Source organism: Eutrigla gurnardus, assembly GCF_963514095.1.
Source record: "Eutrigla gurnardus genome assembly, chromosome: 18".
NCBI classification, from domain to species: Eukaryota; Metazoa; Chordata; class Actinopteri; order Perciformes; family Triglidae; genus Eutrigla; species Eutrigla gurnardus.
Genome location: NC_139929.1, coordinates 9,374,238 through 9,446,326, shown reverse-complemented (window position 1 = coordinate 9,446,326; position 72,089 = coordinate 9,374,238). Strand labels below are relative to the sequence as shown.

General features: G+C 39.8%; 1 protein-coding gene across 1 annotated transcript; it reads left to right on the top strand.

Moving 5' to 3' along the window:
- Positions 1 to 40,498: 40,498 nt before the first annotated feature.
- LOC311028667 (cadherin-10-like) lies at positions 40,499 to 69,839 on the top strand. The gene is made up of 12 exons (XM_084033365.1): positions 40,499 to 40,727; positions 46,838 to 47,179; positions 53,690 to 53,984; positions 56,289 to 56,408; positions 58,074 to 58,241; positions 59,704 to 59,885; positions 60,576 to 60,829; positions 61,837 to 61,973; positions 62,090 to 62,211; positions 63,103 to 63,211; positions 64,422 to 64,673; positions 68,544 to 69,839. Exons 2-12 carry the CDS (start codon positions 46,970 to 46,972, stop codon positions 69,032 to 69,034), a joined length of 2,340 nt encoding a protein of 779 aa, XP_083889491.1. The 5' UTR covers positions 40,499 to 40,727; positions 46,838 to 46,969; the 3' UTR covers positions 69,035 to 69,839.
- Positions 69,840 to 72,089: the final 2,250 nt, after the last annotated feature.

Below are 72,089 nucleotides of genomic sequence, written 5' to 3'. Positions count from 1 at the left end.
AGTCAATCACAGGTCTAACGCGTAGAGACAGAAAAGCACTCATGCTCACATTCACACCTACGAAGAATTTAGAGTCACCAATTAACCCAACCTGCATGTCCTTGGACTGTGGGAGGAAATCAAAAGCACCTGGAGAAAACCCACGCAGCTCACTCGTGGAACACAGAAATGCAGATATCCAACCGATTGCTATTTAAAAAAGAAACATTTAGAACAATAATCAGCTGTATTTGTTCCCACACAGTTAGATACACTTTACATTGCCATTAAGTGTTTTAGGAATTGTCTTTTCACTTAACACTGCAATTAAGTCATTTTCTACATCAGGAAATCTAGTTCCATTATGCATTCAACCGGTAAAAAAGTCCTGTCGAAAAATGTTGTTAGCAAATAAATTCCTTCATGTCACCAAATCCCAAAAATGCAACATTAATTCCACACAAAAGAAATATTTTATTGATTTTAAATTGTTTATAATACACAGAGGGTATGGTTAATGGATGAATTGAGACCTCCTTTGCCAAGGAAATGATTTAGATGTACGAGTATAGCATATCAATCATTGGTTGCACTCTATGGGTCTCCTATATTACAAATAAGTTATTTTGGATTTGAAGGTTCAACGTAAACCAGCAGCACTGAAGTATGATTTTAACATGCCTGGAAGTGAATGTGAGCTCTCTGTTTACGATGTCTCTCTAATCAGCATCAGAGCCCAATCTCACACCATCAGTTTAACACCAGTGAAGACTATAAATACTGCATCGGTTGGCCGGTGTAAGTGGGGAAAAGCTCCACCCCCCTGGGGCTCTAAACAGGATAAAGACATCCCAAGCATTACCATAAATCATTATCAAAACCATAAAGCAGTCATTTTTAGGAATGTGTGGTGATGCTATGATCTCCTTGCTCTAGGCACAGACTTTTTCTTTTAATTATAACAAGATATGGAATCTATATGGTTTCCTGTTATACCAACTCATGCTATAACGAAAACAAAAGCTTGTTGCTCTGATGAAGGCTCCGTCTGCATTGTTTCTATTATGATGTAAGTGACATCTAGGATGTGCTACATTTTCATATTTTTGGGGGATTATGCTACTTTTTGCACTACAATGTAAATCTAATTTTTGAATCCCTTCTTTTCCAAAAAGGTTATATTGTTATAACAGGGCAAAGATTCAGACCGAAAGAAGCACAGAGAGATTGAATAGTACTTTTAATCCACAGTCCACTTGACCGTGCCTGATTAGTCCACATGAGGGTCCATAAGATGGATTGTACCGTATTTCATCACAGACCAAATGTGACCCTTTATTATATGCCTTTTCCATATTAAATTTCAAATTACATCCTGTTAATTTGTGGATGGAGCATATTAAATGAAACCTTGAAACCATGAAGTATAGAGGTTGAGACCAAGAGATATCACTGTATTTAATTTGGCGAGCCAGTGGCCTGTCTGTGAAATGAATTAGGACTTAAAGTCTGCGGTAAGTGTGTAATTGTGTTTCCTTGATACATTATCAATCAGTAAACTGAAAAGAAATGTCACATGATTAGTTTTTATTATAATACATGATCATTGGGATTGTTGCTACGGAAATATTTTATATTGTTGCCCTTCTGAGCCAATACAGTTTCATGCATATTGCAAAATATTTTACATGCTGCATAAGAAAACACATCGACCACTGGATATTTAGGGGATTTGAAACTTCTAAGACTCTAATTGCAATAATTACTTTGTTCAAACACTTGGGATTGTGGGACACTGCTACAGGAAACAGTAGGCAAATCCTTATTTCAGAAATTAAAGCGTATTAAGAAAAGCATTAGCTCTTAGATTTTTTTTCGAATTTTACATGACATGAAATTTGTTATCGCCAATAAACTGTTTGTAAATTAGGCCCAGCTGGTTGACCATGCTGTTTGGATGTCTGAGGTTTTTTAATTAATGAGGACCTGTTGCACATTAAATAACATAGAGGGTTATCATATTATGAGTTAGATATTTAATGCTTAATCCAGCTATGGAATTACTCAGCCGAGAAACACCACTGGAGAGTGACAGCCACTTTGTCAAGCGTTCTCCTCCCCCCGCGGTCAGGGTTGTCTTTTTGCATTGCAGACTTGGCACAAATTGTAAATGGCAGAGCTACTTGAAGCCAGTGAAGAGGGACAAGGATGGTACAGTAAATGTTAGATTTGGGATGGGACAGGCACTGTTACTGTCAGATAAGCGGAGGGCTGAAACCGTGGCATGGTGGCAATCCGCTGGGAATCGCCTGCATGTCAGTAAGGTGGGGGAAAAATGGGAACAACGAAGGAGGAAATGCAGACCCATATTGCCACGACAAAATTATGGGTAGCTGATTAAATACAAATATCTTTCAACTGAATAATATGTTGAACAATGCCATTTTGAAAGATTTTTCCTTGCCTTCGCCAGTTCCCTCAAGAGAGTCAACATGTCGAAGAATAGGCAACATCAGACAAATCTGTGCCTGTGCACTGACCGGCTTGTGCCTGCAAGAGTCTTTATAAATCTGTTGACCGCCTAGCAGATGCCTCATTCTTGAGTGGTGGCAGTAAACATCGGCAGCATTATCAAAGGCCTCAGCTTGCCCTGCTCTCCATCAAGTCTCCACTCAGCTAATGCCTGCATCTGTAATGTCCCAGAGGCTGCCTTATCTCCCCCGGCCACTTGGATTCGTTGCCAACCTCCGGTTCATGGCAAAGCTCTGATCTGAAGACAAGCTAGTCGTGTGCCAAGGTGGGCAGCAGAAAAAAGTGACCTCCCACCACCAGTGCTCATCTCTCCCACTCTCACCCCTGCGCGCCAAACAGCTCCCCAGCACAACCCTGATTGTGGGAACAAATGCGAGGTGCTCTAGTAGATTACCCTATGCTTTTGCTGTCAATCTGGAGCCCTGCAGCGACTGCGTCAAGGTTGGACTTTATAACTACTACACTAACATGGTGGAGCTTAAACACAGGTCCCTCGCCTTTGTCCTGAGACTGAAATAGCTGCAGCGTTGGTGTACCGCAGCTGGATGTGCTTGGTTAATGACCATCATTTTCAGTTTTTACACGCCTTATTTGTTTTTTCATGAACATGTTTTATTTAGGGATGCAATTAACAATTGCATTGAAGTGATTGTTTGCTCTACAAAGTGTAAGAAATCTAGACGTAATCATTTCAGTTTACACAGATCAGAATGGGAAAAAAAGGCAAATCCTCTTACCGGACAAGCTTAAAATAGAAACATTCTTGCCAGTTTTGAATGAAAATGACAATGAATTAATAATTATTTGATGCCTTGTAAGTAAGAATGGGTGGCTGTGAGTAAGCATGGGATGGCATGAAAATCTCAAGTCATTGGCCAAATAATTATGATTCACGATATCCCAATAATATCAACAAAAACACACTAACTACTCTGTGAAGAAAAGTCGTTTTTTTTGTGAGTAGCAAACTCATTTTAAATAAGGTTATCATAAATCATAAGCTGGAATAATAAAAGATAAAAAAATAAATAAGTCACAATTGTAAGAGCTTGACTTTCAAACATGCATACATTGATTTAGTTATTGCATTTTTCAGCACACCTTACATCAAGCTTGGTAACGGCAGCAATACAATATTAAAGGTTAAGAAATAGGAACACGGGGGATTTTCCACATGATCTCTGATATTCACGTTACTGTTGCAAATTAATGAAAGATGATTAAAGTCCTTTCTGAATATGATGTTACTCATTCCACAGTCATTTGCATATCCCCTTTACATACCCGGCGGTACCCACGCAGCCATCGTTTAATACTGAGGCTTCAGTAGCGTACAACAGCACACATTTTAATCATGTTGAAGGAGCCGCTGATCTAACTGCGGTTCAGCCAAGGGGTTCCTCTGAGAGGACCAAAGGTCAACCCAGCTGCTCTTGACTTACAACCTCTGTGTTTGGAGTTCATACATCGGGATGGAAACAGGCTGGATTATGCAACAAATTATGTTTGGTATGATTTATATTTACTCACCTAGATACCATGGAATGAATATACAAAGTCATCATAGTAAAAAAACTAAAACAAAAAAAAACAAGAGAGAGATAGTGTCAGAGTAAATGTTTTACTTTAAATTGCCCTTCTCAAATATCAAATCAATGTGCTATTATTGACTAGCATATGAAATGAACGCCATTCAGCAGCCAGTCTGGTGGTCTTTGATAGCTACAGGGTGCCATTACTTATTCATATACTTATGAATACAGTTATCAATACTGCTTCATGGGAATAACACATAATATGAATAGATTCTTCAGCTCAGGGTCTTAGACCTAAATTACATTTGGTCAAAATGATCATGATTGTGAAGAAGAAGAAGAAGAAGAAGAAGAAAAAGAAGAAGAAGAAGAAGAAGAAGAAGAAGAAGAAGAAGAAGAAGGGAAAAAAAGGATCACACTGGCCCTGATTGCTTGAAGATCAGATATAATGTACCGTCATAACTGCTACATACAACATGAGTGAGTCACTGTCAGCTTGATTTCGCGTCCTTTTCGATTAACTTTACAGCCCTCCGTGGTCAGAAAGTCTGGTTCAACTCACCTCATGGATGCAGATAAAAAAGCCTCTCTGCTGTGGCCTTGAGTTAACAAGGAGTATGGTATGGCGTGCAAAACAGCACATGATGCCTGATCAAACACACAGTGATTGGCCTCCATCCTCTGAACCATTAACCTTAAAACAGTATGATGGATGCAGCAAAGTCAGATCTCGCACGGCTCTATTTGAGCGAAGGCGAGGTGGGAAGACGAGGGAACGGGAAAGCGAAGAGCACCGACTGCCAAAACATATTGAATAATGTACATTCACATCCAAGTGAACCTCACAGGGTGTCATTTCCAGTCAAGCTGCAGATGCTACAACACCATTTGTAGCTGATAAAACCTTTTATGTTTTCGGAGAGACAGCAGCTCTTGAATGGCCATGTATCATCCTGTACACAAATTCATGTTTGGTTGAAATAGAACTTTGAAGGTTTGATGTCCATATATTGGGTGTGAGGCTGCCATAGCACACAGGTGTGGATAGTCAATATCTTTGAATTTCATCATGATCATAATACAGGAGTGCAAACATTTCCAGAAAGTAGGTAAATCTGAGACGACAAGAGGAGTTACTGAGATACCTTGTAGAGTGAATCTTAACTTGGGCAGGAAACCAACTGTCGAATAGATTGGGGCACAACAATTCATCAATCTGGATCGATGCATCAAATAAATGATCATCGATGCAAAAAAAAACAATACATACCCCCATCTATAAGAGACGCCTTTATGTTGAAAGTCCGCTGTTCCTTCCTACAGAACTGAAAAATAAAATTGTCAAATAGAAAGCTGCTTTTTGCAACACTGATTGTGTACTTTGTGTATTGCCTTGTTGTTGAAAGGTGCTATACAAATACAATTACTGCCAAATGGGCAGATGATATTGGGCCCTAGTTTCGTGGCGCAGCGCAAGGCGGCGCAGGGTGGCGGAGCCGGCGCAAGTTTCGACCCGCGCAGCCTTGCGCACGGTCAGTTTGGCAGTTTGGTGGATCGCCTGCGCCAAGATGGGTGTGGCGGCGCAGCAGGGGGAGGCGTCACAGATTCAGCTTGGCGTAGCGGAAGTTTCGTGGCAAAAAGCCTCGCCGAGACTGCGCTGAAAGCCCGCCAGCTCCAACCTGGTCTACTTTCGGCGCAAGGCGCAAGGCGTAAGGCGTAAATAAAGTCCATTCATTCAATGCGAATCACAGCTGGTGGAGTGGAAGTTTGGCTGACTGCGCGCAGTGCGCACACGTCACCGAGACCTCACAGGCAGGTTTCCACAGTTCCAGGCACATTTAAATGCAATAAATAATCACAACAAACACTATATAATGCAACTAATTGAATCAACACGTGAATTTATATCTATATAGACTGTCCCGTCACATCTGACGTCAGATCAAAGGCGGATGGCACGCGTAACGGAAACTCAGCCTCTCGGACCAAAACATCTCCCTCTCTCTCTCCTGTTTTTTATAATATCGGCATTGTTATTATTATGATATGCGCGCACAGCGCGTGATGCGCGTGGTGGGAGCGGCGGCGCTGCTTCTGTCATCGGGTTGTCAAGTGACGGATCTTGCACTGAACCTCCCCTAACGCATTAAAGGTGAGGAGATGAGCTCATTTGATTGGTGAAGATCTGAATCGGCTGTGTTAATCCCAGTCCACGCCTCGTCTCCTCCTCGTCTCCCACTCACGCCTTCTTCTCCTCCCTCTTTCCCACTTGCGCGGGTGGGAGTGACGGGAGGTGTGCCTGCGCGAGCCTGCGCGCGAGCCTGCACGGTGCACAAAACTTGCAAAGTCCAGGCGGACACACCCCGTCGGCGTGGCGCAGTTGCGCTGAAAGCTGACTGCGCCTGGCTTACGAAACTAGGGCCCATTGTGTCATATGGATCACAGGCCTCTGAATTGAATCAAACCAAACTTATATCACAGCGCAATTTGTGATATCAGCACTTATGCTATATGCAGAAAATAATCAATATACTATTGTACCGTAATGAACATTGTGATTACCCCCCTACTATTTAGAAGGAGACACATTGCCACGCATCAAACATTTTATGTATTAATTGTCGTCTTGCAGTTGTTTACAAGCAACAGCCAGATGGAGTACCAGAGCTCCACCATAGCTGACACCTGTATATTTCAGGGTCGTGGCAGCAACAGAGACACCACATGTATACCCCAAGAACCGTGATGGGTCAGCATGGGCTGCTTTTTTTTTTGCTTCTGATGCTGGTGGAGATTGCAGAGCAGAGAAAACATGATGAAGTTGAAAAATAAGGAACAGCCAGGTTTTTTTTTCTTCACTGCAAACTTTCTGCTCATGGCGATCACTGCTGTCTCTCACAGAGAAATAACCTAAATATGACCATTGCAGAAAATAGTCTCATACCAAGAGAGAAAATGCCAATAATACCATACAGCAGTTGCCTGTAAGCACAGTCAATTGTGGGGAGTAACATTAAAGCTTAGGGTGTGAGTCTTTCTCCCAATTAGATTCAAATTCACGTCTCTGTTCAGGAATAGGTGTGCTACGTTCAGGATCTACTTCAGTCTGCTGTGTGCTTAAAAAATAAAATCATGTGGCAAAGCAGGCCTATGGCATGGAAAAAGAGGTAAGTGTAAGTGACTTTGGAGTTTTTATATTTTTTAAAATGCTATCAACTCAAATATTTATGTATTAACACATTTTTAGGAATCATTAATTCTAAGTGACTTTCATAATAACAACTTCGAGTTATACAAAAAATAAATATGCTGCCTGTCAAATGAATAAAATTGGTAGGCCAAGGCTACCGAAATTGTATTCCTCTATTAAGTTTGACTTGGTGGCTAGGATAACCATCCATCAGTAGCAACATTTGGAAAAAATAATACATTCGGGAAACTACTGTATATCCTGTGAAGATGGAAGTTTATTTCAAAAAGAACCTTTGTATTTAAGGAGTGTATATTGATACGTTGTGCTGACACATTGAACACTAACACTAGAGGGCTATCTAACACTAGAGTGGTAACTAACGCTAGAGGGGTAACTTACAATAGAGGGGTAACTAACACTAGAGAGGTAACTTACACTAGAGGGGTAACTAATGCTAGGGGGATAGAGGAGTAAGTAACACACCCTAATGCACCATTCTCCGCTGCCAAGGGGCACTGACCAAGAGGTGATATTTGACAAGGAGGGACTGAGATGAGTTGTGAGTGTTGTTTTTATTCCAGCTAGGTGCAAGACAGAAATAGAAGATAAACAGTATCAAATAAACAAAATTACAATTAAATGTGATTACGGGTGGTCAAAAAAGGAGAGATTTTCCCTCATACTTTATTCCTATATATTAATGTAGGCATACTGCGTTGAAAACACGTCCCAATAGACATGGGATATCATAAGTATTGTATTTATTTATTAAATCTCCACAGGGATTGCAAATGAACCAGATTGAGTGTTTCACATACAGTGCTCTGGTATGTATAAGTACAAGCTGCCTCTCCTGGTTATTTACACACAGCTTGATATCTCTATTACTAGGCAGACATGTGAGTTTAGCTTAAATACAAAGTTCAACTGAATTCATCTCCAGTTCAGTACACGCAACGGAGTATCTCATGATTTTAATTTCACTGTCGACACCAACACCTGGCATCCAGCACACACTTCTACATCCCATAAATACATCATCCTTAGACACACCAAGTCATAAAATATATCAATAACACATCAGTCTGAATTTGAGCTGCTTCATGTAGCAGAAATTCATCAAAGTCAGCAAACAGGAGAGGACACAGACTGTTTTTCAAATTGCCAAGGATCTGTTCAATGAGCCGTACTCGCAAGTGATTTATTCTCTGTTTTTTTTTTAGCAACTTTACATGTTGTAACTGCTCCAACGTATTTGGTCAGACAGTCAGATCAGCAGAAGATAGTGTTGTAAATAAAGATAAAACCAAAGTGATGAAGGGTTTTCATCTATAATCTACAATGCAAGACAATGTAGTAGCCACTTTCCATTACAACTAAATGTCTCAAAACACACAATGCAAAATGGTATATTAATTAAGTGTCTTTTAAAGAGAAATACTTCTGCCAGGCAATTTGCAATGAAAAATATATGCTCTCAGGGGAAAATTACGAATTCCCCCAAAAAATATAGTCATGTGTGGACACAACAGTCAACTCAATTATGCACGTGTCTGAGGCTCACTTGAACATTTATTTTATCCTCATATTTAAAAAGAACAAGGAGAGATCAATGTGCTCAAGAACGACTTGACATATATAAAACTGCAAAGAACCATCCGGAGATACACAAGAACAATAAACAACTTCAGTTGTGTGAATAATGGCCATTAAGAATACAAACCAGGCCTTGAATATATCTCCCCTGACGGCCTGCTCCCTAATGGATTTTGCTTTGTGAATCTTTCTGAATTAAAATAGAGATGTCAGCTCGGCACAATAGAAACCTCTGCTGTTCTTTTCCGTACGAGTGTGTGTGTGTGTGTGTGTTCGGAGCAGTTCTTTTAATCAGTGTTATAGATAGTTTTAATTTGGCAATGCTTAATATTCCTGTTCCCATTACACTCAGATAGTGTTTAAGCTGCAGAATTGAATTTTTAAATGAATCATTGCGAGTGCACTATGCACCAGTAGCAGAGATGATTCAAGTTGAAAAATAACATTTGCCCCCCCCCACTCTGTCAAAGAAGGATGGATAAGCTGCTGCTGAAAAGAGTTCACACAGTACACGTGATTACTGAGAACTGTCTACCTCACATACTGCGAGAAGAACCATGATGCTTCATATAGAGGATTAGCAAAGCGGGTGGATTACAAAGCAAGTTTAGAGAATGTACACTCAATCAACATAACACACTGACGTACTTGTAACAAACTGTCAGGGGTCTGCTGTTATAATAAATAAGGGGCTCATTCAAATTTGATTCTTCTGAATGTCAGTTGAAGATCAGTAACTGTCAAGGGTAAAATCTTCATCCCTCAGTGTTCAACGCTGGTGGCAATGCAGTGACACCGTGTGTTACAATACTGGCTTGTGTCTACTACAAAGTCACAAATCTTAAATTAATTGCTTTAAAGTGGAGCTGCATCTCAAGAGTGTCTAGATTCTGTACGGTGACGCACTTCAGAGTGGAACAGGTTCGGCAGGCGGGACATAACGTTGGGAGGAATTTGATTGGATTGTGAAAAGATAACAGCTAACAACCTTCTCTAGTTCTGTGCTGATAGCCGTTTCAGATTGATGGATGCCGTGATATTGTTGGTTGAGCGCCTCCTTTGTATTCCCAGGATGAAACAATACAATTGTGGATGTGATCTAAAAGGGTTGGACAGGCATTTGTCATATCAGCTTCCATTAAGAAATTACGACTACATATTATGCTACAACATGATTTTGGTGGTCCCTGTAGACCAAATGTTACTGTTTGGGTCAACAGTCTGGCCCCTGCAGTCCCGGTTCACCACTGACTCCCTTCCCTCCAGCGTGGTGCCGGCTCCCTGTGGAGAAGTGATTCTCTGGGCTGGTCGGTGACGTAGGACCCGCTAGAGTCTGATGTGAATGATGTTCTGGTAAACATGTAGACCGTAAATTGATTTGTCTCCTTTCATCTGTTATTGGACCTGAAGGACTATTTAGAAATAGGCAATTCTGTCACTTATGGTCTTGTTGGCTTATACAGATCATATGGAGGCAACCATATTAAATTGTACCTTTTTCATAAGCAGTTGAATGCTCCTAGTTACTTGTGGCTAATAACTATCATTGCTCAAGTGTGGATAGGAACAACACAAGCCTCACTTTAATGTTCTGATGGTCATTCTGTAATGAGTCATAGATGTTGTGGAAATGATGCAAATTAAGTCCTCTAAATGCATATCTTTTTCACGTGTATTTTGAACCTTGCCTTTCTCGTTGCTTTCACACCTACGTGTTTACTTCTTGTGGGTGGCTGCAGCTGGCTGTGTACCTGCAGTACCATGTAATGTGGTGTAAATCTAATAGTGAAGCTTCTCATACCATACATATGATGGAAATCAGGTATTTATATTTTATTTTATATTAATACAGTACTTGCTTCGGTGCTTTGGAGGTTGATTTATCCTGTGACCATTAGGCAGAATCAGTCATTAAAATCAATCAATAGAAAGATGAGTGGAAGCTATGATGCAGCAGGTAAATCATTTAACTAACCAATATAGGCAGCGTTAAACATTGGATTTCAAAAAGAGCATGACACCATGTGTGATGTGAGCTGCATGCTGGCTCCCTTTTACATTGACATGGTTTAAATTAATGTAGAGCTGAAATTATTAGCCAATTAACTGTGTGGTTGATCAGCAGGAAACACCATTTGATGGTTTAAAGCAAAAATGGTAGAAAATGATTTGATTTGATTTGAGTTGATCAACTGTGAATATGTGCTGATTTGTGCAGTATTTTATTGAAGTAAACTAAACATTTGTAGAGTTTTTGACTGTTCGGATGTAGCAGTTTGGACACATTACCTCGGACTCTGTGACTAATTACTGTACTACTGATCTAAAAGGGTTAAAAAGGTATTTTTCATTCCTAGACTTCAAACCTTTAAATACATAAATCCATCAAGAAATTACTTCATTAAAACAGCTACATTTGTTTTCCTTTTTATTGATTGCAACGAACGCTTGTGTTGAAAGTGTTGATCGCAAAACTACTTGATAGGAAGAAAGACATCATTGATGCAATGTCTAGCAACAGGATTTTCCCTACTCTAATGAGTCCAAATGTTACTCTTAGTTCTCTCTTAAATTTGTATTTTATTTTCAATATTACTAATTGTGAAATCTAGATGTCATGTAGTAGAAAAATTATCATCACCAACGATGAAGAATCGCATTTCTCTAACCCCGTTTGTTGCACTTTTTTCCCCCTGTTTGTTTTTGCTGCCTCACTACTCTGGCTGGATATGGATAGCATGAACTTAACATCTTAAAAATACCCTGACATTGTCTACTGTGCAGCATGTATTGTGTCTCAGTAATTGAACAAATAATTGGGAGGTATAGGCTACTGTGCACTGACATGCAATGATGGAGGTAAACATCATAAGTGGAGACAACAAGCAACAGTGCGAGTGCTTTGACATGTTTGGCCAGATGATCTGACAGCAGATGGATAAAACATTGCAGTGCTGCAGCCCTTCATTATGAAAGCTGTCAGCCGATGCCTCTCTACCTGTTATGTATGTTGATGGCTGGGACATTATGTTCCTGGTTGCATGTCACCCCTGAAAAATTAAAGCATTTTCCTCATCTGCGTGCTCACCGTCATTTAATTAGCAGAAATGCAGCACCCTAACCCATTACTCTCTCTTATGCCTTCATCCAAACTAGCCGTCATTTGTAACAACAGCAAAATATTATTGCTGTGCACGGAAATATGAGCCAAATATATCTGCACAGGTACACAGAAACAATGGCATAGTGGATGGCAAACATCCAATATGCCCCACGAGTATTTCAGGGTGGAAGCTATTATTCATCCGCTGTGGGTACAGCAAGCATTATGGCAACACTATGCAGCGAGTCAGTTATTCTTAAAAATGAAATCTGTGACTAAACTAATCTAAAGAATATATTTCTTTAAGATTAAGAACATTCAACCTGTTCCATATGTCCCCTTATATGCTCTTTTGTACCCTGCAGGATTGTAAGCGTGTTGTGGTGGGGGAAAAAAATGTACGTTAAACTTAAATTAAATTCTTAAGATTACCAAGCATCAATCAAATGAGCCCTGGGGAGTGAGGCTATGGTATCAGGTTGCATCACACGTGTGGGTGAATCTCTTTAAATGTCTCCAGGTGGTCTCTAAAATGGGGTTTTATGACAATTCACTTTCACTTTGGGGGAAGCCCGTGAAAGAAGGTCAGGTTCAGGCATTGCTCTGTTTTCTCCAATAATCTAAACTGATTCTGTGAAAGGCTAATAGATGGCATCTGATTTGCATACAAATGATTGTGAAGTCTCTGGTGATGTATGACTTTCAATCTGATTTAGTATAGCGATGAAACGGCAGGGGAGGAGCTGCAGGCACAGTGGGGGGGGGGGGTTGAGGGAATGATGGAGCAAAAAGAAGGCAGATACATCAACAAACAGGGATTTTTTTTTTTTCACTTTAGCAACTAGATACGTGATTTCATCGGATTGCTTGGCCCTCTCTACCTCTACACACAGTGAGCACACCTCCTATTCTATCAGGGTTATTTTTTTATTATTTTTGTCTTAGATCCGTCAACAATTATAAAGAATTGGTTAAAAAGACTGCCTTTGTCTAAAAACATGATTCATATCTGCAAGATTTGTTTAGTTTTCAGCAGCATACAATTGGGATTGTCAGATTTGCTGTTTTTTTTGTTTTTTTTTTCAGGCCTTTTGATATTTTATTCTGACGAACACAAGTGGCAGAGGGGCACCCCAAGCAGGGAACTTCCTGGACCTGGCTCCATCTGGCTTCTGTTGTGAAGCTGTTAAAGTTAGCTTTAGCGCTACGGGTTAAAGTAATCTAAGTAGCTCATTGCATTGGTCGCGTGGTAACAAGGTGGGATGCCGTTTTAGCAACCTGTCAAACACAGCCACTGAATTAATTAGAAACATCACACTTGTGCAAATGTCACATTGAAAGTTTATGTCAACATCAGCTGTACACAATTATCATTATGTACAAATATCTTGTAAATACTGTAACAATAAATTTGGCAGCTTGAAAACACATATTACAATGGAAACAGTGCTGGCATTAAAGCAGCAGGAAAGCTAGTAAATTAGCTATTAAAGGGAAAGCAATTCATGGGTAGTCTAACATTGAAAGTGTTCACATTTCTATAAACTAAAGGTATAGAACCTTTAGTTTATAGATTGTAGCATATTTATATGTAACTTAAGATAATTCATAACATTTTGATTAACTGTAAGTGACAGGGAAAAAACACAATGAAAACAGCAGCTAGTAAACAATATACTAATTAATTACTCCCAAATGACCACTAGGGGAAGACAATATTAAAGATAGATGCACATTTTTTTTTAATAAAATGTGACAATATTAAAGCACATGTATACCCCAAAACAGTACACATGCACAGTGCTTGTGGAGTACATATACTTAGTTACTTCCCACCTCTACCTTAGCTTCTTCTGCATATACATTGGTGGATTTCTTTGATATTGATCTCTACGATTAACAAAGCTATACAGTCCAGAAAAATAATCAGACAAGAACATGGCCTATTTAATAGTTTTATAACCTATGCTGATACTGATCCGTTGTATTCAAAATTGTATTAAAACATGCCCTAAATGTATTTTCAGGGTGATATTCTTTTAATGTTGCCTGCTGGAGGATTTGTAGGATCTGGATTTGGTCAAAAATGGTGCAACCATCTCCTCTAGTTGGTGACCCATATACTATTCATCACAACATGACTTTTTGAGGTATTCAAAAACAGGTGACACAATTTTCCCCCTCCTTTCCTTGCAGCTCATTTGTCGAGTGCATGGCAGTCAGTGTGTAATAAGAGGTATGATGGAGGCAAGCCTGTGAAAATGATGAGTAAGATTGCATATATCCTTGTGCAAGTGTCTGCCAGGCCCATTGTAATCAACTGAGAGACTCTGGGTTGTTCACTGTAGAACTAGGGCCATCGGGGAAGGTATTGGACGCTCTTATGCAAATGATGCATTTTTGCATTGAGCTGGAGTAATTGCTGTATGATTCTCTGTTTTCAAACACACTTTCTCCACAAGTAGCCATGTTTATGCAGCAGAGAGTATTCACATCCCTCCACTTTTCACCCATATTTTTGCTAACTACTAACATACAAGATATTCATCCGTTCTCCCTCAAGCTTTACACACTGGGGGCATGATAAATAAACGACTCGCCTGAGAATAATTGACATGCAAACTATGCATACCAGCAGCAATGCAAATTTGCGACAGTTCCCGCAGTTTTTACAACAAAAAGGTTTGAATCGATTTGCGCAGGCAGCGAACCAGCTACTGGGATCCTATTGACCCAGAGCAGCGTGGGTTTGAGATAAACGGTTGTATCACCTAAACTACTGTAAGATATGCAATTGAGTTTTCTGATCCGAGTGCATGTTTGGTCCTTCTGGTAAATAGACATGTATTGTATATGACCAGGGCTTTTATTGTGAAAGGTAAAAATGGAAGTAGTGAATCTGACATGTGCCGCTGTTGTAAAGCCTAAAAGGAGCCTCCTTGTTGTACACTATTGTGTGGGTGTTGCAGGACTGGTCGGCGGTGAAGTGGATAAGGACAGAGGCAACTTCTTTTCCACAGATAACGCTTTTTATTTTCCTTTTTTTCTAAAACTTTTCTTTTCAAAATGTGCAAATATTTACAGCGTCCCAAAATAAAGTCAAATGCAGAAAATAGCCTAAACAAAACGAAAGTTGCAACATGCAAAACAAAATGGCTTCAAGTTTGCCAGGCTAAATCCCTAGAGTGGACCCTGAACAAAACTGAACTACAGCCGACCATACCTTAGACATCCTCACTACAATCCCCGTCTGGAGCATTCTACCGGCCTTCTATACCCGCAGCTCCTCCCCCAAAGACGAGCCCAGTTGCAAACATAAATCAATTAACTAAATAACAACTTTCCACATGAAAATAAACAACTGAAAATAACAAACACAAAACACATAAACACCCAAAATAATTTTAAGTACACAAAACCCCTTCTACACATAATAAACTACATTTCCCCCAAACCTGGTAAAACACCCCCGACAAAATAGTATGCGCCGCCCAGAGCGCGCGACCCCCGCAATATCTGCACAGTGAACCAGTCCCTCGGTTTCGCCCGAGAAGAAGGAAGTGATTGGAGTTGGCAGTGAGTCTACAGGAATATCAATGTGTTTGTACGTTCGCTTCAACATTAAATTGCAAAAACGACCTAGTGTGTATGAGTGGTTTGTTACTGGTACAATGTTGTGTTAACAGATGAAATGAATGTTTAGAAATATATCGCGTGTTGAAACGCGTGTGACAGTGTCTGCGGTTAGCGTAAGCGTCACGGCTCACTCCGTGACAGTGGGTTTTCAATAAGTATGTTACACACACCTTGATTCATTGATGCTTTTATTCCAGATGCAAAACATCTGCAAAAAACAGTCTTGTTCTGAAAACTCTTTTTCACTGGATACTATTTGCATTCTTGGGAATGCACTCGTGACAAAACAACTGTTTGGGAAAATATATTGATTTACAAATTAATCACAAAAGGCCTGTGCTTTGCCTTCTTTTCTATGCAAAATCACATAACAAAGCAATGTTTTAGATAGTTTTTTAGGTTTGAGGATAAAGACTGTGTTTGCACCTTCAAGCCATCTCCTTTATTTTCATCCAAATAACTGTTGGAAACTGTGGGGAAAAAATCCTTATGCAATTTCACATGACATTCCATTCATCTACATGCAAAATTGTTGTTCATTGTTGAAAACCAGTGGACATACAGGTACAATTTCAACTTGCATTTTCAACATGCTACACATGTCTGAAGGCAACTGCAATGCCACTCTCATTGCACCAGTTTTCACCAGTGTAACTGGTGCAGTGTTACAGCAGACGGCACTAGAAGATTAAGTATATCAATTAAAAATAAATACTCAATAATTTAATAAATACAAAATAAACTACTAAATAATGGTGCCTGCTCCGCTGGATCTTTGGTTGCACTGGGCCTGACAGATGTTTTTTGCGTCCCCTCGAATGGATGGCGGCTGACAAACAATTGCATGTTTTCAAATAGTTAGGATTTGTTTACAGTGTTTTTTTGTGTAATTCTAACCTATACATTGGTCTACAAAAACACCCCTAATGCCTCAGTGAAAGAAATCCTCTTGTTCTTTGATCGTGCATCAGACCAGATTTTACAACCCGTGTTGAAGCCTTATGTTATGAAGCGATTTGAAGCCACGGTATCTCATCATTTAACCGTCCTTGAGACGTGTCCATGGAAGCCTGTAAATAAAGAAAACCACCACCTATAGTGTTTAAAGGGGGGGATTATATTTTACTATTGGGTCTTTAGGGAAGGGAACTACTTTACGATGCATATATTGTATAAACATTCATGCAAACATATGTCTAAAATGCTCTTGTACTGAAACTATGAATGACATCATGTCACACGTGTTGTTAAGTCATTAAAGCAACACCTTACTATGCGTTAATGTGCCACAGACCCAGGCAACTTGACACATATCCAAATGATAATGAATAGAGAGGGCCATCCATCTCCTTGAGGAACAGCAGTTACATCTCTAAATGTGCTGATCAGCTTATTTCTAAAATGATGCACCGTTAATGGCGGCCATATAATGGCTTTCTTTAGCGCCTCCATTCATTCCGGCAAGTAGTTTAATATATCACTGCATACCAAGATGCGTGCAGTCGATTTCCTGTTAGCAGCACCTCATTTATGTTTATTTAAATATTGAGGATCTTTCAACCAGGGGATACATAAGGGGAAGATGCTGGGATGCTGAGAGCACATTGCAATTCCTCTGCTGGCTTTCATCAACGGGGAGTCTAACAAAATCAATTATTTCTTTTTTAATCATACATGCCTAATGCTAGTCTGACTGCAGCGGCAGGGTGGAATATAAACTTTAATGAAAATACAAATAGTTTTAATGAATATGATGAAGTTTAAATAGAAAGACAAGGCAAACACGGATGTAAATATCACTGGATTAAATGCTTAGTTTAACAAGGCTGATTTGTCTCTTGGTGTTGTGTGTGTGTGTGTGTGTGTGTGTGTGTGTGTGTGTGTGTGGGGGGGGGGGTGCCTTATGTTCCCAGAAAGCTGTGGTTTCAGGGAACAGAGTGTACAATAAAGTTTTATTTTTGTCCGTGTACTCTCCAGACCATTAATTTATACAATTTATTGACTAATGAGTCAATTAGATTTAGATTAAGGAAAGGCTAGCAAGTTTAATTAATTTATAATGGATAATTGCCCGACATCATTTGAACCGTCCCCCACTGCATTGCATGTATCACAAAACTTGCTATAAATGTTTGATACTGTAAATTAAAAAAAAAAAAGAAATAACAGGAAAACTGAAAATGGACAATTTGAATGTGGTTTTGTTCATTAAAAAATAACTGTACATGATTTTTCCTTTAATGCCTCGTCTAAACGCTGACACCAATTCACATGAGATCACCTGTAGCATAAGCAACCAACATATGTTGTGATTTTTTACATCCTAAGATAAGATGTGCAACATGTTTGTGGAAACAACTTGAGAGCAGCACATGCCACGAGCTTGTTAATGCTGATAATGTGATTGCGGCTGTAATTGTAATTGTAACCAGATTAGACATTAAACAGTGTGATGAACTCTAGCATACAAACATGTTTATTAGCAGCAGAACGATCTGTAATCTGAATCTTTGTTTGTTTAGTGAATCCAAGTTGTCTGAGCAGGAAGGGTTGTTATTGTATTGACTTAACTATCCATAAACACTGTTTTCTGACTTAATTAACGGCTTAACTACACTGCATTCAAATACCGCACCCATTCAATGATGAGGCGTTCAGGTGGTGACGTAAATCTAAAATTCCAGTGCAGGGCCGACACAAATGGATGGCCACAGGGGGAATAAACACAGAATCGTTTTAGTTAGTGGTGACAGAAAATGTAATGAAAGGAGCATTTACGTAACCTTAATGTACGAAAAATAAAATATAACCTAAAAGTGGACAATTTTTTTTTAAACCTCTCATGGGAGGCTGTTTAAAGGCAGCTCGCCCGCTTTGCTCCAGTGAAAATTCGTAAAAAGTTCTCGGTTCAAAGCTGGTTGTGTGGGGCAGCTCCCAGAAGTAAACATCGACAAACCACGTAGGAAACCAGAATGTAACTGCACTTGTCTCATTAAAACATGGTACAATTAGCTGTGCCGATGTGACGCTGAGTATCACTTAAAGATTCATAAATTCAAAATAACTAGAAGTCATACTATTTACTCTCTGCTTGCTCCCACATAGTTGCATTATGTTGCTCTGGAGTGGAAATGGACATCTCCTGCCCACTGCATTATTTTGTGACAGATGCTCTTTAGATTATTGAAGTTTTCTATGACAGGACATATATAGGCAAGTCAGCAATCACTACCTTGTTCTTGAGCCAATTTCCCATTTAAATTCAATACTCCGACAGAATGTAGATACATGCAAAATGAGATTGATGTGGCTGTGGAGGCCATCCTTATGCGTCATTACCATGTCAATAACCAACAGTCAATGTTCTTTTGGTTAAACAAAAATCTATTTTTGAATTACTTGAATATTACTTGAATTTTGTATGTATTTATTTAAATCCACTGTTTGTTCAAATTGCTTGTCCTTGACTGAATATGAGGGCTGATCAGAACAGTAACCCACTATGGTTGAACACCTACTTCATTTTAGAACGTTTTTCAAACAAGATCTTTGGATTAACTTGAGTCAGGTTTTCTAGAAAGACATTGCTGCTGAGTTTTTCCAAATGTATAATTGACGCTTTGACAGTCAACACAATTTCACATGCAGTTACAGTATATAAGATGGATTGAACCCTAACTGTCACTAGTGACACAATATGATTGGCAAGGGCAAAGAGAAAGATAACTCTGCTCCTTACGTAAAATAACCAGTCATTAATTCTGCCCAAACACTGATAACCTATTTTTGTAGATGCTCCTGAGAAGTGGAACCTTTTTATAGCAAAATGCAAACAACGGCGTCCATGATATTTATTACACTCTTAAATCAGTAGGATGTGACAACTAAGGCAATAAACACCCGTGCTTTTATTTGTGAGCGAGTTGTTGTGTTGACTTAATGTGGCTGTAATTAGAACCTAACTGCAATGTATCAAGGTTGTAAAATATGCCTTGTTTAATGAATTAATGGATGCTTATATTCTTGTTTTGAATAGTTCACAATTACAATTAAGTATTTGAATGACAACAAATAAATGATCTGCTGTATTTTTCTTTTTTTTCATTTTTTAACTTTTGATTTTGTTTTTTGCTATTTCAATTGCAATGATTGCTGTGTGTACTAATGTGGATCAATAGATTTAGTTGTGTAGCACAGAAAGAGCTCAAATATAATGAGAATGTGTGACACTTATGGTGTTGCAAAAAGGATGTGTTTATGCATATTAAAAAATAATGAGCTCACAAAATTTTACAGCAAAAAAAAAAAAAAAAAAAAGGCGAAGGAACATCACTGCTTCCATGTCTGACAATGTTAAAAAGTAATTAATGGCCGTCTGTGAAGATGCACGTTTTACGGAGCATGGGGACACATAAGGCTGCAGGTTAAAACATTCTCCAACTGTGCCTTTTTCAATCATCCATCATCCAATCATCGAAAGGCATTGAACCTCCGTCTTCACTGACCTCTCATCGCCCACGGTTGTAAATCTGTGGTGATGATAATGAGGGCCTATCAGAAGTCAAGGACCCACAGATCCCAAACTGACAATTAAATCAGCGATAAAGTCTGATTGTGTAGGCACATGTACAAGACAAGGTGATAGAGAAGGATATGCAGTATACAATACCCAACTCTGTCTGCAACCAAATCCCGTTCCTCCACTAAAATACAGGCTCAATTATGTTTCCGGGGAAATCCTTTTTTTTTTCTGGACCAAGCTGTTTTTAACGGTTTAAAATATGAGGTTAATGAACCAAACACAATTAATTAAAACTGCATAGACAACATACACATCTAAACCCAATAACAACAATACACCCTTTTCTATTATTTGTGTCATCCTTAATGTTGCCTGTGTATACTGATACAATATTATTTAGAGAGCTGCATACTGTAACATTCATTTAAAATGTGTGTTGAATCCACTTGCAAGATGCAAAATCTACAACCTGGATATTTTACATGTGGGGACAATTCTGTCTCCAAGCAATGCAGTTTAGAGAGAACTCATTTGTATTCCCAAGGATAAAAAATAATTGCTTGCTTATACCTTGCAGAAGTGCTAGGGCGATGGTGGTAGTGGTGGATCATGACTGTGGGCTTACTGGTTAGTGAGGTACCATGTCCACCGTGTGATTAGGTTTAAAGTGCTTTGCATAACGTAAGAGAAATATTATGGTTTTGATTAAATGTTCAAGCACAGCACTTAAGTTTTCGATATCTGACCATAAAAACATCTTCCTATAGCCTTAACTTAAGCCGCAATTTAAGTCCCTAAATGTAAGCAATGCCTTATTAATCTTGCCTTTGCAACAAGTTATTCTGATAGGTACATCTTTTTATTTATTTTCCTCAGAAGTAGATACATACTGTATGTGTATGCCTACTATGTTTGATATTTTACAGGAAGTGGCAAGTGCATATCAATGTCTGTCTGTGTTAGAAATTGAAGTGGATTTAGAAGCATATCTTCCTGGTTGGTATTGGACCTACAGAGTTATTGATATTGGAAACAATCTTCACATTCTTAAAGGAAAACACCACCGCATTTCCATACTGAACTATGTTCTGCCCTGATCTTAGGCGAGGTGATACATACAGTACCTCCCTCTCCTCTGTGCGTGCACTCAATGGCTCTTGCGCGCACTCCACGCAGCGCTAATTTGCTAGCATGTAGCTTGGCCCAGTATATTCCTTAGGATCCAAAGGGGGGTGAAGTTAGAAGCGACCAAGCACTTCCACGTTGTCCCTATTTAAATACGGTTACGTGAGTAGTTACACGACCCAAGTCTGGTTACACAAAATTAAACATGCCAATTTTTCTAAGCGGAAAACAAGGATAACTATATAGTATGGCGGAATAACAACTGGAAGCACTTCGACGTCGGCGCAGTAATATCATCACTCCCCTCCCCCTCTTACTTCCGTCAATAGAACCTACGTGACCTGCACGCCGTCGCCTGCACTACCTGTAGTAGTTTGTGCACATTTGAGGAAGCATCAGGTTGTAGTAAGATAGTTTGTGAACAATCAAACATCATGGTTATAACGTGCATCGTACAGGGTTGTGAAAACAAGCAGAAGGTATATAGTCCCGTCATGTTTTGAGTGATGATATTACTGCGCCGACGTCGAAGTGCTTCCAGTTGTTATTCCGCCATACATTATATAGTTATCCTTGTTATCCGCTTAGAAAAATTGGCATGTTTCATTTTGTGTAACCAAACTTGGGTCGTGTAACCACTCACGTAACCGTATTTAAATAGTGACAACGTGGAAGTGCTTGGTCGCTTCTAACTTCACCCCCCTTTGGATCCTAAGGAATATACTGGGCCAAGCTACATGCTAGCAAATTAGCGCTGCGTGGAGTGCGCGCAAGAGCCATTGAGTGCACGCACAGAGGAGAGGGAGGTATGTATCACCTCGTCTAAGATCAGGGCAGAACATAGTTCAGTATGGAAATGCGGTGGTGTTTTCCTTTAAGAAGTGCCTTGGTTCCCACTATGACTGGCAGATAAGTTTAGGAATACCCCCCCTTCAACATTAGTGAAGACTGATTTATGGAGATTAAATATAAAACACCGAATGACATTCACCGTTAAGGCATATTGACAGTTGGACAAAAAGTCAGGTTTAACCCATAAGCAGCTTAATAGTCGAGGAAATAGAATAATCACCTACGAACACATTAGGGCACCAATATAATTCTGCTCACTAATGGGTCCAGACAGCTTGAATGAGGATAGATATGCCAATCAACTCGGACTGACTCAGAATGATTGATGACTGTCATTTTTCTTTCCTCACAGGGAAATCTACCTGAGGGTCGAATCAAGTCACTGCAGCTTTATACCACCAAATGTTGAATCTAGAGCAAGGCTTTTACTTGAAATTATGGAAATTGTGATATTTAAATATTTACTATCAGGATCATGCCAATACACACAAATACACCTGGGGTTTGTTTCTAATAAGACAGAATGTAATTGAAATGAACGTGTTTATAATGACTAAATCTACAAAAAGAAATAGGGAGAAAAAGACAATATGAGTTATCAGAACTTAAATGTAAACATGACTTAATTAAATGTCTAGGCTGATGCTTCGATTTTCTTTCAAGCCCCCAGGGCCTGCGCAATAATAATCATTATGGAAGTGGTATTGTGTATGCCTTTTTTACTAATCAGGGCTTCATATTAAACTTTCATATATTTTTTTTTAAACAGACCAAACTGTGTCTTGTTTTGCCAGAGTTGTTCAAGCTTTAACTCCAGAAATTGACCCCAAGAAAAGTACACAACCAAGGAGGACTTACATTGTGGCAAGATGTTCTATTTATCCTTAACTACTGAGCAAAATAGGTCAATGTTTGAATTTGAATAATCCCCTCCCCCATTTTTGTACCTTAAAAGTGTCATTTCCTAAAACGCAAATTAATGAGGCCAAAGGGGTAATATCCATCTGCCTCTGGTGGCAACCTGGATTCAATGCATTTGTGCATAGAGGTTGATAGAGCAGTGGATATTTTTACTCATGCAGATGCATTAGCAGCACTTCCAATATGTTAAAGCTCAATGTCAGCAAAATTAGGAGATTTACATATAATTTATGGGGCTTTCTGTCATTGAATAGGGTCAATGAATCAGACAGCACTCAGATTTGGTCATTGCATTGTTCTGTGCACAGGGGAGGCACGGTGCTACAAAAAGTTTGTCAACCAAGGGCTATTAGTCCAGGAGAATGTTTAAAGGACACATCTGTCTGTTGATGAGAATGACACTTTTGGCTATGGCACGGTCATCCAGACTATCCAAGGTTTTTTTTTTACAGAGCCAAGGTCATGTGCGATAAGCCGTATATGATGGATTAGAAGCACTAGTTAGACTAACAACTCCTCTGCAATTCTTCCCATCAGTAGGCTTGTTCAGACTCTCTATGCTGCGGGGCTGAGCTTATAGGATTACAGTCAGAGTTCAGTGGCAGCTAATCAGAAACAACCAACAGATACTTTTAATATCCCACTGTGCTTGTTAAAACATTGTTGGGAACTGCCACTGCAATCGTGGATTAAGTAGTGAATGGGTTTAGAGTTCTGAGACAAGGCCTTCAAATAGATCTTTTATTTTTCCTTCAAATATTTTGACTGTGATCAACATGACAGAAGTTCAAAAATGATTTCACATGTATGTAAAAGAGCAGCGTGGAGAAATAAAAAAAACTTTCATTTGTGTCACAGTCTTCAAATGCAAGTTCCTTTGACCACAACTTCGAACTGTCATGCATTCCCCCCCCCAATAAAAAATACAAAAATAAAATCAAAATAATAAAACACACTTTATGAGTTCTTTGCTGCTTGTGAATGGATGATAATTGGAGTTTTTTGGCTAATATAGGGGCAAACTTATTTATATGATGAAAGCATTGCAAAGCAATAAATTCTAAGCAATTTGACAGTTTTATAAATATTTGTACCTCTTAATGTCACCTTTGGTTGGACCAAATTACAACTATTGGTTATTTAGTAAATAATGAAAACAGGCAGTGACAAAGAACAAACATAAATGCATGTAATTTACTTTTGATTTCATTTTTTCAACATGAACCATAGCACTTGGTCTTGGATCGTTGATGCATGTTTGGCAATTGTTTAACGAAACAATGTGCTGAATACTGAAAACAGCTGTGAGTCAGCAGGATCAGCAGGGCTAGCAGTGTGTGCAATTCATGTGTCCACCATGGAAAATGATCCTAATTGACATTCCATTGGCATTGTTTTCATCCTGAGCGACACGGAAAATAATAGCAAATTCATGTCCCTGTACACAAAAACACCTGATTGCATTTTGTGACTATTTCACGACCTTCCATGAGATTGGGCCAGATAATCTGTGTAATGTATGAGAGTATTATCCAATATAACAGTCAATTTGTCATTCCACACAAATACCGTAACAACTTGCATCTCCCTTCTGACTGAACAAGTGTTGTTTGCCTGGGATTAAAGGCTGTGTGTTCACGGATCCAAATGGAATATCAGTGGGTTTTCTCCTGACTACCTCATCCATGTCAATTTTAGCTCACTTGTTTTGTTTTTATGGATTTTTGATGGTGCAGCCACTTATGTAACATGATGATGGAGGTTTACTTTTGGGATCTGATAATATAATATAAATCAAAATTCCAAAGGGTTTGATTAGCTGGTTGTTGATTTATGCATCAGTAAATTCATACATATGTATGGATGTCCTGGTTATGCCCCATTATTAATACGTGCACTTTAATATTGAAGAAGAAGAAGAAGAAGAAGAAGAAGAAGAAGAGGATGAAGAAGAAAGGAGGGGATTGCTGGCAGGTCACTCGACAGTCCCAGAAATCGTCTTTGCTCTCTTTCCCAAAGGTCCACATTGAATTATTCAAGAGTTCTCTGGTACTTCCGGTCTGCCTGCTACAGAGCCCGAGAGGAGGCGAAAAAAATAATAATTAGTGCTCTCGAATGAGTAATTTGTGCCCTTGATTTAAAAAATTCTGCTCTCGATTAAATAGCATATTGTGTTATGAGACGGCCCTTCGAAGCTCCGTCTCTCGCCATGCAAACAAAGCCACAATACCACCCCTTAATGAAAAAAATGACACAGCAGCGACATCATTAACACATCAACATCTGAACATCAGGCTTTTTTTTTTTTTTTTTTCGCACTCAAGCTTCGAGACAAAAGCCAGGATGTGTGTGTCTTTAGTATGGAGGAGGGACACACACACACACACACATACACACACACACACCTCTCAAAATTACAAAGCACATCCATGTAGCTTCGAAATAAAGTGTTACAGCAATTGTATGAATGAAGTGAGCACAGGCGCCAGCTCTTTCAAGGGCTTGGGCAGCACAATATTTTTCAATGCAGGCTGAATTACAAATGATAGCCTAGAAATGACATTATGTGAAATCAGATTATGTTGTGGCCTGATATGACATCAGCAATGTGCCTGTCTGTCATAAATTAAAAGCAATTAGGTACAGCTATGAACGTATGCCGAGAGGTTATATTAATACTCTCAAAACAATGTGTTACTGTCAGCTGACAGTGAGGCGCAAATTAAAAGGAGCATATGAGCGACAGACCCACAGTCTGACATCCTCCAAAATTAGCTTTCCATAAAAGCAAACTTCACTCTCAATTACGTTTCCAGGGAAACTTTTTTTTTTCTTTTTTATTAGACCAACAGTTTGAAATAACAAAGCAAAACATGCTATGAAATCACAGTTGGGTTTAGGCAACACCACTGCTTGATTGGGTTGAGTAAAAACATCATGGTTTGGCTTTAAATGAAACTGAAAGTAAACTAAATAAAAAAGTACTTGGTTATGCCAAATCAACAACCACGTAGTTCGAATGGGACACGAACAGCCGTTTCCTGAGTGAATGTCCAGTGTTTTCACGTGAACTAACCCCATCCACCTCCCTATGCAAACTTCTGTGGACTATGAAACTAATTTGTGATGCAAACTCAATCCACAAGAAAATACATTTCCCTAAACAATTTAATGAACAAGTTTTGCTGTGTGGGGATTTAAAGAGATCAGGCTGGATGTCAGAACAGGGATGCACAGTGTCAAACTGCCCCATCACACCAAGGAACTGTTTAAAAAGTCATCAAGACCGCATCCCCTGCGAGAAGTGAGGGGAACCCTGCCAATCAGAGCGATAGACGTCTGGCCAGCAATTTACTTCTGGGGGTTCCAGGACAACCATCTTTGTTTATGATCCACATGTAAAACAGGCGGCCGCTAACTGATCTGATCTTCAACCTTCACCACAACTGAACATTACTTTAGTTTTCACTTCCTCATAGCCGTGTTATCCAGAAGCCTGTAGGCAACCTGAGGTGGAAATGGAAAAAAAAAAAAAAAAAACACAAGCAGCGCGTTCTTTTCTGTTTCCTGGATAAACTTTAAAAATGTCTGTTAGAGGTCTGATGTGTAGAAAACTACTGGATGCCGTGTGATCGCGGATATTTAATGAAAATTAATGAAGATTTAGTAGTCAAACGTGTTACAGCAATTGTAGAGCAAAATTAAAGTGGTTAAACTCAACATGTAGATTATTGTCCTGTGTGGTGCCAGAGGCGGTCTAGTTTTTTTAACCGAGAGCACAAATTTTTAATTCAAGAGCACAAATTGTTAAATTGATGGATTTATTTTTTTCTCCATAGCATTTCTTTCTCCCCACTCCTCTGCTCAGCATGAAGCTAATTGCAATATTGTTTAAAAAGAAAGAGATTTACAACAATGTCAAAACCAAAATACAACTGATGACACTTCATAGACCATGGGAGCTACTTGAGATGGATGAGCTCTTACTCTCTTCTGTGCTCAGTAATGTCTGGTATCTGCTTCTTGATGAGATGCTATTTCTTTTTTTGTTCACTCTGCAGCATCAATTGAAAATGTGACACTAGATGGTGACCATGAAATAACCTCTATGCAATTTAGTCATTGCAAATTCAAAATAGTTGGATAACACACCTAGCCACATTGAATTAAAATCTGACAGTCTTTTTTTTCAAATCTAGCCAAGTACTCTTTCTACACAGTGGAGAACAACCAAATGTTAACTGTTTATTTACAAATGGGTAAGAAATTATTTCAGTTGTTTGGTAGCAGTGTGAGAAACTGAATATCCAAAGAGTTATTTGTTTTTCAGAGATGGAGATAAGCCATTAAGTTTTGAACAATAAGTAGCCAGAGTAGTCACGTGCAATATGCTGTTGGTCATGTTGGTTATTTTCAGTAATAACAATAGATGTGGCTGCGGTTAGGCGTATGCTACTGTCAAGCACAGTGGTGAGTTAACACCTCATGATCTGTAATCAATGCAGACATGTGGCCGAGAGAAGGATGATGAATGTAAATACATAGAGAGGTGGAGAATGCAAAAGACAACGCTGTTACTTTGGGTCTGCACTTATGCGGTGCATATCACTAAAACTAACACATCCTGAACTGTGAATTGATCACTTTATCAGCGTCACTTTTGTCATGCCAACTTATTATTTTAAGCAGAATGAAGTCATAGAAAATTGAAAACAACTGAAGGTTAGTAGCTTGCGTAACGCAACATTGTAATGCTGTTGAAGCAGCTTTCCTCAAGCCAATCAACACACCCAAACTCATCTGTTTACCATGTGTGAGAAGGAATATGTTCTTGTGTCCACTAATGCCTCACAATAATATGATAAGTTTGACCTTGTCTCCAGAATGTGATTATCTCGTTTAAACATCATTGTCTTTACTGATTACCGTTCCATCAGCGGCATCAGTCTGCAAATGTGTGTGGCCGATGATTACAATTAGCATTACCCTGAGACACTGCTCTGCTCTATTTCATGGATTTCTTTGCATTTTAATCAACGTCTCACCTGTTGGAAGAATCCATCCTTGCACTGATTATTGATCCAAAGTTATCTAACAAATGAAAATCAGGTTGCAGTGTGGCTGTTTCTGTTTAGGTGGAAACTCAGACAACATGATGCTGTTTTGTACAGTATTATGGTGATACTTTGTAAGAACAAAGCTGATTTCGGCTCATAATCACAGCATTGTGAATTAACTGCTTTACTGACCTATGAATTGTAGAAAAACTGAGGGATGCTGATGTCCGCAGTTGTCATCTTCATAACACTTGTGTAACATCTCTGCATCAACTGTCATATTAAACATTTTCTATTTATGCCCATTGTTGGCAGCAAAGCCATTTCTCATGTCTGTTGCATTTCTCCCTTTGTGATCATCAAAGTCTCAGGGGTTTGTTTTTTGAATGATGCATTATAATGAAATAAATGCATCTTCCGAAATAACTTTGCCAGTGGATCTTTATGATAGACTGTGCTAACACAGCAGGCACAAGTTGCCCTTGAGAATTGTCTGCTTGGTTATATATCCTAAAAAGAAAAAAAAATGTCATGTAACACCGGCTTAAACTCCTTGCCTAAAGAGCATCCACCCCGGGAATACCCCCGAGCCAAGCAAGCATCTGGTAGAGGAGTTAAATCCATCCGGCAGCCACTGTCAATGCAGGTCCCGGTGGGCCAATGTGGAAGCCAGTGATAGACATCCACACCTTTAAAGCACCTGGCTACTTTCTGTCATTCATCACAAATGCACCCTCCATCCCCCAAACCACAACAACAGAAGTTAACTATCCAAGTGAGTAATGTAAAACAACAAGACTTCACTGTTCTTGGATAAGCTCTAATATGGTCCACCCATGGAACAATATATTATTAATACCAGCAGTACCAGCTTAAATGAAATGGAAATTGCTCTACTGAACCAATGAGTTAAAACATATGTTGTTGAGTGTTACTATAATACTATTTTTGTTTATTGCTCTTTTTTTATTTGTTTTACTTTCAGTCATGATTTTCACATTTAGTTCCTAATTTAAACATGGTTCATATGCCGTCATCTGAGGAGACAGTATATCATCGACCCGTATCATTCAAATTTCTAAATTTAAAATGTGATCTCGAATCCCTCTGAAAATACAGGAAGGAATAAACCTGACAGATGTCTTTTTTTCTTTTTGAATGTTGGTATTTGTTTAAAACTTTAGAAGCGATGGCCATACATCTAAAAGCAGTGTAGCAGATTTAATATATTTTTACACCTGAGCAGTCACTACGATCGTTTCCCCCCATTCCTAGATAACTGCCAGCTACCACAGGTAACAATACACCATACTAGACACCCAAAGTTGTCTCCAGCGTTGTCAGAGAAGCCCACTATTTGAGAACTGTGCTGTTTCGATGCGTCAGGATTTGATTTCTCCGAGTATGGCAAGTTTCAAAGAGAAATACTAAGACAGAAAATAATGTTGGCAGCCTGGAGCAGAGAAATGTGAAACCTCCTCCTTAATGGGGGAGGAAAGATCGACAGTTACTGTGTCACCACTTGTCAGAAAGAGGAGTGGAGGTATACTGTGGAGCTTGAGTTGTTCTGAAAGTAGTTTTACATGGTACCTTCTGCTCGCTGTCGGAGGAATGCTCGGGGAAAATGGGAGTTCAATAAAGGATGCAGACTGGCCGAAACAGAGCAGCAGAGGGGAGTCAAACAAAATTAATTATTTCTCATACAAAAGATTGTGGACCAAGCTGAGATTGCATGAGTTTGTTGTTGTCACATTCACACATGATCCAAAATGGTGTTATTTTAGAGAGCTCAGAGTAACTATAATATCTGGAAAGATTAACTGACTCATTCACTTTTTTCATGTAAAATGGATAATAAATATACTTTTTTCATATGCAATTAAAAACCATCAATACGTTGTATGTGCAAGGGAACGCACATCGCGAAAAACCCATATAACCATCACTCTGAACGTTTTGTGCTTTTTAGCTCGTTGTTTTGGTTTCCAACAACTAAAGTACATTGGTTCACTCTCACGGCTCTCATTTGCATTGATTTCAGTGTAAAGGCTCTAAAAGCACACCGTACGCTACCTGCCCAGCACTGAACATCAGCTGCTGAATAAAGTGGTACATTTAGCAGCAAGAGATGAGTGAGCTCAAAATACTGTAGGGGTGTCCCCGATTCAGAATTTAACAAGTCAGATTTTTTTGGAAAAGTGTTTATCATTCTTATCATCACAGTAATATTTTTATTGGCATACAATTATGAGATACATGTGACCATCACTAAGCTGTTCAGAATAATGTGTGTGTGTCTGTATGTGGTTCTAGACATCACTTTCATTTTACCTGCATTGTAAAAATGCAGAGAGAGAGAATTGTCAAACATAATGTTTTATGCACCTTTATGCGCCTGTTGATTGTATAAAATTGTTCATAAAACCAAATATTTAGCGTTCTTATTCTGGTGGATTAGTGGTGATGGTGATTTGTCCATGTACATGACTTCATAATTTACAGTATAACTCATAGGCTGATATGCAACACCCCTGTAAAGCCAAAACGGATGATGCTTTGTTTCATAACCACATTTTCCCACCAATGCTACAATTCCACTGCGGCTCATTATATCAAATCGTCTACTAATCGGGGTCATCCCAAGAATATTGGGCATGATATCACCATGTGGCCAGAAACACAATTCCAAAAAAAGCCCAAAAAGCAGCTATTGAAAGGTGTATTATTATTATTATTATTATTATTATTATTATTATTATTATTATTATTGTTATTATTATTATTATTATTATTATTATTATTATTATTATTATTATTATTATTATTATTAATTGAGCTATTCTTCTAGTGTGAGTTGTGCATCACAATGGTACATGTACAACTGGCTGATATCACTAAAAAACACTCACCTCTTTATTACATGAAGTCAAGTGATGTATACTGGCTGATTACTAATTTACTACTGGACCTTTATGATGGCAGCAAATGCGGTTGTTCGGGGATGTGTGTGAAAAGACATTATAACATTGTGAAGAAAACATTTCACAGCATGACAATCTGTTTAATATCTGACCATTGCGTCTGTTGCTAGGCTCCCTTTGTGTTATGTTCAGATGTAGAACTTAGCCCAACTCTATAAAAAAGAGTAAAAGCTTTACTCTCTTTTTAGCTTCTGGAAGTTTAAAAGGCATTGTATTGTAAAGCATTGTCATTTGAAGTAGTCTGTTTTATAAAATGTATTCATAGTTAATGTTCAGTGCTCCAATGAGGCATTGGAGGCTTTGTAATGGGAATTTTGGATGTTTGTACTTTATAATCAGAATATTTGTCAGGCCAGACGTCGATCCGCATCTCCTCATCTGACTGTTATGCTATGACGAAAATGAATGCCTGTTTGTAGATGATATGAACATGAGTGCCACATTGACATAAGATAATTTCAGGACTATGACGCCTGTGTTCTGTAAATCTTGACCTTGCCTGTACATCTTGTCTTTGTAAGATAGGACATGATCCGTCCTTTGGTTCCTCCTCCTTAAAAGGGAGATTGTTGTTGGACTCAGGGTCGTTCCTGCTGAGTCTGAACCTTTGCATCAGAAGGCAGGGGTGACCAGTCCCTCCTCTGCAGATGAGAATACTTAGTGGAATAAACCTCGGAGAAAAAGCAGATCCTGGTTGTTGATCTTTATTGGGCAGATTCATTTTTCCACAACAGCTTCTTAAAAAAGAAGAAGCTGTTTTTGGTTTTGATGGAGCAATGGTTGCTTATGACATTGGTTTACTTAACAGTAAAATGCCATCTCGTGTTCAACAACAAAACACATTGCAGCCTTTCTATTTAGTGACTTCCATTACTGTGTCATATTTTAGTCGTTCATCCATAATAGTTGCAATGATGGAATCTGTTTTCTTATTGTGGTTGCTCCGGTAGAAGGCAAGGTCACCAAGGAAAAAAAGATGAGATTTTGAGTTTAGATTGAAGGTCATCATCACTGAAATGCCTTGGGCAATTACTCGTGTCCTTAAAGGTATATTTAGCCCCCGAATGGATCATTTATATCAATTACTCACTTGTGTTTCCTTGAATTTTTGAAGAAAACTTGTTCAAATAATAAAGACTTTGGCAGTAACGGTCTCACGGTTGGTCAGGATAATCATTCATGTGCAAGTCAAATTGTAAGTGAAGTGAGTTTTTTGTGAAAAAGCACATTTGAGAATTAGTCGTAAGTGTATGACTGGATAAATAAGACTTGGGTTTAACTAACTTTAGTGATGAGAGTTTGTAAATGGAGGGTTGGCATAGTTATTCTTTTTTTTTGGGGGGGGGGGGGGATTCTCCATTCATTTTATTTTGGAAATAATAGATACATCATCAATGACAGATCTAAGTGAGAACAAATCCAAAATCAATGATAACATGCTTGTCTTTGTTTTCCACAAAATACCACAGAAAAAGGTGCCTCAAATCCAATCATTGAATTTCATGTACTGTAACATCTACAAATTGTGCCATGGCAACACTGTTTCCATGTAATCCTCAAGGGAAAACATGGAGCATAAGAAAACCAGGTTGGATACGCAACAATGTCAGACTTGCGCTTCTATGATAGTTTGGATGTATGGTGAGTGAATGCATTAGCCCCTCACTATGTGAGGAGAGGGTAAGTTAGCAGACTCGTTATGGAGAAATGATTTGTAATGAAATAATCTTGTATGTATGTATGTGTATGATGCATAGCAGGGTGGATGTCCAGGTCCTTAAGACATGTGTATCAAGGACAAACAAAAGGAAACAGCATCACGGATGATGTCAACCTCAAAGTGATGCACACTGACTTCAGTAATAATTGTTTGCGGAAAGAAAAAAAAATTGAATCGTTTATAATAGCCTCCCACTGCATATGCTGCATGCAGCTTTGTCCATGCGTTTGGTACAGTTCTCCAAAAAAAAAAAAAAAAAAAACTTATGTAAAGCAAAATCCACCATATGAATAATCCATCCATCCATCCATTGTCTACCGCTTATCCTGTATTCAGGGTCGCGGGGACCATATGAATAATAACAAATTAAATAATATGTGGGTCACCCAATGCAGACAGGAAATAAAGGGAAAAACTCCAATGTCCTCCATATAATGCATTCATACACGGATAAGCAAGGCCACAGAGCAGACACACACATGGGTACTCATAAGCATGGTACACATCTAATTCGTGACTCATATTAGTTGTAAATTGTGCATTAGTCAAACCTTGAGTATTAGAGCCAACAGTCTGTTGTGGGTTTATAAAGACGAGCTGAGCTAAACTTTGTGAGCCTGTTGAACTTGACACAGCAGCTCTGTTTGTCCATACTGTACACATTTAAGGTCCAACCTTGGCCGCGAGTAAAAAAACAAAAAAAAGTCTGTAGTAAGAATACACATATTATTCCAAAGTCACTAACTGTCAGCATAAAACTATGACATTTCCTTGGGGCACTTTCCAAAAAGAGCAGGCGATCATTCATTTGCATGGGCAATGCAAATTCCTACAGTTGGACAAGGCAGTAAATACCATAGTTGCTGTCCATTTATATGCTACTTGTATATTTTTATGCGATATTATCCAAGACAAATTTCAATATTGATTCTGCTAAACCCCACATTATGTTAATGGTATGCATTTACAATTCTCACTTTTTAAAAAAATATCTACATCTACAGTAAAGAGACGATGGGAAGGATGGTAAATAAAGTATGGGTAGATTATCGTTAGGCAACAAAAACAACGGATTAAGGTTGGAGAATGATTGTTTTCCGGGTTATTTGTAATGATTAATTGCATGTCTGTCACAGGACACAACATTCCGGTGGCCTGTATGAAAGCCTGACTACTCTTGATTTTCGCCATTTTCCTAAAACAAACAAACTACCGGCGCACATTGCAATCACCCAATTTGAATTATTTGTTTCCATTTCTTTCAAAAACTATTGATAGTCCTGAGTGTATAAGAACATGTGCAGCAATAACAACAAATCCATGTCATTGTGAAGCATATGGTGTTGAATGTTTCGTAAAATGTGTCAGAGCTATTGATCCGATCCATCCATCCATGTTCCAGCGCTTATCCAGGACTGTGGTGTTTCTCCTCCCTTGCTACCTCCTGTATCCCTTCTTTGAGATCCTGGTGTCTTCCTGGGCTATGTGGGATATATATAAAAATCCATTGAGTGTGAGTTGGGCCTTTTTTTAGCCTCTCTTCCAATGTGGACACTCATGGTACTTCCCTGTGGAGCATAGATGCCTTAGAACCATCTCAACCGGTTCCTTCACAGTGAATGCGGAAACGTTTTCAGTTTAAGCCACTGCAGAAAACATTTACACCCATCAGAACATTTTTATTTACCGATGTATTCGACTACTCCTGTGCTGCATTCAGTGTGTAGTAAACAATACAATATGTGCTCGGCGGCCCTTCTATACATCATGTTGAAGTTTACGGTATATGTACATGGCACGCAATTCATGGCGGGGAGGGGGAGGGGGCAGCCATGGTGACCCCTCCAGAAACATTAAAGTGTCAGCTTGTAACAGTGACTCAAATGCATCATGTATGGATGCTCAGATAACACACTGTAATGGAAGTCATCATTTCTACCAGCAACAGATTGGTGATAATAAAAAACAACAAAAAAATATTTAGGGGCACTTGGGCCTCCCCACTGGGAAAGATATTTGTGACGCCATTGTGACGCCAAATATCAATCTTCTATCTATCTATCCATCCATCCATCCATCCATCCAGATTACAATACATTACATTGTTAACAATTGCTTCTTCAATTTACTACATGCTGCTGTTTTTCTGGTGCCTTCGTGGATAAAGGCAGAAGTATTGGATTATGTAATCTGTAATATGAAGTGTTCAATTTGTTAGGTGCATGTTGGAAATGTATGATTTTTATGTGTTCGTCAGTCCGTCTGCTGGACTGAAACATCCACTCTCCTGTAATACAAATTATGAAGTGACAGGAAACAAGGGGAAAATATAAATAAAAAAAGGTAATACATTGTAATAAATCAACATATGTTATCACAATACTCAGCAAATCACAAGATCACATCATGACTTAAGTAGCTTGATAATATCTTATTTTGGGGACTCACAACATGGCTGATTTACTGTGATTTATATATAAGAACACATGATGTAAAGTTTTTGGATGTGGTTGTGCTGTATTGATCAGTAACGGAAATCTGTCTATGTGCAGATTGTAGCAGCAACAGGCGAACCAACAACAGGTCAGTGAAACATTATTATTAAAATTGAGACAATTTTATTTGTAGTGATAATATAGACTGAGTGTCTTTAGGTTCTATTTTCAAGAACACAGCTCAGAGCTGAGAGTTCGGTCAAGAGGTGTGTGGTGTAACTGCAGCACAGTTGGAAACCGTGAGAAGGAATAAATTACTAGTTGGTGTTGTAGAGGATAGTATCAGTCATGACTAATCAAATCACCCATTTCCCTACCATTTTAAAGGCAGTGCTCGGGGCACCACCACTGACAATGGAGGGAATGGTCTGGAGTAGAATCGCCACAATGGCGTCTTCCGAGATGAAAATGTCTGTGGAGGGTGGTGTGAAATCACAAAAATGACCACAAAGCACATAAATTGACATTTTTGTTGGACTCATTTGTTTTCCATTGGTCCCCAGGAGATCAACTGCCTAACACACAAAACAATGCAATTATGAAATAGGGCACACAGCCAATAAAGAACAGGAGGTAGACTCCATGGACAGTGTGATTGGAGGAAGGTGGGCATCCGCCAGCGCTCCTCACCATTCCCTCACATTTTTATGCATACGTATACAACCGCCTCCATAGTTCACACTATGTATGACGTACACACACACACACACACACACACACACTGTAGACCTGCTTTATCATTATTTTTGCTTTTGCTAAAAGGTGGTAGAGGTAGATAGGTGTGACCCAGTTCAAACCAAACTGCAGATTGAAAAAAAAAATCAGTTCTTGTTCCAAACAATCAAGATGTTTCCACATTCGGTTGCAAAAAACCTTCAAAATGTACTCTCCATTCATTCTCTGTCTGTTTCTTGAAAATGTTATTTCCCCTATTATTAAAGCAAGGCATGTTCACCTCAAATAAGGTTGTCCCTCTATCCACTTTTTAATAACTAATTTAAACTGTTTCAATTACATATTTTTTTCTACAGACAGGACATAATTGTAGTCATAGATACAATTGCATTGCTCAATATAATTGTTGCTTTTCTGCTTGTTACATTACTTTTTTTGAATCACATTAGCTTCAACTATTTACTCATCTTTGCTTACTTTTAACAACATGTGACAGAAAACAATTCAATTAAGAAATAACGCAAATAGATACTCAGCATAATTATTGCTCTGCCAATAAATACCTTATTCCCACAGCTGAGCGCTGAACTACACAATCTGCTAAATGGCCATGAGGGGGGAGTGGACTGTGACATTGTTATGATAGTGGCAATTTAGTCAATAAAAAGCAGACGAAGCACCTGCTGAGCATTTCCATAAGGAAGTGTTCACATACTGAGTAGATCGTCATCACATTGACTGGGACAGGAGCCTCCTCTGGGCTTTTCTTGTGAAACCACCATCCAACACTTCTTTCTGCACGCCACCTCACTCCACACCAATGTCACTGTACATTAACTGGGATTTTTGCCCACCAGTGATGGGAGTGTCCTCCAATGTGACACATCTTTTGCTGGGAGTAATCGCATACATTATGTCAGGGGTAGACAACCTTCAGCACCATTGGCAAGCAGGAGTTTAACCAATGGCACATTTGCAATAAGTCTGCATTGGCAGTAGTGCTGCCAGGTATTTATTGGTAGTTCTTTCCTCACCCCTATTCTATGACGACCTGCCCTACTCCGGTTCTTATTGGCTAGTACTTATAACCTACTCCGGTTCTTATTGGCTAGTACTTATTTGCATGATTTCATTGGTTTATCACTGATGATGATTGAATCTCAGATGTAGATGTTTTCATTAGGATGGCAGCTTTCTTGTGTGTGTTGCCATTCAACATACAGATCAGATGTTTGACATTTTGTTTGAAATGTTTCAGATTTAAATTTTGATGTGGTGTCATAATTAGATTTAATGTTGACTTTGCTGTTGATAAGCCACACTGATTAAAAAGACACATTTAAAAGTGGCACTTCATGTCGAAATGTTTGCTGAACCTTGTTTAAACATAATTTGTTGGTTTGATTAGCCTACAAACACAAATGCATTATTTGCAAGACAGTCATATTTGACTGCAATTATTTCAGAAATGTGGTAATTTGAACATGAGGAAATGATTAATTAGACGAGAAAGTAGAAAACAGGTAAAACATATTTGTAGGCAGCTTACCTTGGCTAAAAAGGAATGCTCATCCGATCAATTAGCAATTATTTATTCTATGGAAGCAAAAACAAAAAAACATCTATGCAAGGACATGCAATTTATTGAATTTGACCTTATTCAACTCCAGCCCAGATACAAAATTACATATGAATTACCAAACAATGCAAATACATCTGAATAACATTTGATTAAAAAGAGAAAAAAAACAGTGGTCATAGAGCCAAGATAGCTGCAGTATCTTTCCATGTAATAGCTAACATGTGTCCATTAACAAACGTATAAACTGTCAAAGTGTCCTTGAGCGAGGACCTGAACCTTACCCTGTCCCCTCTCTCCCATGATAGTTGGTCTGGGTAAAAGCTTCAGCTGCAGTAAATCTGTTAAATGTATGTAAATGAAACTAAGTCATTATAGAGCAATCTCTGCCCTCCTTTCCTGCCAACCTTGCAAGTGTACTTAAGGATTTTTCCCCCAAGGAAATGTCTTATGAAGAGATGGCTACATTGATGTTGACACATACATGTGACTATTTAGAATACCAAGCCAAGATGAGATAAGTTTGATTCTTGAGTTAAACAGGACATAGAAGTACGGTTCTATTATTGTCAATCTCAAAGTCTTCCTGGGTCCGACATTTGCCTTACAATAATGCTATCAAACACTTGGCATCAATATAAATGTAACTGCTTTCTACTGAAGCAACACTTTTGTTAAAGTAGTTTTGTTGTGAAGGCGCTGACTGTGTCCCACAAGTGGATTGGACACATTCCCAAGCTGCAAAAAGAACCCAGTAGAGCACTGAAACATTTTATATTACGTTATACCCTTTATTCCAACTTGTTTATTGATTAATCTCAGACACATTGAAAGTACTTGCAAATGTTATATTTTGTTAATAATGTTAAACACAAATAAACCCACCAAAAATGTAAATCATGTCGAAGCCCAAAATCAGGTTAGTACCTGGATCTATCTAGAAAATAGAGTCAACAGGAGCAACTGCAGCTAATGTGGTCTAGTCACTGCCATACAGAGAGCCGTATCGGTAACCTATCAGCAGCTGTGGTTGAAATGCTAGGATAGCAAACAGTGGTTAGACATCCGCACATGAGCGATCCTTCGGGAAGGCAAGGGGAATCGGAGAAGTAATCAGCAGCGGCGAGGACTGTGGAGGTGAATGCAAGTGCAACAGGAAAGTGATGCTGATGGGAGCTGACAATGAGAATTGGGAGAGGATTAGGAGACACCCTTACTTAAGGAAGCTGTTTCCTCGGCCTGGAAAACTTTGATTTAATGTAATGGAGTTCCTCATCAGGAGGGGAAGGAAAAGAACCATGGGAATTTGGAGATTGTTTACCTTGAAGGGTTGTGAAATTAAGCTGAAAAGATTGGAACTTTGTGTTGTGTATATAAAGTAGTAGAGAGCATTGGTGGTGAAAGCATGTCTCTGTATTTCCTGAAACAGTTGGGTACAATGCTTGTTCTCTGATGTTTGCAGTGTGTTGTTTGAGCTGCGTAACAACAGTGTTATTAACATCCCAGGGGTCTAGATAGCACGTAAATTAATACTAATTCTATGCAGAGATCTACAAATTAGCCTGCTATTTTTTTTCCAGTGGCTTGTTAGCGAGGAACACCACGCACACACACTCACAGACACACATTTGCATCTATCCCGTCCACACATGGGTATAAGTAAACATGACCCCCCCCATTCCCAAGTCACAACAAGCCAACACATGTACACACATGAACAAATGCACACCTACTTCTTAGTCCCCCACCACCATGAACACAACGAGGGAGTGAATTATGAAGTGTGAGGACTTGGCTCGGTATCAGAGGGGGGCTACCTCGTTGCTCGTTCAGATGTTAATTAGTTTGGCCCGTTTGCATTTTTATTTATCTGGCGCAGAGAGTTTGAGCTGATAATCTACGCGCACTGATATTGGCAGATAAAACTTGAGCTCGGACGAGGTTGGCTGCTGAAACTGCTGCTTTTCTTAAATTATTCATCAACAGCGCAGCGTTGAGTGGCATCCCGTGCATTTCAAAGTCACTTCAACCAACCGTTTATCCGCTCAAGAAGGTACTTGTTGGGGAGGGATATCGGTATCTAATAACGTATCGCCACACATCCCTCTCCATCTCAAAGACCCCCGTAATATATTACCCCACACTCCATTCCCTTCCGTTGAATTAAAACGCTATATCGCCCTCAATAGGCACATGCTATAAGGAGACGTATTGATATGCACCCGACATGAAGCATGTAATGAGAAGAGATGACGGAGAGCCCGGACTGCATGTGCACCTGCCACATAGTGCCGGCCAAGTCAGCGGGACGAAAGATGAAGATGAAGCAAAAAAGCTAGCCCCCCCTCCAACCCAACCCACACTGTGTGGCTGATTTACAAGTTATGGCCTTTTTCTCCTTCATTCCACTGTCATTGAAAGAAGATTAGATGGGGCAGATTGCTTTAGACATCAAACATCATACGGTCGATCCGTCATAGCAGTCGCTTAAAGCGCAGCCTCTTATGTAGAGAGCTTTCTGGATGCATTCACAGTATGAAAAAAAGGGAAAAAGCACTCTGTGCCTTCCCAGCATCCAGCCTATTCTTCAGCTTCTAACCTCCCCTGCTTCTCCATCCCACAGTCAACTGACCGCCCCCCCCCCCCCCCCCCCCCCCTTCCCTGCCTTTGCTTTTTTCCCGTTCTCTCTCTTTCTCCCTTTTCTTTATCGCTAACTTGTGAATGGCAGCCAATCAGGGCCAGAGTCGCCTCAGCTTCAGCCTCGGTGACATCCACTGCCAGAAAGGGGAGGGGAGGAGGAAGGAGGGAGAGAGAGAGAGAGAGAGAGAGAGAGAGAGAGAGAGAGAGAGAGAGAGAGAGAGAGAGAGATGATAGAAAGAATGTGTAGAGGAGGAAAGGGAGAGACGCCAGAGAGTGGGGAGGAGAAATGGAGTGAGGGAGGGCTGAGAGAATGAGACAAGCATAGAGTGAGGGAGGGAAGTAGGCAGGAGGCTCTCTCTCTCTCTTTTTCTCTCTCTCTCCCGCTCTCTCTCGCTCTCTTGCATGCATGCACACACACACACACACTCCCATACACATTCGCACCAGCTGTGCTGTTGTCAGTCTTGGAATGTAAGCACTGCCGTGAGGAGTCAGATTCTCCACCGCTAAGCACTGCTAAGGAGTGGGAACACGTTACCGTGCACTCACTGACACAGATGGATGCTAAGCTGTGAAAATCAAAAAGGTAAGGGCTTTTTCCCCTCCTGATTAATGTTTAAGGATATATTTATATTTTGTCTGCCTCAAGACTCCAGGGGATGATCTGCTTCTTTTTTTTCTTTTTTGCACTGTGACTAACGCAGTGGTGTGGATACGGGCATGAAAAGAAGTGTTGCAACTTCAAAGAGGTTGATAAAAGCTAAATCGACTGAACCAGGGAACGAGTAGATTTGCTGCTCAATACACTCATCTTGAATTTGTCTTTATAATTTATTCATGCATGACGGGTGCTTAAAAATGAAAAACTATGTGGTAGCACCATAGTCTATTCTCCATGGTCTGTATGTCAGATTTGAACTTTAAGCACATTAGTGATGTAAGTTAAAACAAACCCTAACATCAGCACAAGGACTTTTTTTGTTAGCATATGTTTATTGCATTTGAATTCAATAAAAAAAAAAGCATGACACCTGTCACAGAGTAAATAACTGCATGTTTAAGGTGGGCATTATGTTGTTGGGGGTAATGCTGTGCTTTCCTAAAGATTACCATTAACTTGTCACCCAATCCAAAGTGTTTCATTCAACTAAGTGGATTCCTGACTCAATACCGTGCATCAGTAGATGCCCGGACATGTGTAGACGCATGTACTTGGCTGGTGCACAAATGCAACATACAAGAATATAAGTGTGTGTGCACCTGTTCAAGTGTCCATGCCAAGCTCTGTGTATGTGTGAGTTTGTGTGTGTGGGGACGTGTTTGACTGTCTGCTGAGATGCAGTGAAGACGAATCATACTTGTGATGTGCTCTGGGCAGATTTGATGGAGAGGCGCTGTACCATTCATATCTCTCTGAAAACGCATGGAGGTGTTCACGGTGCTCAAGCAGCGCAACGAGAGCAGCCGACAGTGTTGCCGAGTATGTACATGTGCATATCCACAAAAAAAAAAACTTAATCCACCACTCTTTTCCGCTCCCTCGAAACCGCCTAGGCTTCGAGTGTTGCCGCCTTACGCACAGACAGCTTTACAGCCCCCAAAGTGATATATTAAGGGTGTAGTAGTGTGCGCCGGGTCATCCATATAACGCCATTACTGTTAGTGCAAATTAGCCACTACCGCGCTCCCTGAATTATTGTCAGATATGGAGTGACCTTTCAGTGTTGAAATGAAAAAAAGCGGTGGAAATCTATTTTCCCACACAGGCTTGGAGGCTCTCATGAGCATTCACACATCTGGTTTTAAAGGCTGAAGATTTATTTCGAAAATGCTGGACGTGTTAGTGGGGAAACGGCGATCAGAGGAGGACATTTGGGTATTTTCTCAACAAAATAATGGAAGTAATACATTAAGACATTTTAGTCTTTTTCATGTGGTTTAGCTTTGCTTGTCAGATCTTTAAGGATACAGTTTGGTTAAATGATAATTAGCAACTTCTTAAAATGTATAAACTCTTCTACAGCATTCCCAATTCAAGCATTTTTTTTGCCATGCCATGCTACATTTTCACTGTCAACACACCCTTTTTCAAGAAAGAAGGCCCACCCCCCCGTTTTAAAGTAGCTTTTCAACAAGGAAGTGTGCACTGTATCACAAAATTGCTTAGAGGATTTCAAAACATGAGTAAAGCTCGCTGAGGTTTGCCAAAGTCTGCAGCCAGTGGAGGCAGCCTCTCGGAAGGTCTAGGGCTCCACCAAGTGGAGGTTTGCACAGGTGCTGGGTCCTCCTTGGTACATCAACGGCCCTCATGCTAGATTTACACTCCGTCTGTGCTGCTCTGTCAATACCAGAAAGCAATCACCGGAGCTACTCAAAGTGCCAATCACAAAGTATGGGGTTTCTTGTGCCAGACTCACACATGTTGTTAGTGTTTGTCGCTGCGTTCAGCAGCTGTAAATCGTGTTATTCGATGAACAGCACAAATGATCAAAATCCATCAGGACACCGTTTTTGTGACCTTGCATCTCCTCCTTTGCCCTCTTTTTGTCGCCGTCTTTTCTTCCCCCAATTTCCCTGTGTGCATATTTATGGGTCCCATGCAGAGGGGTAACTTGTTAAATTCCTCAACAGAATGCAACAACGCAAATCAAAATTTGGTTTTGGACACCGGCAGACATGTGTAGTAGGCAGGAGCTTTTGCACGGCAGGTGCTTTGTCACTGGATCTGTAGCATGAATGCATGCGTTTGTTGATTTGCTTGGATTTTGATGTGTGTGCTTCTTGAAAATGTGCAGTAAACCATAAGAGAATTCAATTGGAAACCACAATATGACTTCCTACCGCTTAGGTACTCTGACTACTTTAGAACGATGTATTATTTGCCTTACATGGCAAAATACATGACATTCAGGAGCTTCTGGGTGAAAGTGCAATGATGTGTTAAAACCACACAAACAGAGTGGTATGTTATCAATTATCTCCGTGCCAAAGGTCGCAGCAACACAGAACAGATGGTCAGTTTAGGTGTTTCTATTCTCCCATGTATTGTAGGATTATCAATTTAGTATGCATGCGAGACCTTGCGAAAAAGGTTTGCCAACCAGACTTCTGCTGCACATAATTATTGCCCTACTAAAGTCAGAAAAGTCGTAAAAGTGCTTAGTTGCACTGCTCAGTTTAATGTTTTGTGGGTGAAGCCTGCATGTGGAATTTTGGGATGCATGTGCATACAGATTTATACGGACTAATGTGCAAGGCAGTGCTTTTTCTAGGAAGAATATCCTGATGAACAGCTAGTTTATATCTGATCAAAGATATTCTTATTCAGCAAAACAAGAATGTATAATTTTGCGGATTACAGAAATAGAGCACAGCCGAGCTCATGCCAGAGAGTGCCTCAGCCAAGATTAGGGAGAACAACCCTCGACTACACTTTAAAAGCATATTTAACTATTTTGTCCCTTCATACCTCTGGTGTTAATGCCAAGTCATATTAGCGGTCGACGTCTCAATTTCATCATAAACAACTTTTTTAATAAACCTCCACTTTTTAATAGGCTGAATGAGTTGAGATAATTCAGCCGGAGTCTATAGGATCTGGCATTGATTCAGCACGCTCACTCATCCTTTAATGGAGTGTTTGGAAGAATTCTGAAAAGACACACTGGCCTAATGCTTAATAGGCACACCACATCAAAGATTAATATCCAGAATGCTATTAAAACTCAAGGACAGGCTGGAATGATAATTAGAAAATGCAATCACAAGCATCAGACTAGATTAATTGCGAGGCGGCGTTTCCTGATTTCGGGAAACGCACGTGTCCCACTCATGCCACATTATGGGCGTGCGCGGGAAAAGAAAAAAAAAAAGGAGCACTGATCAGCAATTTAAAAACACTATCTTTATTTTGCATCTTCTCCTACTGAAGCAGCACTTTGAGGGTTAAAGTGTCTGTTCTGGTGTTAAAAAAAAATAAAAAATACACCGCCGTAATTCATGTTTACTTAGTTTAACGTTTCCAGATTAATAAAAGGTTAGGTCAGTTCTAACACGCTGCTGGCTGGCATCAAGGCATATTACATGTTCTGTGTGATTGCGTTTTTACTTTAAAAGTCGTGGTGACAATGCCCATCCATAACAAACTTTAATCAACGCAGTATACTTGAAAATCACGGTTGATTTAACAGCTTCAATTGAGTGAAACTGTGACTAAGCAAGAGCAGAATGAGTAGTGTTTTAGGCTGAGATCCCATTAGCTCAATTACTTGATATTCTAAATGACTGCATTCATTTCTATGCCATACTTTGCTTTCATCAATGGGGCCATAATACTAATTTGTTCATAGATAAAGACCCTTTGTCCATGTGAATCCTTCCACTGACAATGCGGTCCTTATTTAAGAGCTCTGAACAAAAGCAGAGGAATTGCTAGAGTAGCGCGTGCCCCTTTACGTGGCGGTCCCTGAGGTACACAGTGAATGTCTGTCAGGATAACTCTGGTACTCTAGCCGCCGGTACGGGAACACTACTAAATGGGCTCCTTTTTAGAAAGAGAGGCAAGATTTATTAGGATTAACTTCCAAAAGACCATGAATTATGCATGCAAACCCAAATTACCTATCAGGATGAGGCCTGTTGGGGGACACAGCCAAAGTGAAGTATCAGAGGAAGACCAATAACACAAAATACCCTATCACAGACACAAAGCCTGACAGATACCCGGGGGTAATTTACATCATTCATCACTACTAAGATTGCCTCCTTTTTAGAGTGCATCATAGCACACCCTCTTGGAAATATAGCTGCTAAGTAAAGCATAGGGTTACTCAGCTTTTCCCCATAGGAGAACCCCTTTTGGTTCTTGAAAGAACCTTCCGTTTCACTTGGAATCTTTTCAGAAAGTTCTAGCTTGAACGCAGCAAAGACTATTGGGCTTGTTGGAGATGAGCCAGGCCTGCACAAAATGGATCATCGCTGACTATATCTTACGTCAAGCATGGGCAACGATAACCTCACAACATCGAGGTGGTTTTTAGAACCAGGTGCCGCAGTTTTTTTCAACCGACTGCAAAGCCCAGGGCATGATGGGTAACTTTTTTTCCAAAAAGATTGTAATAATAATAAAGATAGTAACGATTGTTTGTATTATAGTTATCAGAGTACAATGGCAGATACAAACATTTCCACATAATTATAGACAATCCAAATTTGCAATAAAACTACAGGTTGCCTACAGATTACATCAAACAGGCTGTAACTATTCCTGTGACTCCTGTGACTATTCCTGGAACCTGACCATAGGTTTTTGTCACTGCCTCCTCTTGCTGCCACTTGATGTTGTCAACTTGCCAGGTGAGGCCCTGTTCATCTTGAACAACAACCCCATCCAGCAGGTTCTACCACTTCAATATCCCTGTTTATATCCAGTAGATCTTTCCCCAGCCTACCCATGGTTTTAGTTTAACAGGAAGCCTGGGGCCATGGGAACCACATCCAGCAGCCTTGGGCCTCATGAGCCTCCTAAATTGCTGGGGCTTATGTGGTGCAGTGCAAACAATCATTGTTCAAAAATAGTGAAATGCTTTGAACTGATTGCTATGAAAAGCATTTTTAATGGAATCTTACAAAGTTGGAAAACACTTTCCTCAAAAATTTCTTTTTTCAGAAAGAAACTGAATGTGTTGAACCTTCAGAAGCCCTTCAGGAAGCACCCTTTTCAAATCTGTATTTCTAAGAGTGAAAACAGAACTATGAAATGAATCATTAGTAATGCATTTGTGGGGAAATTAGAGTTGAAACCTTCCAGAAAGAGGGTAAGGGGAATGAAAAAGATATATAACTTCAGCGAGACTATTCATCTCCACACACTGCAGTGGAGGTCACTCTGTAACTGTTGAGTGTGAAGCAGAAAAAAACAGTTTCCGTCGAGTGTTTTGCAGCAGTGCCTTTTACTCATGTCAGAAGCATTCGGCTCCCAGCGACGCCTGCATTCTGCTGTTGAAATATACTCACCGGCTGTGAAGTACTGTTTGCATATCATCGGCAATGCAACTTATAATTAGTGGAGTGCTGCTCACTCTTTTTACTACTCAAATACAGGGAAAGGAGGAGACATGCCAGGGAGTCGTAGCTGCAGTGAGTAAACTTAATTTGACAAATGCACTGTGGTGTTTGAAGTCTTTTGTTGATACATTTACATACCATTGGCTTTTTAAAAAATAAATTAAGAAAATATTCCAGTCATTAGTCACGTCCATAGAATGACTCCTACTGCATGAAATTCGTGTATTAGATTATTTTAATTTGATGAAATAAAAACCCACCCGAATATGTGTCTGAATTGGGGCTGAATATTTTGACAATGTTGTTTCTTACATTGTATTTTATTTCATTTTACAAACACTGCATTTAAATGTATTTGTTTTTTTTTATAATGACTTTAATGATCCAATCCAATCGCTGAAGTATAACTTTTAACTCTTGCACAAAGCACATTTTCTGATTGCATAATTAGCTGCTGCCCTGGTTATGCACAAATTGAAGGAGGAAGTTTTTGTGTACATACAGTTTACTATGTTGTCCACAGGCTGCGTTGGTGCTTCTTCTGCCTCGCTAGGATTTAAAGCCCATTGTAAAGGTGTTGCAGAAGTGCCATGAAAGTGCTTCACTAAAGTGTCCTCTTCTTTTTCACAGGGATCTAAAGGACATCAAAGAGAGGAATACAATGTCTGTTCTGTTGACACTGCCTTCCAGTGTTCATCCTATCAGAAGCTCATTACCATAATTCAGAAGTCATCCAGGACATTTCCCAGCTGATTGGATACCATGATAACCAATCAGGTTGTGCTCCTCCTGATGCTCTCTATCCTGTGGCCCAGTAGTGCCCTGCCTTTCACGCCTGGGAATATTGGGAATGTGTTTGGGACGCCAGAGAATGATGGGAGGGTTCTTCAGCGGTCCAAACGTGGATGGATGTGGAATCAATTCTTTCTGCTCGAGGAGTACGCAGGAAATGACCATCAATATGTCGGCAAGGTAACGAGCCCAAAACGCATTGTCTGCAGACTAATTACAGAAAGGTTTAGCTTGTTGAAGCAGTGTTTGATGTAATTGGCTGAAGACGAATGGGCTGCCAGAAATCTGGCTGTTACAGGCACAGTAACTGGAGCTATCAGATACACAGCGAGTGCACATAAAAAACGCTCCTTTTTTCCCCCTCCGGTCTTCCACAGTTCTTTTGTACAGTCCTTACTAACATAAACATACTATTTTATCTAAAATCACATTGGCTTTGATTTCAAAAACTGTAAATGTGGTTTTCATACAGCAGCATATACATATCACTAATGCGACAAATATTAAATATGTGTGTATTTTGGTGTGCACATGTGCACGCCAAAATACAATAATACATTGCTCTTAGGTTGCTCAAAATGTGGCAACCTAGACGGCTACGCCTAATGCTCCGTAATTTAGATAAGACACTGTAAACTGAAAGAAAAGTGTTCACAACAATTAACTCACTTAAAGATGCAAGTTTGTCAATAGCTTAAAATCTATGGGTTGTTAAAAAAACCTGTAAATACAGTTAATAGGGGTTTATTTTCCAGACATTTCTGTGATTTATGTATATGAATGCTTTAACTGTTAAACTAAGACCCCTGACAAATTAGGTTAAAATGTTATAATCAATATAACAGTCATACAAGTTAAACCAATCTTGGTTAACAGAAAAGTGGTTTGAGACCAAATCCTCAAACTACAGCTCTCATCTTTCTCCAAAAAAAAAACAACAAAAAAAGGGAGAGTTTGGGGACAATGCTCCCCTTCCCCACCCACCCGGATCAAAGAAGTTCTTGTCAGCTCACCCATGCTAGCACTATAAAGACAGGTGTGATGGGGAACGTCACAGTTATCAACTCGAGGGAGGGAAATGAGGTGACTGTCGACAGCCAATTTTCTCAGAGGAAGCTGGCTTTCATCACACACCTCATTCTCTGGAGTAAACAAGTATCTTGTGCGAGGTTGAGTAGGGGGGATATGACAACTTCTTTTTGCAGAAACCATCATCCTGATGCGGTGAAGAGAAAAGGAACAGCAAAATTAAATGGAATATGGAGAGGAGGAGGAGGAAGACGAAAACATATCAATCAGGAAGGCCAATGAAATTCACCTCGTCGTGTGATGTGATGAAGCAGCAAAGCAAATGCTAACCATAAATGGGGCCATCCCTTGATATGTCAGTGACTGGCGCAATGTGGCTTTCTTCTCAACTCTTTGATGCTCTCTGGCATCCAACTTCTGTGGCATGACAGCAATCACATTCACCAGCTCCCCACTCTTCCTGTGTCCAATATCAGTCACTATTAAACTGTCAGGGAAACATGAGGCTGTAATAAATTACTGAGGGGAAAAATAGGGCAGACACACTGCCATTCTGCTTTACAGAAGAAGCTGCGGCGATCCGTATCGCTAATTCAATCACTTTAACTTTGGAGTTTCAGATAGAGAGACAGACCGCGATAGCGAGACTGATATACGGAGAACAAGTTAAAGGAGAGATACAGAGTTGGAGAACAAGTTATAGGCTGGGGAGATAAGAAATACGCAGAGCTGCAAAAAAAAGTAGTTGATCAAGCAATCTGTCGACCACAGAAAAACATAATCAATTAATCATTTTTTCAAGCAAAGATGCCAATCATTCGCTAGGTCCGGCTTCTCATTTGCTGTTTTTCTTTTCCATATGGCAGGCAACTGAATATCTTTAGGTTTAGCACTACTTGAACATCCTTTTTTTTTTTTAATTTCTTTAATTAATCAAGGAAAGCATCAGCAAGTGAATCAATAATGAATACAACCATTAGCTGCATTTCTGAAAACACGTTATAAGATGGATGGATGAATAGAAAACAAGTTGATGGATAGATATTCAAACTGCAACAATTTGTCAGTTCCTTGATAAATCTTTCACTGCAAACTAATCTCCTATTTTGACAAATGATTAATAGTTTGGGTAATTTTTCAAGTAAAAAGGCTAAAGTACAACTGGTTCCAGCTTCAAGAATATTAAGATAATATTGTTTATCGAGTGTTTGGGGGCGGTGTGATTTTGGTGTTGGAAATACATTTAAAAAAAAAAAAAAAAACGAAAAAATATGTGTGTATTAGTCTATGCATTTTACTTTCATTTTCATATTAAAAATATAGATTTTAAGATGGCTAAAGAAAGTATTAAGGGCATGTTTTTTCTACTTTGAAATTGATTAATATAATCAATAGTTGCAGCTGCAAACGATACAGCAACAGATGGAGGGAACAATGGCAGACAGGCAAACAGAAGAGAGAAGGACTGAGAGAGATGGAGGAGGAGACAGAGAGATGGAGAATCAAGACCAAATGCATAAAACATGTTCATGCCCAGCTCAAAGCCATCAAAAGCCTTGATGGTCCTCCTCCTAAAGATCATTTAATGGCCTTTGCGGTGCACTGTGGGAGACCTTGTTTATTTCACATTCAATGAAAACCTCTCCAATCAACCCACACACACCCACCGACTGTCACTTGAGGTTGATTTCTTGATTTCGCCAATCAAGTCCGATGTAAAGAACAGCCAGCACCTCTTGCACCACTCACTTTTTTACTGAAAGGGAAGCGGTGCATCACTGTGCCGGCACCATATAATGAATGTGGCTCATATTGCTTATCAAGGCCTTCTAAAGACATACTGCTTTGAAGCTTACATACCGAGTGGTGTTGACGGATAATTCCCAGAACGATAAGGAAAATAACTGCATTAGATAAAGCAAGGTTTTGAGCAAACAGTAGCCATTATCAACACTGAATAAGGGCATATTGTATTTTACAAGTGCAAATATACTATGCAGTGTCCGTGTGTGCATCGAGCGCGAAAGAAAAAAAAAGCGTCAAATCTCATTTTAACTGACTTTCACAGGGCCATTAATGAGAGCGAGCACTCAACTGTGTGCAGCTGTGGTGCCCTACTTCTTAAGCAGGGCTGTGAAGTGTGAACACTTGCAATGCTGAGCAATACAACCACAAACTTTGGATTCTGGAGCATCTGAGTGGCGTGTTTGAAGCCACACTAAATCCTATTACACTCCTGTTACACTGTTTTGTCTGCTGGAAAATGTGCTGCTTTAAATTAGAAGGTAGCATCACTTTTGTTGTGTTAATATTTTACCAATAAGTATCCTTGACACATTTCTGCATGATCTTTTTTAAAGAACCACCAAAGCACACAGAATACTGTTTGCCTTACATTTTACCTGCATAATATACATTATAGCAGAGCGTTCCAAACAAAGAATTCTTGTGTGTGTCTTAAGAGACGGAGGGGAAGAGGGAGGAAGAGTAATTCTGTATCCATTCTGCACTCTATTTTGCTATCTCCTCTTTGCAGCACCGAGCAATGCTTACCAGAGACCTGACAAGAATTGCCAATGATTTTGCTGCTTTACTGACAATTCCTTAGTGTTTGTGCAAGGCAATTTAACTCATCAAGGCTCTCTTCTGTTCTTCTGTTGTAAGGCCTTGAAAAAAAGGCTGTTTGTGCTGCACGGCCTTGGAAGGAGAGTCACTAAATCTCAGCAAATATAGTGCGCTAGTGCGAACATTTGAATATGTTGAGGCTATGTGAAAAACACTTTGTACCGCACTCCAACAGCATCAATGACATGTTTTTCTCTATAGATGTAATGGATTTACAATGCATGTTAGACGCAACGTTTAGTTCACGTCAACATATAAAAACTCGCCTCTAGTATAAGTCAATAAAGATTAATTTAGCTTGATTTAAGTCACAGCACTTAATATATTATGTCACAGAGCTGCTCGATCATAGCTCATAATCATGATTATTTGGTCAATATTGAGATCAAAATTATTTATCACGTTAACTCACTGACTTTGCAATCGCCATGCATTTAGAAAGAACATGTAGCCTACATCTTAAAAGTTCATTGCATTAAGCTAGTGCACTTTGAGATCAGAATTAGGAGGCTAGAGCCATGAAGAACATAATCACAATAATAAACACATTGGTCGCATATATGAATGGTGATGAGATGGCAAAAAAGGTCACACTCACAAAGCACGGTAAATGTCATCGTGCAATGAACATGCGGCACAATCATCGCTTTTGTATTTGTTTTCATAACCGTCGGAAGCCAATTTCAAAGTGAAGTGCGATTAATTGCACGACACTATTATATCATTACCATTCCTACTGCACATTCCTGCAGTAATAGCAAGTAAATGTTTACATGGCATGCTGCCTCATAACTCAGTGCAGCTTTTCTTACTTCTGCATAAGCACCCCTTATTTGCACTTCCACTCAGTGAGAAATCTATATGGCCGTTGGGAGAGAATCTGTTTACCCATATGATTAGGGAGCTGATGTTATGTAGCCATCCAATAATTAGCAAAAAAGTGCATGAGGTAAGAGCTTGTGTCCCCCCCACCTAGACTCAGGAAAATATTATGTAAAATTAATACCACAAGGCTGTGTGAAGACTATAAAAATTCCTATTATCCTTTAGACAGCCTGGCTACATAGGGTGCAGGCTCCTTTGATGGCTCGTTGTTTGTTGTTTTTGCTTTTTTCTCTCTCACAGGATTAACAACCAAGACTGAAAATATGGTAATAATCAGATGAAAACTACAATTGAAAATATTCAGAAAATGCAATTTGTGTGGCCTGACACGGTAATGGTCTAATTATCACACTGGAAGCAGAGGTGTGTTTGAATGGTAACAGTTCCGAGTAGCGGTAATGATGTATGTTTCTTGTGTTCGCCATTGCTTAGTGAGCATGTTCCTCTGTCCCCTACAGCCCACAGTATACAGTACCACAACATACACAATGGCTTTCAAAGTAGAGAAAAGGTGACTGTGGCACTGTACAAGAATTTGAAGTGTGCATACTGCAGAAGTGTGCATACTGCAGATATGAAGCCCATTCCAATTCATACACTATCCTGCTCACTGAAATTAGCCTATCATTCATAGTCAATAGCAGTAGCAGCCTTCACATCCATAACACGTCATTAGTCCTTTGCTCATTCTTGGTGCAGCTAAGAAGATAATTCATATTCATAAATAATGAATACTGTCCCAGAACACAAATATATGTGAAAATTCAAGCTGAGTGATACTCTTCTTTAATAGACTTTGGAATTAATCCGCATGAAAATATGTTCAAACACAACAGCCAATACTGCGCACATTGTTAATTTGAACTTCTCATTTTCGTATGCGTTGCCATTTTTTCTTCTTCTTTAAATTCGGCCTGAGAATAGCTAACAATACATTCCTGATTCCCATTCAAAGTTTTACTGTTGACATCAGTCTTCCAACTGCGGGGGAAAAAATAATTAGTTCCCTCACAGCATGCGGACATTAATATTAATAAGTTGCTGATGTACATTCTGTGTCCCTAACTACTGTCATTTTGAAATGTGAAGATATGAGAAAGTGCTCTAAATATATCTTATGACAGATCCAGTACAGTAATGAGCTTGAATCAAGTGTATGTCACTGTGCGCCACCATTACTCCTCTGTGACATCTGGAGACACCTCAAGGTGATGGATAGGTCAGAGGTGACTAATTTTAGCAATTGCTGCGGCAGGTCAGGTTTTCATCATTTTCAAAGGCACAATTTGGAAGAAAAAGCCAAGACTAAGTAATGGATTATGTCACACTTGACATTGTGGGTGCCATGGCAATGATGGATCCCTCCATGAACTTACATTATTATTACAGTGTTCACAATAGAGTCAAAGTGTTCACACATCTAGACCATGGTCAACCAATATAGTCAATGTATTAATTCCCATGGAACTCTGGTTGGCGGAAATACACAATAAATAAAGTAAATAAAATAGCCAAAACAGCTAGCCTGGCCAAACTAAGAGAGGTGTGTGTGTGTGTGTGTGTGTGTGTGTGTGTGTCACTGGGGGGTAAAAAGTTCACAAATGTTACCTGGAACTAACGCCTTCAATAGTTTTCAATTTAGAAAAAAAGAGAGGATGGGAGAGGTCTGGCAACCATGGCACACAAGTCAAATTGGAGACATGATGCTGAAGCATTTCTCTCAGACAAATTACCTTTGGGAATACTGTGATATTGGGAGACCCATGGGCAGATATGTTTACATTTCTTTTAACATCAAATTTACTTTCATGTACACGTGTTCAAATGTTCACCCATGGTCAGAAACAGCTCCCAGCACTGCAAATACACTTGCTTTTGGCAACACGGCAGGTGCTGATTTGTTATTATGCGGAGGTGTTCAAGGGCAATGATTAAGGCTGGTTAATATTCTGGATAACTCTTTGTGGCTGTCTTTTTTCAGCAGAATGGCATTTTACACAGCTATGCACTGTTGCCATTGGTTACGCAAAATGGCAGCAATATGTTTTCTTGTCAGTCAGAAGAGCATGACATAAAAGATTGGGCAATTAGAAGCCCATACAGCATCACTCAATAACAAATTTGATAAAAATGAATCTCTCACATTTTCAGCTGCACTCCAACATGGACAGGGCTGATGGCAATGTGAAGTACGTTCTGACTGGAGAGGGGGCCGGCACCCTGTTCCTGATTGATGAGAAGTCGGGGGATATCCATGCCACCAAGAGGCTGGACAGGGAGGACAAAGCAATGTACACACTCATTGCAAAGGTACTGGATAGGAGAACCAATGCAGAGCTGGAGCCGGACACCGAATTCAACATAAAAATCCATGACATCAACGATAACGAGCCAAAGTTTGCAAAGGAAATCTACTACGCCAGTGTCCCTGAAATGTCGGAAGTTGGTAAGTTAGGGTTTGTATTACGTTAAAAAATGGATTGATTTGTTGAGCATACCCTTTTCGAATTCAAGCTGTAATGTGAGGTGTTGGCATTGGCCTGTTGGCTGGACAAAATCTACATTTGGAACAAGTCCCCTTAGACTCAAATGGCAAATGATATATTGGACTGCTAATGGAGAAAATGATCATTGAAAATAAAAACTTGAAATTATTCCAAAACTTATGGAACCAACAGAATGCTAAATGAGGAAACATTTTTGTAGGAAAACCAAAACCCTGCACAGTGTTGCTTTTCAGTCAGCTGGACTCCTGTATTGTGATGCATTCACTCACTGCCTCAAAGTAATTTACTCCTTTTGTGATTATTTGTTTGGTCAGGTTCATTGTGCATTCATAACAATTAATGGCATTTGCCATTTTTTCTAATAGGCAGTAGAAATACTGAAAGTTCAGATTGTCAGTCTTTCCAATTAAGGATGTGCTTCATTGCGCTTCACTTCATTCCATTCAAGGCATATAAATAAACCCATTGGCATGAATATAAACAAAGCTTCTGGAAAATAATGTGGGCAGCTTGAAATCAACCCTCAACTATGCAAACAAAAAAAAAATAATACACAGGAGCAATCAAGGGTAAATCAAAAACCAATCATCTGTGCCTCTTTGCAATTCATAATGTGGCGGCGTTCTTAGATTATTCGGCTGCATGGATACTGTCAAAAGGTGGGTCAGGGTCACCACTCGTCGTCCACGGACCTGCCTTATATGTTCAGACTGAACACACTAGTTAATAAAACCGTCCAGCCATGAAAAATCAGCAGGTCCCTTTTAAGCGGTGCTGGGACTAAGTGGGACAGATGTGCAAGGGTTCATTAGTATGCACGGAGACAGTCAGGCCCGAACAGGACACGGCAGAGGTCTCCCGAATGCCAAGGACGGTATTTGCAATGTGGTGTTATTGAAACGCTCGGGTGGATTATGCGGGACTTAATACGGAAGTGATTCAATGACAGGATATCTGAGAGAAGCTCAGTGCTTTTGAAGCTCAAATATTTATTAATTTGATCATATTTTCATATTTAATTTGGCACACGATGCGGCACACGTCGTCCAGGCACCTATCGATTGATTGTGGAGACTCGTTCATAATGTATGTACGGTAACTGTGGTTGGAGTTTTAGTGATCTGATACTGCTTGATTTTGCCAAATAACACTTCACAATGGGTGTAAACCCTGCTGGAAATACAGACGGCAGTGTCTCTGAGAACACATACAAGCACAGTACTTCCTGCTCTTCAGCAGAAGCTTGTCAGTATTTATCTGATGTCGCCACACCTCTGACTCTGACAACAGAGGTCGGAAAGAAATGCATCAGTAATATGACCTTGCTGAGTTAAAAGCAGCACTGGTTGTATGCAAAAAAAAACAAAAACAAGCTACAGCTTCTTATAGGACTCAGCAAAGACATACATATTTTTCTTTCTAATGTTTTTATTATATCATTTGCTCTAAAAAGAAAAGAGAAAGGTTCAGCTTTAAGACTGCTGTGTCAGATTGTCAAAGCCATGTGATAAAATACACAGTTTTACTGCATTTTGTGAATTGTATTTCAATTTGAAGTATTATTTGTTTTCAGCTAGGATGACATTGCGCTAGAAAATGAAAGTTAGAGTTCACTAAAAAAACACTTAGTTAGGTTAGAAAAAACATCATGGTTGGGTTTAGGCAACAAAACGAGTGCTAGATTAAGGAAAACCTCTTAGTCATGTGTAGGAAGACCGTCACTCCACAACAATACATTGGGACACGAAGGTCAATGCAATAGATTGCCTTTAGTGACTATGAACTGCTTTGAGACTGGGTTGTGTGATATAAGGAAGGAAAAACCTTCACTTCAAGTCTTGATGATGTATAAACTTTCAGCCTCACTGACATTTAAGAGACCCATATACATGAACCCCAGGTTTTAATCAAGGTAATAATTCTCACTGTGGTGCTGGCAGAGACTCAGATACAGTCTGCAAACTATTGTTTCATAATTTCACCAGCTGAAGCGACTACTTTGTTTCTTTTAAACGGGAAGAAACAACCAATGTCCCTGCTTGATTTAACGTCACTGGCTTGCTGCAGTAAAATAATGACATTTTCTCCAGAGCCCTGTTATTTCACATGGAATTAAAGACACATCTCTACAACTAAAAATACTTGTGGGTTTACAGCATCATCTCTCCCTATGAACAAATTAAATATAACATGTTGCAACAATTACTTAGATCGTGAATCCCTTTTCTGTCTCGTCTTTGCAGGTACATCTGTCGCCACCATTACTGCCAATGATGCGGATGATCAAACATATGGGAACAGTGCCAGACTTGTATATAGCATTCTACAGGGACAACCCTATTTCTCTGTGGATTCTGAAAACGGTAAGCCAAACCCAGCAGGATCTCCTGAATATGTGTAAAGAGGTCTCTTGCACTACAAAGTGTTTGTGAGAGTTCAAGCAGGATATGGATGTACTTTAAGTGCACATCGATAAATAATTTCAGATTCACTTTTAAATTTTATATAAAAAATGATAATAATTGCATCTTTTTTTTTGCTAAATATATAAATATTTGGACTGGGTTGCACTGACTTTTCAGAAATGTCCCTCTTAGTTTTGGAAACTGTCCTTCCTAAGTTCATATTATCCTGTTTCATCTGAGTGAAAGGACAACCTCGTTAAAGAACTACTCAACTCCAGGCCCACATTTAATAAGCAACAGAAAAGCTTGAAAAACATAACTAAATGGGGGAATGCAAGATGCAAAAGGAAAGGAGAAACCTAAAAATCCAGGCGCAGATAAAATCCCCAGGTCAAAATATTTTCCAACTGGAGGTTAGTGTAAACGAAAGCTGGGTCCTAATTCATAACTTGTCCTGAATATGATTGGTGAGATTCCGCTGGTGATTAAAGGTATCAACTTTTGATGTGGTAATGGGATCGCAAGACCAGTCATTATGCTCTGAAGACCTACACCCAACCAACTGCCAGACAGCCAGACCTCTCACTCAGCCGGCATGTCTGTTATGCACCCGTATGAATAGTCAAGATGCCAGCACACGAGATAATCCTTCCATGGGTGAGCAGGCTTATACAAGCACCTCTGCAGACCTCAAATATCAGCAGTTCCTCGGGCTGTCAGACATCCTGTTCAGAGAGGAGTTTTAATGGAGGACATTGAGACCCTGAGGTGCAAGCTTTACAATGCAGAGCTACAGTCAAAATGAGTCTGGTAGCAATTCAGTCCATGAAGTTCCTAAATGTGAATATTTAGTAACAACTTAGTCCTAAGAAACTAGTCTATATGATATAACACGCTTTAATTAAGTTATGCTTTTAAGCCATTTCAAGCCATTATTCACAATATTCTTTTTTCAGCATGCCTGAGTTCGATTAAAGTAATGTCTGACATTTTCAGAAGTGTGTTTACTTGCCTAAAGATAGAGGAGATGCTCACTCATTAGCTGGAAGCAGAGGGGAAATTGATAGCCAAGCTCTGTCAGAGGTCCATTTCAACAACTGCAAACTCTCTGATTGATACAGTGCATGCGTTTCTATAACATGGATAAAAGAGAAAGAGCAATGTGGTTTAACATACAGCTTACAACATACAGGTGGTGAATCTGACCCAAAACAGCTGGGCTCCATTTGCATGCAGCAGCATGGAAGTCATCTTTAACAGAAATCCCTTTGTTGTCCAACATCCTGAGTCTTGCACGTGGTTGGGTTTAATGTCCTGCACTATGGAGGCACATGCATCCTGACTATATCCGACGACTCGCAGTCTGTACATAAATGTACCATTTCCAACATGAGGAAAGTGTTGCCAGGGAAGATAATCCAGGCAGCAATTACATTTACCCCTTAAAACGTAATTGACAAACCAAATAAGTAGTATAGATGCAATTTCCTCGGAGACATGGTTGAGCACAAGGATGGAATTGATCTTAATCGTATCCCATAAGGCAGCAAAGGCATTTTCCATCCATTTTTTCATTAAATTGGCAAAAGTGGTGGAAATAATGTTTCTTTCTTTTTCTTCCAGGCACCATCAAGACAGCGCTGCCTGGCATGGATAGAGAAGTCAAGGAAAACTACCAGGTTGTGATCCAGGCTAAAGACATGGCTGGACAGATGGGCGGCCTTTCGGGGACCACCACAGTCAGCATCACCCTCTCCGATGTGAATGACAGTCCGCCACGCTTCGCGAACCGTAAGAGACCATTTCTTTCTATGCTGCAATAACTCATAACATACTTTTATATGTGAGCTATCACTCAACATCCAACGCAATTTGCTGCGTGCATCTTCAACACGGAGATTCAATGTATCCATGGCGTGAAGAAATGTACTTAACTTAACTTTAACTTTATTTATTTATATAGCACCTTTCAAAAACAAGTTACAAAGTGCTTTACAATAAAACAGAAAATATAATGAGATCAAATCCAAACATAAGATGAAAACATGATAAAAATAATTTAAATAGCTACAACAATGAACAACAATTAAGAAAAGGCCTTAAGGTAAAAGTGAGTTTTAAGAAGGGATTTAAAAGATGATACTGAGTTTGCCTGCCTGAGATCTCCGGGCAGGGAGTTCCATAGCTGAGGGGCCCTAACAGCAAAGGCCCGGTCACCCTTACTGACAAGTCGGGATTTTGGAACTAGGAGGGCCCTGTTGGGGGATCTCAGGCAGCGATGAGGCTCAATGTACAGTGCCAACATTCTTTTCCTGGCGATTGGGCTAAGTGGATGGGCTTAAACCAGTTGGATTTCATGCAAACCAGTTTAACCAGCATTAGTCATCACAACACCTTCTGGCAAATTAAAAAAATAGACGTCTTGTTATTTCCATGAATTGGGTTTGTGATAAGCAACATGCCAATGTGACCAACATTATGATGATTGACCGTGTGTAAACCATAGAAATAAAATAGGAGTAATAAGGACATTTGAAGTGTTTTCAGTGGCCATTTTATTGGTACAAAAGAAAATGGTGCCTGTTGTTGACAACACGAAACAGTTGTCTGAATAGTAAACAAGTTAGCTTGTCCTCCAGACTGGTGGTGAGTGAAGCTCATCTGATGTAACGAGTGTAGCATGACAGAATGACATTATTAGCAAGCTAACTAACTAGCCAGCTGTCCACTAGTTAGCTCGTTTGCTAGCTATCTTGCCAATTACACCACTTTAATAATGCAATTGTTACAGAACTGAGCAGATCAGATGTGTCACTAATCTGACAATAACAATATATTGTGAAGCATTACGTTGTCCTTGCTTTCTCTCTACGCTTTGTAACATTGCTAGCTTACTGCTAGTCGTGACTGCAAAACCAAACCCAAGTAAGCGTGACTTGCCTTGAGTCAGTTTACTTTATATGGAAGTGGCCTGTTATAGCAGTTGCAATGGCAACAATACGTATAAAAATGGTCTGACTCTGACCATCCTGCCAAGTTGATTTGAATATGAACGACGCTTCGACTCCTATTTTATTTCTGCTGTAAACACTGCAGGAAGAAAGTCATGGTACATTCAAGTGTGACACCTTGTGGTAAAATGTGTTATACCGGTCAGCTGTTTGGCTTCATATCAAACTGATAGTGAGTGCTACGTACTCCTGACATAAGCACACACATGGAATGATGTTTCCCCCTTCACTGTCACATACAGATTCCTTCCGTTTGACTGCTGTGGAGTCTACAGAGATCGGCGGTGCCATCGGACGCATTAAGGCTGATGATCCAGACGTTGGGCGTAATGCTGAGATGGAGTACAGTATTGTCGGGGGTCATGACATATTCAACATCATCACTGACCAAACCACACAGGAGGGAGTCATCATAATCAAAAATGTAACTCATTTGGCCTTTTCCTTTTCTGTGCTTTTCGAGCCTTTTATGCACTTTTTCAAGCTGATGCAAGCGCTGTGAGCTATTACTTGATAAATATTGGCTGCGCGATCAGACAAAACACTTGTGCATTGTGCTTTCAAACGGCTGCAAAGAATAGCCTTCAAGAACTGTTTGAAGCACAGCCTTTAAATTAATACATTTAAGCTACAAGTAATGCCATCTGTATGGACAAAATCATGCCTTTAAAATGTTATCTCGTTTTATTCTTGAGTTTCTCTTCACATTTGTATGTTTTGCTTTGAGCTGTCTTTATCTCGTCTCAATATGTACCTTCGACTTCAACAGACAGTCTCAAATAACAAAAAGACATGATGAAGTTTATTCATAGAAGAAATAAATATGATGGAATGTATTTCTGAACCGAGGTGTAAAATCAGATAGCCCAAGCCATTGAAATGAATAATATAATGCACCTTTTTGCTTGAAACTCCTTTTAGGTTTCTCCTTGAGATCTCTTGAGATATTCCCCTCACTTGGATTTGTTACTTAAAATTTAGAGTTTGAATAAGATAAAGGCAGACAAATGAAATGTAATGAATTACCTATCAGTGAAAGGTGGCAGATGTGTGTTTTTTTTTATGTATTTTTATGGAAAAGTCTACAGCTTGACTGGTGCGGTTTCATCTCCAGGCCCTGGATTATGAGAGCAAAAAGGACTACGAGTTCAGGGTGGAGGTGAAAAACACCTACCTGGATGCAAGGTTCCTCCACGGTTTGCAATTCAAAGACTACGCCACGATCAAGGTGACCATAGAGGATGTGGATGAGCCTCCCATTTTCACCAGGAACCCTTACATCATCGAGGTGCACGAGGACACGGCTGCTGGCAGCTTCGTCGGCGTGGTGTCGGCCAGGGACCCCGACGCTGACAACAAGCTAGTCAAGTATGCAACAAGAGCAGCGAGAAGCGTTTAGTGTGTTTGCCCCACATGCCAAATCCCTTCCCTACCTTTGCACAACAAATAACTTATCACTATATAACCCACGTAGAAATTAATCAATGACATGTTAAGCAAAGATTTCCTGAGCATCAAATGGATTTAATGGTCAAATGTTGGTAATTGGAGTGTTTTAAAACTCATTGTTCCTACTAATACTAGTGCAAAATCAATAAGAATACAAGAAAGACAAAGTCTCCTCGTATCAGTCTTTATAGAGGGAGAATGATGAAATGTGCCCACTTGGCAAAATCATATCCATCAGCCTAACCATGTGTCAGTGTGGAGGTGTTGGTGGTGGGGGGGAAAGATATTATTCATGGGTCCCTCCTGGTTATTTCCCAGTGGAAGATGCCGGCGGCCTTGTGAAGTGAATACAGACACTGTTTATTTCCCGCAATTATGTAAGCCCTCTGTGGCACAAAGTGAAAGAGCCTAATTTGCCGTATTGATTTACACAGCTCAGTGCTGCCGTCGCACACATATGGCGCCTGCCCGTCTCTGACAAAGAAATACGCCACTCTCGGCCCGTGCCACATGGCGTATTGTGTTGCAAATTTAAATTTCAGCAGAATATGAAAGTTGACTATGACAAATGAGCAAGCGCAAGGAAAGATGTATCATCTCTTGACAATGGAGAGCATGGGATATATTATCTTTTGGCTACGAGTGATGTACTGTGTAGACGTTTTTATGAAGTAAAAATGTACTTTGGTGTGTGTGTATGTGTGTGTGTGTGTGTGTGTGTGTGTGTGTGTGTGTGTGTGTGTGGTGGGGGGGGGGTGTTGTGAGTAGAAATGGGAGTAGAAAAGATCATAGCTGCACTCAGTTTTATGAGCGATATTACAGTTATGCAAATGTAGGAGAGACACACAATATGCTACATGTTCCTGTGTCAGGGAATGTTATTTTAGTGAGGTAAACAATGACATGTTTGTGCGTTATCCTTTCAGATACTCCATTGATCGGCATACAGACCTAGAGAGGCTGTTCAACATTGACTCCATGAACGGCACCATCACAACACTGAAAGCACTGGACAGAGAAATGTCCAAATGGCACAATATCTCTGTTGTCGCCACGGAAATAAGTAAGTGTTTGGATTTCTAAAATAAGTTTGAATTTTATGTTCCAAATATATGACTTTGACTGGCTATAGTTCTTCAAATACATGGTGATGGTATTTCTTGAATCTATTCATTTCAGATAACCCACGACAGACAACTCGAGTGCCTGTGTTCATCAAGGTGCTGGATGTCAATGACAACGCCCCTGAGTTTGCGATGTCCTACGACACATTTGTGTGTGAGAATGTCAAAGCGGGACAGGTGCTTAAAATTCATGATCTTCTGTATCTATAGGAATGTAGCAGTACATGGGATTGGTACTTTGGTTCATTACCCGGTTTGGGAGTGGAGGCTCGGTGACAAGTTTGGTACGGGAAAAAGCTAAAGAAATATTTGCTGTATCACGCACAATCACCTTTGTTGGTGGTCCTAGTTGTCCTATATCTGAATGCATTGATATGAACTTTGTTTAATAGGGGAGAAGGTCATTGATCACAATAAACACAAAGCTGTCAAAAGTCAGGTGATCACACTTCTAGATGCAATACAAAGATAGTACCTCTCACATAAATCTCTGCGTTGTGATACTAAAATAAACTTTAATCAAATTAACCTGCAAGCAGGTAAGACATGTGGTCACGGTGATGCTGTGGTTTTAGGAGAAGAACTCCCTACGTTAGAAAGCAGTTTGCAGTAGTTCTGGGCAAAGAGCCAAACAGAAGTTGGCACCATCATCTATCAGTCACTTCTTGACATTTGGAGAGAAAGTGTCTGCATCCACAATGATCTCTCCATGTGCATGGTGTGTAATGTCAGATTAGTGTCAAGACACTACCATTCACAAAACACGTGTTTAAAGAGACAGAAAACCCTGTTATTATCTAAACAACCCTCATGAACTACAGATTATTCTACGATGAATTTCATTGGCCCAAGCTTACTCTCAGTGATTGTATTATGTGTTTTCCAACAGTGAGCTTCAAATGCATCTTGGCATATTGGATACAAGTATTAGCTGAATCAAAAAAATAAATACATACATGCTTTCCTCTGCATCATGCGTTTAAAATAAGATGCTTAAAGATTTCCCCATGAAGAGGAAGAACAACAAGCCTCCATGTGTTTTCTCATACTTTGCTCTGTTCTCCGCAGCTGATACAGACAATAAGTGCCGTTGACACGGACGAACCCCTTGTTGGACACAAGTTTGTCTTTAGCATAAGCGCCACCAATCCAAACTTCACCATCGCTGACAGGGAAGGTAAGCTACACATTGTTGCATATTTTAAACATATCTAATTGCTTCTCAATGTGTGTTCAAATACGCTGTGAGTCTAAAGATTTCAATCTCGGTTGATGTGGCGAACGGGAAAATGGGATTCGATATGATGTTAACGGTAATGCCTGGTTCACACTGGACGCGGAAGTGCCGCAAAGCAGCCCACTACTATAACATAATTTAAAAAATCCAATGACAAACATAATTGACTCTGCTATTTTTTAATAAATAGTGGATGGGTTTTGAAATTTGATCATGTGGGTGAATCAGGGGAAATGATAGTCTGGGAGAAGAGCAGGGAGAGAGGATGCATGTTTACTATCATGTATCAGAGAGAGATCCATTCTATCATATGTCACATATATATCTTTTTGACTGAATTATAAGTATATTTCTTGCCAGATTCATTCGCAGCAAGTGGAGAAAATAGACCAGACCCCCAAACTATCAATCAAGATTGCGCGCCGGCCCCAGACATCCACGCCCCTGTGTTTCAGGGACATTTTTTTTTTAAGTTATAAAATCAAACGTTCCCTTTGAGTGATTTTAACCACTCTATGATGCATTTTGTTACGGACCAATTTTAGTTCTTCTGTCGTACAACAGAAATGCTTTGATGAAAAGAGTGGTGATGCTCCCAACCCTTCTCAGGGAGAGAGAAATAGAGGTCATTCAGAAAGCATGCAATAACTTCAAACACTGGATCTTTATATGCCCCTTCTTATTCAGCATACGTGCATCAGTATGCCCAGTCATCGTTTACAACTGATTCAGAGTAAATATTAAGTTCCTCAACTACGGAATTTATTTCAGTAGAAAAAAATAAAAAGGGGAAAAAAAATGCATCAGACTTAAAAAGGAGACTGGAAATTCCACTAATAGTGGTTATAAGCAAATTTTGGAACTTAATTACATGTGCAAGAAGTGTGGCCATGCATAACCACTATGTTTATGTCCTTTTAGAATTACTAATTAAACTGTCTTTGCTCAAAAACTAGGCTAAAAGGCTAAGAGGCTAATAAAAAGTAAAATAAAACAAGTTATTTTTAATTACTATTTTAGACGCCTTTAATTCTAAATGCCCCCACAAAGTTATTAGGGAATAAAGACGGTAGTATTTCCCTCTACGACTGCTTGGCTAAGTGAAGCATCCCATTACTGACGACTTTCACCTGTTTGTATCTTTCCACAGATAACACTGCCAATATCCTGACGCGGAGAGGAGGTTTCAGCCGGCGTGAGATGAGCATGTATTTCCTGCCTGTAGTGATTTCAGACAACGACTACCCCATCCAAAGCAGCACTAGCACACTAATCGTGCGAGTGTGTGCTTGTGACAGCCGTGGAAACATGCAGACTTGTAACCCAGAGGTCCTGCCATTCTCAGATGGTCTCACAACTGGAGCTCTGGTGGCCATACTGCTCTGCGTCATCATTCTCCTCAGTAAGTCCCCTCGTGTATGAGCAACCCTGCTGCCTGTCTTGTGATGCTGCTTTATTTGTTCGGCTATGGCTGCACTTTGCTGCTCGTCAGTCCGTCTATTCAAGTCAAGTTCATATTAATCAGCCAGAATCAAAAATCACAAATTAGCCTCACAGGGCTTTGAAATCTGTGAACTATACAACTTTATCCTCAGACGCTTGAATAATCATCAACTACAAACTGCCTCCTTGGTTACTGTTGCTATGCAATCAAAGGTTTCCGTTTTTGCAGAGCACATAATTTACAGTAATAACAGTGGCAGATTTTGAAATTTGCAGCTGTTTCTTTTTTAAACAATGGGTCTATGATTAACAAAAGTTAACAAAAGCAGACATGTCATTTCCAGCCAGCAACTGTCGATTTTGCTGTCCCAAATGACAGTTTTTGCCATTTAATGGTGGCTCTTTGGTTGAAAACACTCTAGCTGAATTCTTTAATGTTTCCAGCCAACTCTTTTGTAAAACAAGAAGCATTTTAAAGGGTTTTTAGTATCCACTTGATGAATCAAGAGTGAGGTGAAAGCCTTTTTCTTGTATTATGGGAAAGGAACACAAAGGTTATATTAACGATTTACTGTAAATAAGCGTCAACAGGGCAAATTCACAAAAGGACTGATGGATGGATTTTTGTGTCCATTAAACCTATTTTCCTCTGTGTTATTGTTCATTTTTAATTAGCCACATAGATAAATTCACTCAACTGCAAAACATTATGGCCGTGTTTGTCCTGAAATGGCATTGGCACAATACCTTTTGCGAATCGAACCTTGAGACGGAGAAGATAGCGACTGCGAGCGTTGCAGATATTCATGTTACTATGAGCGATCGTCTCACTTTATTATGTGGCATATAAAGCAGGACATAAGCATATATCCATCCAAATCCACATAGACCTCCATTGCTACTATGACTCAGAACCAGCTGTCCTTTTATCATTGAAGCTTATCGAGGACAAGCTCTGCGAAGGACAAGATCCAGACAAAAGATCTTAATGACCTTGCCACAGAATACATTGTTATCTTTGATGTTGGTGTTTTTTGGTCAATGGCACAGACGCGGCAGAAAGCATGTGAATACAACATGGCAATTCAACAGGCCTCGCTTTCATATGATCCATGCCGTAGCCAATTTATGGTGTTAAAGTCAATAACAAGGCCGGGGGTGAGTTGCTTCGCTCAAGTACATGATGCTGAGTGCCCACATGGAGGGGGGGATGTGAATATCTCTGCTCCAACAAGTTCTATCATTACAAACAGCACATCGATTGAAAGCTTTCCCAACTCACTGCAATCAATAGTGATACTGAAAATATACATTTCTGCCAGCAGTCTCCACTCTGGCTGGCACCAGCTTAGAATATTAATGTAACCATTATTGTGACATTTTATGCTTGCGATATGCTTATACTTATGGCAAAGTAAGTTGTTTGTCATCACCTTCTTAAACGTCCCATGTGGCTCATATGACTACTCAAACTTTGTGGTGAAAGATCAAGTCACACGATTAACTTTTTTCTTGGTGTAGGGGCTGCCTCTGGAACTTCTTGGAGTAGAAGAGTCATATTTTTTTGTTTAGGGACAATATCAATGGAGAACATTCTCTTATAAACATTTTAATTATTAACACAATGGTTGTATACGAATATACAAAGCATAGTAAGCATGAGGAGATCCGTCCAATGTGGGCTGGGTGGGTTGCCATCATCACCCGGGCCTTACCAACAGCCGGTGCAGCGGTGCACAGACACAGAGGAAATGTGCCCGGTAAGGGCAAGCAAGCACTGGGGTAAGACCCCACAAGGGGACCCCCCCATAATAAGCGTCCGTCCCTGACCGGCTGAGTTGAATTCCCCAGGCAGACTGCAAAGTTTAAAAACTATTTTATATTCATTATGAAACTGCCGGGTTGCATTTGAATACACTAATAGGGTCGAAATCATCCGTGAAACTCCTGCCAATAGATTTTCCGATTGCCTATGTGAAGAAAAAGCAACAGCATCTTGAAGTGAAAAGCCAAACCAATTTCGATAAATTGATTCCTGTACAGCCCTACTGATGCAAAACTTAGACTTTGTCTGCAACCATCCACAGTGATGTTTTTCCCAAGTAATAAGGACACCATGTTACAAATATTATTCCATCTTTGCTTTGAGAGGAGACATCATTTTAACATGACCACCAGAGGTTGAACATCAAGAAAACATGAAAATAAGACTTTTGAACAAACAACCGATGCTGTCGCTATGTCGATGCAGCTGCAGCAAAGAAACTCTTGGCAAAAACATTCTCACCCACTGCAACAGGAGTGGTACAGGAGGGTTTTTTGGCGGCTCTTTTTAAAATGTAAGTGGTCATTAGGAATTAGAAAGGTCTAATCAAAGACCCTTTCATCTGTCATATAAAGTGTTTCTCCCTCAGGAAATAATACTGTGGTTTAACACTCCATTCATTAACAAATAAATCCCCTTAACAAAATGGTCCATGTATTTCCCTGATGTTCCTGACATCCGAAAGCGCCACTTCAGTCCTCCTCGTGATCTAATGCCGTGTGTAACGGCATACAGCGCACAAAAGCAAGAGTGCCTCCATTTTACCCAGCAAAAAGCAGAAATGTGTAGTGCTTGTGGTCAAGGGTATATCAATAAGTAATGGGTTTCAACTTTCATTGAGCTTTACTTCGCTTGGCCAAGCACAATGCTTGATAGGTGCATTCATGACTGAGTAGACATCAGTACTTTAGGAGTCCTTGCATACTGTTGAACTGTTCAATTCAACTTCCCTCATGAATGCGTGGATGCCCATGTGCTTCTACTGTGCTGTATGAGCCTAGATCCCTTTCCCATTTTTGCCATTTGAACTGCACCCTTAAATTAGTGATACACGCAAATGAGTATTGACCAGCTTTTCCTCCATCTGCTTGACTTAAGTCCACATTTTACATTCTGTGTCTGGAGGTGGGCAGATCTTCTCTCACATATCGAGCACACTGAAGGTTAAACTTCCACGCTCTCCTCGAGCAAAATTTCATGACATCTGCTCATTATCTGACGCTTTTCGCGCTTGAGCCCCCCTGACAGACTGTCTCATTCACCTCTGCTTGACTCCGACAGGCGGGTGCTGAGCTGGAACGGCTCGCTCTATCTAGTCCTCCTCGTTGCAGCCCTCTGCACTGTCTAAAATTGTGGCACCGGTCAGTCACAAGCGTCCGCAAAGAACCGTAAACAGCCACCTCCTCCCCCATGCGACTCATGTTGAAGGCGTTGTAATTAACACCCAGGTGGGAGGCAAGTAGACAACTTCAGTACCTGCTGGCAGGACAGAAAAACAGGGGGAAAGGAAGGAAAAGTAAAAGGAGCACAGGTGAAGCAGGAATGCGTGCTGGTCTAAAATGACAGATCGCTTCCTCTTTTCAAAAGAATTATGGGTTTATTTAAAAACTTGCAACCACACTGTGCCACTCCCTGGAAACATGCTCACTCTGCATTCTCTGATTGTCTTTTACTGCTGAAAGAGAATGAAGGAGATGAGATATGAGGCTGTGTGCTGGCGAGAGAGAGAGGGGGAAAATAAAAGGATCATCTCACCGCTGTGCATTTTATACAGTGAATGTGCTATTCAAAAGGAAAAAGAAAGGAAAAGCCTTTTCACTGAAACTTTAATAATAGGAGGTGAATGCCTGCGGCAGTGTTGGGGATTTATAACTGGTAGCAAATGTGTCTTCCCTTTGCACTTCTGCTCCCCTGTGCTCTTTAATGCATGACACATGTTAGGAGGCACACATCTTATGCTGAGCTTTTCCCTCTCTGTATTTCCCACTGTTTTCTTTTGTGTAGTGATCGTGGTGCTGTTTGCTGCCCTGAGGAGACAGAGGAAGAAGGAGCCTCTGATCATCTCCAAAGAGGATGTCAGAGACAACGTTGTCAGCTACAACGATGAAGGGGGCGGAGAGGAGGACACTCAGGCCTTTGATATCGGCACGCTGCGCAACCCAGAGGTGATGGATGCTAACAAGCTGCGCAGGGACATCATTCCTGAAATGCTGTTTCCCTTTCGGAGGACATCACCTATAAAGGATAACACTGACGTCAGAGACTTCATTAACGGGAGGCTTCAGGAGAACGATACGGATCCGACAGCGCCCCCCTATGACTCGCTGGCCACGTATGCTTACGAGGGCAGCGGGTCGCTGGCAGAGTCCCTCAGCTCGCTGGAGTCCGCTGCCACTGAGGGGGACCATGATTACGATTACCTCAGCAACTGGGGACCACAATTCAAAAAGTTGGCCGAGATGTACATAGGGAAGAGCCCTGACAGAGAGACCTAGAAAGAGCCTGTATGCGCTCTCTTTTTCTTTTTTTTTTCAAGTCCATATTTTCTGTCTGTTTATCTAGCTAGCTAGCCAGACAGCTATGTGTCTAGTTAGTTAGCTAGCCAGCAAGTTGAGCGTCTGTCTACCTATCTATCCAGCTATCTATCTGTTTATCTGTCTAGTTTGCTAGCCAGCTCGCTAGTTAACTAGAAGTCTCTTTTGATTCTCACACGTGCGTGTGCACACTCACTCACGCACCAACAAGATTCCTGCAGTCCACCTGTGGACTTTGCTGAAATGGAAATCAAGACTTGAACTGAGTTGGATTTTCTGGTTAATGGAGCTAGAGTATAATTCTCAACGTTTTACTGTTTTTGGTCATAATCAGTAAAGATGCCTTTGGATTTTAGGATTTTTTTGTGAACAATGGTGTGGACAATGTGTTTTGTAATTGACCTGAGAGATAGTAGTATTGTATACTATCAATGTTCAATGGCACTGGACTGTGTTTGGGTTGGGTAGGGAAGGAGTCAAGTGGTTTTTCGAGCCACCTCCATTAAATACTGTAAATGTACAAAGTGTTTTTAATGATGGACATCCTATATACTATTTGCTATCTTTGTTTGACAAGCAATGTGAGTGGTTGGTGCAGTTTATTTGTCAAGACTGTGAATTCATCTCATCATATAGGTGTAATATGTAATGGAAAGTGTGTGTTGTAGGAAAACTGTCATACACTGGCAATTCACGCTGTTTGAATGCTGAGTCATTTTGTTTTATATTTATATTTTTATACTTATTTTCTCAATAAAATGATGTATTAAAGAAAAAAAAGAAAAAAAGAAACAGCTACAGTTTCAGTCCATTGCCTGCTTTTGTGGTGAAAAGGGCTCTAGGTGGAGTTATTAAAGGGGCGGATCATTATTAACGAACATGAGCTACTCTCTCTCTCAAATCCAGAGACCAAAGAAGTAAGTCTCAAACTTGTGTCATCCTGTATATAGTCATGACAATGAATAAGTGACTCATTTCATGGACCCACAGAATGTTTTTGTTCTCACTTCTCAATTTGCATCAGGCAAAACAGCTGATGGAGTGGAGATGCGTGTGCAACCGGGTGATCAAATGTGGATTCAAGCAGATGTGGAGCTCTTGCTGTTGTTCTGGTGTCGGGGAGGTTTGGGGTTCACAACAACCTGAAAAAAAATATATAGTTCATCATAATTAAAAACCACTAATGTAAATCTTTTTGTCTGCATTTTCGATTGTCCGTTTCAACCACATGTACCGACATAAAAACAGGAAGGAAGTGGTTAAGTAATGTAGTCCGCCTCTTGCTTGATTCGATTGCCTGCCTGGGCCAAGAGTGCACTGACGAGCGGTCAGACTCTGCATCTGGCACTGAAACATTATGCATATTTAAACTTTTATGCATGTTTAAAACTGCAAACAAAATGTGAACCGTGTAATTCTCCTGGGTGCTCTCACTGTTATCTAACCTCTTTCCAAATTCATGGTTTACAACAGTCCACAATTTATTCTTGCTGACATCCACATTTTAAATTTAGGACTCGGTAGAGATTTGTGATGATTCCTCACATGTCATAAACCATAAAAGTGATGTACTTTAAGAAGAATGGTTAATTGTTTGTTATACACATTTTATAAATGAAGAGCAACAGTTCATCCGGGGGTTTAATTTGTACCAGAAAACCTGATGCAATTCTCCCCATATTAAACAAACAAATCGAGTAACCAGAAGAAAATGTAATTTCCCATTTTACAGTATGCAGAACTGGTTAATTACACACTCATCTGGTGCGTTATTCATCAGAACACTTGCTGATTAGTAGGCAGCTGTGGAGATGACAATACCTCCAATCAATGCCCTTCTCACGTCATTTCACTTGGTTTAAATCTAAACAGCTGCCAGCTCACCATCGCAGCGCTGCACATTTTACTCCTTTCCTATGTGTTTGATGTAGGATTCCTTGAAGTATGTCCAAAATGTGTACCATACCCAGAGCCAGAGGAATACACATGCAAAGTTAGATGTATGTTCTCTTGTTAAATACATGACTGACTACTCCGTTTTTAGCTAAAATGTTTAGATTATCATGTATCAAGGCAATCATCACTTAAAACAAACTTCCAGACATGAGGATCTCAGAACTTGCTGAGATGCATGTTCTTTGCTTTGATGAATCTCATGATGCACCTATTTCTACAATGCATGGATAGGAAATAATCTCTGACACTATGATAAAAATCCTCAAAGATAATTTTGCAGAACTGAATAATATTATTCCGCACAGGTATAGAGACTTCGTGAACAAACATCAATACTTTGGATTCCCAGACCAGCACCAACATGAAGGGCAGTGGCCATGATTCTGTCCACGGTAGTGATTATTCGGAAAGTTGGGGCAAGAGAGGCTGCATATTGACTACCCTGCTTTCTATCACTCGCCACAGCCTGCAGATTCCACAGAGCGCACCTGCTGAACACAGGGGAGACCATTGTGTTTCCCATATCGATCCCTTCTCTGCTGCTAATGATGATGTATGTTACCAAATCCAAAGCCATTGCTTCATGATGTAACAGCTAGGTAGTGGATGAACCTGATAAGGGAGGTTTTAAGAGACCCATGTTGTAAAATTGGTTGAATATTTTAAAGAGGCGACTTTCCTGGTATTTTTATTTACTTTATTTTTCCTACATTTGGTCTATTGTTGGGCACCCAGTTAGCTCGTGAAGTAGCAACATATATCCTTATGAATGTAGAATAAAAGGAGCCATATCATTCTCATACGTGTATTTTCTCTTTTAACTAGAATCTTTTTTTAATATGCTTTAATGTTAAAAAAAAACAACATATTTTTCATACTGTCTGTCTGAATATACCTGTATTCACTTTCTGTCTGAAAATAGCCCAGTCTGCTCTGATTGGCATGTGAGGAAAGGCTTTGCAAAGGTCATTTTCAAACTATGAGTTCCTAATGAGCCTGCATGTAACAGAGGAAGGGAAGCCAAAGGCTTGTTGAATTACTTTTTTCCTGTTACAGACAA

What these genes read in the sequence shown, in the direction of transcription:
- LOC311028667 (XM_084033365.1), top strand. Translation starts at nt 46,970, where the DNA reads ATGATAACCAATCAGGTTGTGCTCCTCCTGATGCTCTCTATCCTGTGG. An exon ending in GCTGACAACAAGCTAGTCAA is followed by an intron (nt 60,830 to 61,836) that starts GTATGCAACAAG and finishes TTATCCTTTCAG; the next exon opens with ATACTCCATTGATCGGCATA. An exon ending in AGAATGTCAAAGCGGGACAG is followed by an intron (nt 62,212 to 63,102) that starts GTGCTTAAAATT and finishes TGTTCTCCGCAG; the next exon opens with CTGATACAGACAATAAGTGC.